This window comes from Aquarana catesbeiana, linkage group LG05 (genome assembly GCF_042186555.1).
Source record: "Aquarana catesbeiana isolate 2022-GZ linkage group LG05, ASM4218655v1, whole genome shotgun sequence".
NCBI classification, from domain to species: Eukaryota; Metazoa; Chordata; class Amphibia; order Anura; family Ranidae; genus Aquarana; species Aquarana catesbeiana.
The window spans coordinates 651186479-651258567 of record NC_133328.1 but is presented as its reverse complement, the minus strand read 5'-3'; the positions used below and the strand labels follow the sequence as shown (position 1 = coordinate 651258567).

At 48.5% G+C, this 72089-nt stretch overlaps 1 protein-coding gene across 1 annotated transcript; it reads right to left on the bottom strand.

The window, feature by feature from the left end:
- Nucleotides 1-24736: 24736 nt before the first annotated feature.
- On the bottom strand, nt 24737-68025 carry AOC1 (amine oxidase copper containing 1). Its single transcript, XM_073632569.1, is given in 6 exon segments — nt 24737-25916; nt 33262-33394; nt 33625-33913; nt 41192-41288; nt 41290-42756; nt 67937-68025. Coding segments are annotated over 5 exon segments (2166 nt in total). The 5' UTR covers nt 42661-42756; nt 67937-68025; the 3' UTR covers nt 24737-25640.
- Nucleotides 68026-72089: the final 4064 nt, after the last annotated feature.

Here is a 72089-nt window from a genome sequence, read left to right as displayed (position 1 = left end):
GGGAAGACTTTACTATACTGTACATGGGAAGACTTTACTATACTGTACATGGAGAGACTTTACTATACTGTACATGGAAGACTTTACTATACTGTACATGGACAGACTTTACTATACTGTACATGGAGAGACTTTACTATACTGTACATGGGAAGACTTTACTATACTGTACATGGGAAGACTTTACTATACTGTACATGGAGAGACTTTACTATACTGTACATGGACAGACTTTACTATACTGTACATGGAGAGACTTTACTATCCTGTACATGGACAGACTTTACTATACTGTACATGGAAGACTTTACTATACTGTACATGGAGAGACTTTACTATACTGTACATGGAAGACTTTACTATACTGTACATGGGAAGACTTTACTATACTGTACATGGGGAGACTTTACTATACTGTACATGGACAGACTTTACTATACTGTACATGGAGAGACTTTACTATACTGTACATGGGGAGACTTTACTATACTGTACATGGAGAGACTTTACTATACTGTACATGGGAAGACTTTACTATACTGTACATGGAGAGACTTTACTATACTGTACATGGAGAGACTTTACTATACTGTACATGGGAAGACTTTACTATACTGTACATGGAGAGACTTTACTATACTGTACATGGAGAGACTTTACTATACTGTACATGGGAAGACTTTACTATACTGTACATGGACAGACTTTACTATACTGTACATGGACAGACTTTACTATACTGTACATGGAGAGACTTTACTATACTGTACATGGAGAGACTTTACTATACTGTACATGGGAAGACTTTACTATACTGTACATGGAGAGACTTTACTATACTGTACATGGACAGACTTTACTATACTGTACATGGGAAGACTTTACTATACTGTACATGGGAAGACTTTACTATACTGTACATGGGGAGACTTTACTATACTGTACATGGACAGACTTTACTATACTGTACATGGAAGACTTTACTATACTGTACATGGGAAGACTTTACTATACTGTACATGGGGAGACTTTACTATACTGTACATGGACAGACTTTACTATACTGTACATGGAAGACTTTACTATACTGTACATGGAGAGACTTTACTATACTGTACATGGACAGACTTTACTATACTGTACATGGGAAGACTTTACTATACTGTACATGGAGAGACTTTACTATACTGTACATGGAGAGACTTTACTATACTGTACATGGAAGACTTTACTATACTGTACATGGGGAGACTTTACTATACTGTACATGGAAGACTTTACTATACTGTACATGGAAGACTTTACTATACTGTACATGGGAAGACTTTACTATACTGTACATGGAGAGACTTTACTATACTGTACATGGACAGACTTTACTATACTGTACATGGAGAGACTTTACTATACTGTACATGGAGTGACTTTACTATACTGTACATGGAGAGACTTTACTATACTGTACATGGAAGACTTTACTATACTGTACATGGGAAGACTTTACTATACTGTACATGGAGAGACTTTACTATACTGTACATGGACAGACTTTACTATACTGTACATGGAGAGACTTTACTATACTGTACATGGAGTGACTTAACTATACTGTACATGGAGAGACTTTACTATACTGTACATGGGAAGACTTTACTATACTGTACATGGGAAGACTTTACTATACTGTACATGGAGAGACTTTACTATACTGTACATGGAGAGACTTTACTATACTGTACATGGGAAGACTTTACTATACTGTACATGGACAGACTTTACTATACTGTACATGGAAGACTTTACTATACTGTACATGGAGAGACTTTACTATACTGTACATGGAGAGACTTTACTATACTGTACATGGAGAGACTTTACTATACTGTACATGGGAAGACTTTACTATACTGTACATGGGAAGACTTTACTATACTGTACATGGAAGACTTTACTATACTGTACATGGGAAGACTTTACTATACTGTACATGGACAGACTTTACTATACTGTACATGGAGAGACTTTACTATACTGTACATGGGAAGACTTTACTATACTGTACATGGAAGACTTTACTATACTGTACATGGGAAGACTTTACTATACTGTACATGGAGAGACTTTACTATACTGTACATGGGCAGACTTTACTATACTGTACATGGGAAGACTTTACTATACTGTACATGGAGAGACTTTACTATACTGTACATGGAGAGACTTTACTATACTGTACATGGAGAGACTTTACTATACTGTACATGGGCAGACTTTACTATACTGTACATGGAGAGACTTTACTATACTGTACATGGAGAGACTTTACTATACTGTACATGGGAAGACTTTACTATACTGTACATGGGAAGACTTTACTATACTGTACATGGGGAGACTTTACTATACTGTACATGGAGAGACTTTACTATACTGTACATGGAGAGACTTTACTATACTGTACATGGGAAGACTTTACTATACTGTACATGGGGAGACTTTACTATACTGTACATGGAGAGACTTTACTATACTGTACATGGACAGACTTTACTATACTGTACATGGAGAGACTTTACTATACTGTACATGGAGAGACTTTACTATACTGTACATGGACAGACTTTACTATACTGTACATGGGAAGACTTTACTATACTGTACATGGAGAGACTTTACTATACTGTACATGGACAGACTTTACTATACTGTACATGGGAAGACTTTACTATACTGTACATGGAGAGACTTTACTATACTGTACATGGAGAGACTTTACTATACTTTACATGGAGAGACTTTACTATACTGTACATGGACAGACTTTACTATACTGTACATGGAGAGACTTTACTATACTGTACATGGAGAGACTTTACTATACTGTACATGGGAAGACTTTACTATACTGTACATGGGGAGACTTTACTATACTGTACATGGAAGACTTTACTATACTGTACATGGAGAGACTTTACTATACTGTACATGGAGAGACTTTACTATACTGTACATGGAGAGACTTTACTATACTGTACATGGAGAGACTTTACTATACTGTACATGGGAAGACTTTACTATACTGTACATGGACAGACTTTACTATACTGTACATGGAGAGACTTTACTATACTGTACATGGAGAGACTTTACTATACTGTACATGGAAGACTTTACTATACTGTACATGGAGAGACTTTACTATACTGTACATGGGAAGACTTTACTATACTGTACATGGGGAGACTTTACTATACTGTACATGGAGATACTTTACTATACTTTACATGGAGAGACTTTACTATACTGTACATGGGGAGACTTTACTATACTGTACATGGGGAGACTTTACTATACTGTACATGGGGAGACTTTACTATACTGTACATGGAGATACTTTACTATACTTTACATGGAGAGACTTTACTATACTGTACATGGACAGACTTTACTATACTGTACAATGACAGACTTTACTATACTGTACATGGGAAGACTTTACTATACTGTACATGGAGAGACTTTACTATACTGTACATGGACAGACTTTACTATACTGTACATGGGAAGACTTTACTATACTGTACATGGAGAGACTTTACTATACTTTACATGGACAGACTTTACTATACTGTACATGGACAGACTTTACTATACTGTACATGGACAGACTTTACTATACTGTACATGGGGAGACTTTACTATACTGTACATGGGAAGACTTTACTATACTGTACATGGACAGACTTTACTATACTGTACATGGGGAGACTTTACTATACTGTACATGGGAAGACTTTACTATACTGTACATGGACAGACTTTACTATACTGTACATGGAGAGACTTTACTATACTGTACATGGGGAGACTTTACTATAATGCACATGGACAGACTTTACTATACTGTACATGGACAGACTTTACTATACTGTACATGGACAGACTTTACTATACTGTACATGGGAAGACTTTACTATACTGTACATGGGAAGACTTTACTATACTGTACATGGACAGACTTTACTATACTGTACATGGGAAGACTTTACTATACTGTACATGGACAGACTTTACTATACTGTACATGGACAGACTTTACTATACTGTACATGGGAAGACTTTACTATACTGTACATGGACAGACTTTACTATACTGTACATGGGGAGACTTTACTATACTGTACATGGAGAGACTTTACTATACTGTACATGGGAAGACTTTACTATACTGTACATGGAGAGACTTTACTATACTGTACATGGAAGACTTTACTATACTGTACATGGACAGACTTTACTATACTGTACATGGAGAGACTTTACTATACTGTACATGGAGAGACTTTACTATACTGTACATGGGGAGACTTTACTATACTGTACATGGAGAGACTTTACTATACTGTACATGGAGAGACTTTACTATACTGTACATGGAGAGACTTTACTATACTGTACATGGGAAGACTTTACTATACTGTACATGGACAGACTTTACTATACTGTACATGGAGAGACTTTACTATACTGTACATGGAGAGACTTTACTATACTGTACATGGGAAGACTTTACTATACTGTACATGGACAGACTTTACTATACTGTACATGGGAAGACTTTACTATACTGTACATGGACAGACTTTACTATACTGTACATGGGAAGACTTTACTATACTGTACATGGACAGACTTTACTATACTGTACATGGGAAGACTTTACTATACTGTACATGGGAAGACTTTACTATACTGTACATGGACAGACTTTACTATACTGTACATGGGGAGACTTTACTATACTGTACATGGGAAGACTTTACTATACTGTACATGGGAAGACTTTACTATACTGTACATGGAGAGACTTTACTATACTGTACATGGGGAGACTTTACTATACTGTACATGGGGAGACTTTACTATACTGTACATGGACAGACTTTACTATACTGTACATGGGAAGACTTTACTATACTGTACATGGGAAGACTTTACTATACTGTACATGGACAGACTTTACTATACTGTACATGGGGAGACTTTACTATACTGTACATGGAGAGACTTTACTATACTGTACATGGGAAGACTTTACTATACTGTACATGGAGAGACTTTACTGTACTGTACATGGAAGACTTTACTATACTGTACATGGACAGACTTTACTATACTGTACATGGAGAGACTTTACTATACTGTACATGAACAGACTTTACTATACTGTACATGGGGAGACTTTACTATACTGTACATGGAGAGACTTTACTATACTGTACATGGAGAGACTTTACTATACTGTACATGGACAGACTTTACTATACTGTACATGGAGAGACTTTACTATACTGTACATGGACAGACTTTACTATACTGTACATGGGAAGACTTTACTATACTGTACATGGAGAGACTTTACTATACTGTACATGGACAGACTTTACTATACTGTACATGGAGAGACTTTACTATACTGTACATGGACAGACTTTACTATACTGTACATGGGAAGACTTTACTATACTGTACATGGACAGACTTTACTATACTGTACATGGACAGACTTTACTATACTGTACATGGGAAGACTTTACTATACTGTACATGGAGAGACTTTACTATACTGTACATGGAGAGACTTTACTATACTGTACATGGACAGACTTTACTATACTGTACATGGAGAGACTTTACTATACTGTACATGGAGAGACTTTACTATACTGTACATGGGAAGACTTTACTATACTGTACATGGACAGACTTTACTATACTGTACATGGGAAGACTTTACTATACTGTACATGGAGAGACTTTACTATACTGTACATGGAGAGACTTTACTATACTGTACATGGACAGACTTTACTATACTGTACATGGAGAGACTTTACTATACTGTACATGGAGAGACTTTACTATACTGTACATGGGAAGACTTTACTATACTGTACATGGACAGACTTTACTATACTGTACATGGGAAGACTTTACTATACTGTACATGGACAGACTTTACTATACTGTACATGGGAAGACTTTACTATACTGTACATGGACAGACTTTACTATACTGTACATGGAGAGACTTTACTATACTGTACATGGAGAGACTTTACTATACTGTACATGGACAGACTTTACTATACTGTACATGGGGAGACTTTACTATACTGTACATGGAGAGACTTTACTATACTGTACATGGACAGACTTTACTATACTGTACATGGACAGACTTTACTATACTGTACATGGGGAGACTTTACTATACTGTACATGGAGAGACTTTACTATACTGTACATGAACAGACTTTACTATACTGTACATGGGGAGACTTTACTATACTGTACATGGAGAGACTTTACTATACTGTACATGGAGAGACTTTACTATACTGTACATGGAGAGACTTTACTATACTGTACATGGGAAGACTTTACTATACTGTACATGGACAGACTTTACTATACTGTACATGGAGAGACTTTACTATACTGTACATGGAGAGACTTTACTATACTGTACATGAACAGACTTTACTATACTGTACATGGGGAGACTTTACTATACTGTACATGGAGAGACTTTACTATACTGTACATGGACAGACTTTACTATACTGTACATGGACAGACTTTACTATACTGTACATGGAGAGACTTTACTATACTGTACATGGGGAGACTTTACTATACTGTACATGGGAAGACTTTACTATACTGTACATGGACAGACTTTACTATACTGTACATGGAGAGACTTTACTATACTGTACATGGAGAGACTTTACTATACTGTACATGGGAAGACTTTACTATACTGTACATGAACAGACTTTACTATACTGTACATGGGGAGACTTTACTATACTGTACATGGACAGACTTTACTATACTGTACATGGAGAGACTTTACTATACTGTACATGGAGAGACTTTACTATACTGTACATGAACAGACTTTACTATACTGTACATGGGGAGACTTTACTATACTGTACATGGGAAGACTTTACTATACTGTACATGGACAGACTTTACTATACTGTACATGGAGAGACTTTACTATACTGTACATGGAGAGACTTTACTATACTGTACATGGGAAGACTTTACTATACTGTACATGGGAAGACTTTACTATACTGTACATGGACAGACTTTACTATACTGTACATGGAGAGACTTTACTATACTGTACATGGAGAGACTTTACTATACTGTACATGGGAAGACTTTACTATACTGTACATGGGAAGACTTTACTATACTGTACATGGACAGACTTTACTATACTGTACATGGAGAGACTTTACTATACTGTACATGAACAGACTTTACTATACTGTACATGGAGAGACTTTACTATACTGTACATGGAGAGACTTTACTATACTGTACATGGACAGACTTTACTATACTGTACATGGAGAGACTTTACTATACTGTACATGGACAGACTTTACTATACTGTACATGGGAAGACTTTACTATACTGTACATGGACAGACTTTACTATACTGTACATGGACAGACTTTACTATACTGTACATGGGAAGACTTTACTATACTGTACATGGAGAGACTTTACTATACTGTACATGGAGAGACTTTACTATACTGTACATGGACAGACTTTACTATACTGTACATGGAGAGACTTTACTATACTGTACATGGAGAGACTTTACTATACTGTACATGGGAAGACTTTACTATACTGTACATGGACAGACTTTACTATACTGTACATGGGAAGACTTTACTATACTGTACATGGAGAGACTTTACTATACTGTACATGGAGAGACTTTACTATACTGTACATGGACAGACTTTACTATACTGTACATGGAGAGACTTTACTATACTGTACATGGAGAGACTTTACTATACTGTACATGGGAAGACTTTACTATACTGTACATGGACAGACTTTACTATACTGTACATGGAAGACTTTACTATACTGTACATGGACAGACTTTACTATACTGTACATGGAGAGACTTTACTATACTGTACATGGAGAGACTTTACTATACTGTACATGGAGAGACTTTACTATACTGTACATGAACAGACTTTACTATACTGTACATGGGGAGACTTTACTATACTGTACATGGAGAGACTTTACTATACTGTACATGGAGAGACTTTACTATACTGTACATGGGAAGACTTTACTATACTGTACATGGACAGACTTTACTATACTGTACATGGAGAGACTTTACTATACTGTACATGGAGAGACTTTACTATACTGTACATGAACAGACTTTACTATACTGTACATGGGGAGACTTTACTATACTGTACATGGAGAGACTTTACTATACTGTACATGGACAGACTTTACTATACTGTACATGGACAGACTTTACTATACTGTACATGGAGAGACTTTACTATACTGTACATGGGGAGACTTTACTATACTGTACATGGACAGACTTTACTATACTGTACATGGGAAGACTTTACTATACTGTACATGGAGAGACTTTACTATACTGTACATGGAGAGACTTTACTATACTGTACATGGAGAGACTTTACTATACTGTACATGACAGACTTTACTATACTGTACATGGGGAGACTTTACTATACTGTACATGGGAAGACTTTACTATACTGTACATGGACAGACTTTACTATACTGTACATGGAGAGACTTTACTATACTGTACATGGAGAGACTTTACTATACTGTACATGGGAAGACTTTACTATACTGTACATGGGAAGACTTTACTATACTGTACATGGACAGACTTTACTATACTGTACATGGAGAGACTTTACTATACTGTACATGGAGAGACTTTACTATACTGTACATGGGAAGACTTTACTATACTGTACATGGGAAGACTTTACTATACTGTACATGGACAGACTTTACTATACTGTACATAGAGAGACTTTACTATACTGTACATGGAGAGACTTTACTATACTGTACATGGGAAGACTTTACTATACTGTACATGGGGAGACTTTACTATACTGTACATGGAGAGACTTTACTATACTGTACATGGACAGACTTTACTATACTGTACATGGAGAGACTTTACTATACTGTACATGGAGAGACTTTACTATACTGTACATGGAGAGACTTTACTATACTGTACATGAACAGACTTTACTATACTGTACATGGGGAGACTTTACTATACTGTACATGGAGAGACTTTACTATACTGTACATGGAGAGACTTTACTCTACTGTACATGGGAGACTTTACTATACTGTACATGGAGAGACTTTACTATACTGTACATGGGAAGACTTTACTATACTGTACATGGAGAGACTTTACTATACTGTACATGAACAGACTTTACTATACTGTACATGGGGAGACTTTACTATACTGTACATGGAGAGACTTTACTATACTGTACATGGAGAGACTTTACTATACTGTACATGAACAGACTTTACTATACTGTACATGGGGAGACTTTACTATACTGTACATGGAGAGACTTTACTATACTGTACATGGGGAGACTTTACTATACTGTACATGGAGAGACTTTACTATACTGTACATGGGAAGACTTTACTATACTGTACATGGACAGACTTTACTATACTGTACATGGAGAGACTTTACTATACTGTACATGGAGAGACTTTACTATACTGTACATGGACAGACTTTACTATACTGTACATGGACAGACTTTACTATACTGTACATGGGAAGACTTTACTATACTGTACATGGAGAGACTTTACTATACTGTACATGGAGAGACTTTACTATACTGTACATGGAGAGACTTTACTATACTGTACATGGACAGACTTTACTATACTGTACATGGACAGACTTTACTATACTGTACATGGACAGACTTTACTATACTGTACATGGAGAGACTTTACTATACTGTACATGGGAAGACTTTACTATACTGTACATGGAGAGACTTTACTATACTGTACATGGAGAGACTTTACTATACTGTACATGGACAGACTTTACTATACTGTACATGGAGAGACTTTACTATACTGTACATGGAGAGACTTTACTATACTGTACATGGAGAGACTTTACTATACTGTACATGGGGAGACTTTACTATACTGTACATGGGAAGACTTTACTATACTGTACATGGAGAGACTTTACTATACTGTACATGGAGAGACTTTACTATACTGTACATGGAGAGACTTTACTATACTGTACATGAACAGACTTTACTATACTGTACATGGGGAGACTTTACTATACTGTACATGGAGAGACTTTACTATACTGTACATGGAGAGACTTTACTCTACTGTACATGGGGAGACTTTACTATACTGTACATGGAGAGACTTTACTATACTGTACATGGAGAGACTTTACTATACTGTACATGGAGAGACTTTACTATACTGTACATGGGAAGACTTTACTATACTGTACATGGAGAGACTTTACTATACTGTACATGAACAGACTTTACTATACTGTACATGGGGAGACTTTACTATACTGTACATGGAGAGACTTTACTATACTGTACATGGAGAGACTTTACTATACTGTACATGAACAGACTTTACTATACTGTACATGGGGAGACTTTACTATACTGTACATGGAGAGACTTTACTATACTGTACATGGGGAGACTTTACTATACTGTACATGGAGAGACTTTACTATACTGTACATGGGAAGACTTTACTATACTGTACATGGACAGACTTTACTATACTGTACATGGAGAGACTTTACTATACTGTACATGGAGAGACTTTACTATACTGTACATGGAGAGACTTTACTATACTGTACATGGACAGACTTTACTATACTGTACATGGGAAGACTTTACTATACTGTACATGGAGAGACTTTACTATACTGTACATGGAGAGACTTTACTATACTGTACATGGACAGACTTTACTATACTGTACATGGACAGACTTTACTATACTGTACATGGGAAGACTTTACTATACTGTACATGGAGAGACTTTACTATACTGTACATGGAGAGACTTTACTATACTGTACATGTGCAGACTTTACTATACTGTACATGGACAGACTTTACTATACTGTACATGGGGAGACTTTACTATACTGTACATGGACAGACTTTACTATACTGTACATGGGAAGACTTTACTATACTGTACATGGGAAGACTTTACTATACTGTACATGGACAGACTTTACTATACTGTACATGGGGAGACTTTACTATACTGTACATGGACAGACTTTACTATACTGTACATGGGAAGACTTTACTATACTGTACATGGGGAGACTTTACTATACTGTACATGGGAAGACTTTACTATACTGTACATGGACAGACTTTACTATACTGTACATGGAGAGACTTTACTATACTGTACATGGAGAGACTTTACTATACTGTACATGAACAGACTTTACTATACTGTACATGGAGAGACTTTACTATACTGTACATGGAGAGACTTTACTATACTGTACATGGAGAGACTTTACTATACTGTACATGGGAAGACTTTACTATACTGTACATGGGAAGACTTTACTATACTGTACATGGAGAGACTTTACTATACTGTACATGGGAAGACTTTACTATACTGTACATGGACAGACTTTACTATACTGTACATGGACAGACTTTACTATACTGTACATGGACAGACTTTACTATACTGTACATGGAGAGACTTTACTATACTGTACATGGGAAGACTTTACTATACTGTACATGGACAGACTTTACTATACTGTACATGGGGAGACTTTACTATACTGTACATGGACAGACTTTACTATACTGTACATGGGGAGACTTTACTATACTGTACATGGACAGACTTTACTATACTGTACATGTGCAGACTTTACTATACTGTACATGGACAGACTTTACTATACTGTACATGGGGAGACTTTACTATACTGTACATGGACAGACTTTACTATACTGTACATGGGAAGACTTTACTATACTGTACATGGAGAGACTTTACTATACTGTACATGGAGAGACTTTACTATACTGTACATGGACAGACTTTACTATACTGTACATGGAGAGACTTTACTATACTGTACATGGACAGACTTTACTATACTGTACATGGGCAGACTTTACTATACTGTACATGGAGAGACTTTACTATACTGTACATGGAGAGACTTTACTATACTGTACATGGAGAGACTTTACTATACTGTACATGGAGAGACTTTACTATACTGTACATGGAGAGACTTTACTATACTGTACATGGGAAGACTTTACTATACTGTACATGGAGAGACTTTACTATACTGTACATGGGGAGACTTTACTATACTGTACATGGGGAGACTTTACTATACTGTACATGGACAGACTTTACTATACTGTACATGGGAAGACTTTACTATACTGTACATGGGGAGACTTTACTATACTGTACATGGGGAGACTTTACTATACTGTACATGGAGAGACTTTACTATACTGCACATGGACAGACTTTACTATACTGTACATGGGGAGACTTTACTATACTGTACATGGACAGACTTTACTATACTGTACATGGGGAGACTTTACTATACTGTACATGGACAGACTTTACTATACTGTACATGGAGAGACTTTACTATACTGTACATGGAGAGACTTTACTATACTGTACATGGACAGACTTTACTATACTGTACATGGAGAGACTTTACTATACTGTACATGGAGAGACTTTACTATACTGTACATGGAGAGACTTTACTATACTGTACATGGGGAGACTTTACTATACTGTACATGGAGAGACTTTACTATACTGTACATGGACAGTGTCACGGACCTGGCCGGAGCAGAGGCTGTTGGAGAGGACTGTATGCAAGCCTGTTGCCCACCGATTATGGGCCCTAGCATTTGAGGTGAATGAGAAATCCAGTCTGAACTGTATTAATCGGACTCAGTCATGTATATATTGTATGGGGACTCCTTACTGTATATTTGTGTCCCTGAAGAGGGAGGGGGGATTCCTCCAGCAGCCCCCTGCTGATAGGACTGATTCATTCTGCTGGGACACATCCTGTGAGGAGATGCTGGTGTTATCAACATGTGTTTATGTTAATTGAGAGAGCTGATCACATTAGCCACCAGCCCTGGCTAATAGACGAATGGTCTAGGCTGAGGAGGGGGGAGATTGTTGTTTGTATTGTTAATTGTATTAATGTGTGAAGCTCGGTGCCCACAAGACTGTCATCTGGTCTGGGTACATTTTGTAGTAAATTAGGTCATGTTAATTAGGTTAGCTTTGAGTCATCCCTGCTGTATAAAGGTCTGTGAGATCTCAAAATAAAGGTAGTTCTGATGTACTCCAAGACTGGTGTTGTCTAGTTCTTGGGGTTCCTATAGCCAGATCCATTGGACTTGTGTTCCAGAACTTAGGAAGCGGTATATGACGGAAGCACTCAAGCGGAGTGTGGGGCGTTCAGTGACATTGGTGGCAAGCAGCGGGAAAGCTTCCTGAAGTCTGAAGTCTGGGACATCCAAACCTCCAACTGGATCCAAGATCAGCATAGCAGACTTCAGTCACCCCAGCGGAGATATGGACCTGGCATCAGAATTCCCGGGGCTGCTGCGGATCATCCTTTCAACGTACACCAGGACTGTGTCTGAGGATGAATACCTGGAGCTCAGGCAGCTGATTCGGGTGGAGCTCTGGATTGCAGCCCTCCGTCTCGCTGGTATAAAACAGGGCAAGTGCTTTCCAACCCAAGAGCAACGGGCCAGTGACCAACGGGCATTGCGGATGGCATTCCTGGGAGAGCGGCCCCAGGAGCAATGGGTGACTGAGTTGGACAGGTTGGTCCAGCAGGAGATAGAGCTGGACAATCGTTATCGGGCTCTGCAATGGCACGCAGAGGAGAGATATTTAGGGGAGACAACAGAATGCTCTCCGGAGGGATATGACTTTGGCGGCCCTGGATTGCTGTTGGAGAACCTTACAGATCATTTTATGTTTGGCGATGAGGGGGAACCTGACCTTGAGGACATGAGGGACTATAGAGAGTCTATGCTCGGTCTTGCAGGGGTCTCAGAGCTCAAACCTGTTCTGGACCATTTGCTAAGGAAGGAACAGCATCTGGAAAGGGCATACAGGAAACTGCTAGAACAAGTTCAGCAGCATGCCAGAGAATCGGCAGTGGAAAATCCGGAGATTGCCGTCCCCAAACCTGAAGTGCTGACAACAGGGCAGAGCTCTGCTAACCTCTGTCCAGAAATGATAACATCTTCTGGGTTCCATGGACAGGAGATGGTGAACTTCTATCCCCAGACATCAGTTGCAGAGACATGGGATTTGATAGACTTTTCTGCTGAGGAAGAACAACCTGATGAGCCTCCAGCAGAAGAGCTGCTATCAGGGCCAATGTGCACTGTGCTCTGCCCAGCACCAACAGTGGCTTCAGCCTTCCTGAGAGAAGAGGTAGTCGGCCTTTCTCCCACAACACTGACAGGGACATGTGATTTTCTGCCAGCAGCATCTATGGAGTTAAAACAAACTTCTCCAGCTGAAGATCTGGTAACTGAACAGAGGGTCCAAGACCTCTGTCCCACACTTTTACCAATTCCAGAGACTGGGGATTTAATAGAAGTTTCTGTAGAGGAGGAACCACCTGGCAAACCCCCAGCAGAAGTGCTGGCAACCGGACAGAGGGTCCAAGACCTCTGCCCCACACCTGCAGCAATTGTGGAGGCCCAAGGTGAGGAGGTGGCAGTCTATCGCGAGCTGCAGATCAGGATCCAAGGAGAGAATGCAGTCATCACCTCACAACTGCAGCTTGATCTGGTGTCGGTTGATGGGGCTTCAGTCTCCACCTGTATACCCCAGGGATGCTGGGCAGTCGGCCCAGATCCCCAACAGCAGGATGGAGTGAGCCCAGTCCCCCTGTCTTCTCTCCAGCGGCAGAAAGGATTCCAGGGAGAAGGGCCAGTCCGGGCCTCTCCCCAGCGGCAGATATGTTCTCTGAGAGAGGCAGAGGATGGCTGGGTGAGTAATACACTGTTTGGAATAATTTGTTTGGGGTACTGTGTGGGTACAGGCAGTAGAGGACTGGAGCCGTGGACTAACTTCGGAGTCAACCCGTCTGGGGTCTCCTCCTGTGTTAGTCTCCTGCCGAAAGGGGAGAAATGTCACAGACCTGGCCGGAGCAGAGGCTGTTGGAGAGGACTGTATGCAAGCCTGTTGCCCACCGATTATGGGCCCTAGCATTTGAGGTGAATGAGAAATCCAGTCTGAACTGTATTAATCGGACTCAGTCATGTATATATTGTATGGGGACTCCTTACTGTATATTTGTGTCCCTGAAGAGGGAGGGGGGATTCCTCCAGCAGCCCCCTGCTGATAAGACTGATTCATTCTGCTGGGACACATCCTGTGAGGAGATGCTGGTGTTATCAACATGTGTTTATGTTAATTGAGAGAGCTGATCACATTAGCCACCAGCCCTGGCTAATAGACGAATGGTCTAGGCTGAGGAGGGGGGAGATTGTTGTTTGTATTGTTAATTGTATTAATGTGTGAAGCTCGGTGCCCACAAGACTGTCATCTGGTCTGGGTACATTTTGTAGTAAATTAGGTCATGTTAATTAGGTTAGCTTTGAGTCATCCCTGCTGTATAAAGGTCTGTGAGATCTCAAAATAAAGGTAGTTCTGATGTACTCCAAGACTGGTGTTGTCTAGTTCTTGGGGTTCCTATAGCCAGATCCATTGGACTCGTGTTCCAGAACTTAGGAAGCGGTATATGACGGAAGCACTCAAGCGGAGTGTGGGGCGTTCAGTGACAGACAGACTTTACTATACTGTACATGGACAGACTTTACTATACTGTACATGGAGAGACTTTACTATACTGTACATGGGAAGACTTTACTATACTGTACATGGGGAGACTTTACTATACTGTACATGGGAAGACTTTACTATACTGTACATGGGGAGACTTTACTATACTGTACATGGAGAGACTTTACTATACTGTACATGGAGAGACTTTACTATACTGTACATGGAGAGACTTTACTATACTGTACATGGGGAGACTTTACTATACTGTACATGGAGAGACTTTACTATACTGTACATGGACAGACTTTACTATACTGTACATGGAAGACTTTACTATACTGTACATGGGCAGACTTTACTATACTGTACATGGACAGACTTTACTATACTGTACATGGGAAGACTTTACTATACTGTACATGGAGAGACTTTACTATACTGTACATGGAAGACTTTACTATACTGTACATGGAGAGACTTTACTATACTGTACATGGAAGACTTTACTATACTGTACATGGAGAGACTTTACTATACTGTACATGGACAGACTTTACTATACTGTACATGGGCAGACTTTACTATACTGTACATGGACAGACTTTACTATACTGTACATGGGAAGACTTTACTATACTGTACATGGAGAGACTTTACTATACTGTACATGGAGAGACTTTACTATACTGTACATGGAGAGACTTTACTATACTGTACATGGAGAGACTTTACTATACTGTACATGGGAAGACTTTACTATACTGTACATGGACAGACTTTACTATACTGTACATGGGAAGACTTTACTATACTGTACATGGAGAGACTTTACTATACTGTACATGGAGAGACTTTACTATACTGTACATGGGAAGACTTTACTATAGTGTACATGGACAGACTTTACTATACTGTACATGGGAAGACTTTACTATACTGTACATGGAGAGACTTTACTATACTGTACATGGGAAGACTTTACTATACTGTACATGGAGAGACTTTACTATACTGTACATGGGAAGACTTTACTATACTGTACATGGGGAGACTTTACTATACTGTACATGGGAAGACTTTACTATACTGTACATGGACAGACTTTACTATACTGTACATGGGGAGACTTTACTATACTGTACATGGAGAGACTTTACTATACTGTACATGGACAGACTTTACTATACTGTACATGGACAGACTTTACTATACTGTACATGGAGAGACTTTACTATACTGTACATGGACAGACTTTACTATACTGTACATGGGAAGACTTTACTATACTGTACATGGAGAGACTTTACTATACTGTACATGGACAGACTTTACTATACTGTACATGGGAAGACTTTACTATACTGTACATGGAGAGACTTTACTATACTGTACATGGAGAGACTTTACTATACTGTACATGGACAGACTTTACTATACTGTACATGGAGAGACTTTACTATACTGTACATGGAGAGACTTTACTATACTGTACATGGGAAGACTTTACTATACTGTACATGGAGAGACTTTACTATACTGTACATGGGAAGACTTTACTATACTGTACATGGAGAGACTTTACTATACTGTACATGGACAGACTTTACTATACTGTACATGGGAAGACTTTACTATACTGTACATGGAGAGACTTTACTATACTGTACATGGAGAGACTTTACTATACTGTACATGGGGAGACTTTACTATACTGTACATGGGGAGACTTTACTATACTGTACATGGGAAGACTTTACTATACTGTACATGGAGAGACTTTACTATACTGTACATGGAGAGACTTTACTATACTGTACATGGAGAGACTTTACTATACTGTACATGGACAGACTTTACTATACTGTACATGGGAAGACTTTACTATACTGTACATGGGAAGACTTTACTATACTGTACATGGAGAGACTTTACTATACTGTACATGGGAAGACTTTACTATACTGTACATGGAGAGACTTTACTATACTGTACATGGGGAGACTTTACTATACTGTACATGGGCAGACTTTACTATACTGTACATGGACAGACTTTACTATACTGTACATGGACAGACTTTACTATACTGTACATGGGAAGACTTTACTATACTGTACATGGGAAGACTTTACTATACTGTACATGGAGAGACTTTACTATACTGTACATGGAGAGACTTTACTATACTGTACATGGAAGACTTTACTATACTGTACATGGAGAGACTTTACTATACTGTACATGGAGAGACTTTACTATACTGTACATGGAAGACTTTACTATACTGTACATGGGAAGACTTTACTATACTGTACATGGACAGACTTTACTATACTGTACATGGAGAGACTTTACTATACTGTACATGGACAGACTTTACTATACTGTACATGGAAAGACTTTACTATACTGTACATGGAGAGACTTTACTATACTGTACATGGAGAGACTTTACTATACTGTACATGGGGAGACTTTACTATACTGTACATGGGGAGACTTTACTATACTGTACATGGAAGACTTTACTATACTGTACATGGAGAGACTTTACTATACTTTACATGGACAGACTTTACTATACTGTACATGGGAAGACTTTACTATACTGTACATGGAGAGACTTTACTATACTGTACATGGAGAGACTTTACTATACTGTACATGGAGAGACTTTACTATACTGTACATGGAGAGACTTTACTATACTGTACATGGGGAGACTTTACTATACTGTACATGTGCAGACTTTACTATACTGTACATGGGAAGACTTTACTATACTGTACATGGAGAGACTTTACTATACTGTACATGGAGAGACTTTACTATACTGTACATGGGAAGACTTTACTATACTGTACATGGAGAGACTTTACTATACTGTACATGGGGAGACTTTACTATACTGTACATGTGCAGACTTTACTATACTGTACATGGGAAGACTTTACTATACTGTACATGGAGAGACTTTACTATACTGTACATGGAGAGACTTTACTATACTGTACATGGAAAGACTTTACTATACTGTACATGGGAAGACTTTACTATACTGTACATGGAGAGACTTTACTATACTGTACATGGAGAGACTTTACTATACTGTACATGGAGAGACTTTACTATACTGTACATGGAGAGACTTTACTATACTGTACATGGACAGACTTTACTATACTGTACATGGGGAGACTTTACTATACTGTACATGGGGAGACTTTACTATACTGTACATGGGGAGACTTTACTATACTGTACATGGAGAGACTTTACTATACTGTACATGTGCAGACTTTACTATACTGTACATGGGAAGACTTTACTATACTGTACATGGGAAGACTTTACTATACTGTACATGGACAGACTTTACTATACTGTACATGGGGAGACTTTACTATACTGTACATGGAGAGACTTTACTATACTGTACATGGGGAGACTTTACTATACTGTACATGGGGAGACTTTACTATACTGTACATGGGGAGACTTTACTATACTGTACATGGGAAGACTTTACTATACTGTACATGGACAGACTTTACTATACTGTATATGGAGAGACTTTACTATACTGTACATGGACAGACTTTACTATACTGTATATGGAGAGACTTTACTATACTGTACATGGAGAGACTTTACTATACTGTACATGGGGAGACTTTACTATACTGTACATGGGGAGACTTTACTATACTGTACATGGACAGACTTTACTATACTGTATATGGAGAGACTTTACTATACTGTACATGGAGAGACTTTACTATACTGTACATGGGGAGACTTTACTATACTGTACATGGGAAGACTTTACTATACTGTACATGGAGAGACTTTACTATACTGTACATGGAGAGACTTTACTATACTGTACATGGAGAGACTTTACTATACTGTACATGGAGAGACTTTACTATACTGTACATGGAGAGACTTTACTATACTGTACATGGACAGACTTTACTATACTGTACATGGAGAGACTTTACTATACTGTACATGGGAAGACTTTACTATACTGTACATGGAGAGACTTTACTATACTGTACATGGAGAGACTTTACTATACTGTACATGGAGAGACTTTACTATACTGTACATGGAGAGACTTTACTATACTGTACATGGGAAGACTTTACTATACTGTACATGGAGAGACTTTACTATACTGTACATGGAGAGACTTTACTATACTGTACATGGACAGACTTTACTATACTGTACATGGAGAGACTTTACTATACTGTACATGGGAAGACTTTACTATACTGTACATGGAGAGACTTTACTATACTGTACATGGGAAGACTTTACTATACTGTACATGGGAAGACTTTACTATACTGTACATGGGAAGACTTTACTATACTGTACATGGGAAGACTTTACTATACTGTACATGGGAAGACTTTACTATACTGTACATGGACAGACTTCTCAGACAACATTTCTGTATTAAAAATCATTTTTTTTTTTTTTTATTGGTCTTATGTTGTAATCTAATTTTCTGAGATACTGGATTTTGGGTTTCACTTATCTGCAAGCCATAATCATCAAATTTTAAAAAGAAATGCTTGAAAGAAATCACTCTGTGTGTAACGCATCTACAGTGCCTTGAAAAAGTATTCATACCCCTTGAAATTCCCCACATTTTGTTACAACCAAAAACATAAATGTATTTTATTGGGATTTTATGTGATAGACCAACACAAAGTGTCACATAATTGTGAAGTGGAAGGAAAATGATAAATGATACAAATAAATATGTGAAAAGTGTGTGTGTGTGTGTGGGGGGGGGGGGGGGGGGGCATTTGTATTCAGCCCCCTTTGCTCTGATACCCCTAACTATAATCTAATGGAACCAATTGTCTTCATAAGTCACCTAATTAATAGAGTCCACCTGTGTGTACTGTAATCTCAGTATAAATACAGCTGTTCCGTGAAGCTCTCAGAGGTTTGTTAGAGAACCTTATTGAACAAACAGCATCATGAAGGCCAAGGAACACACCAGACAGGTCAGGGATAAAGTTGTGGAGAAGTATAAAGCAGGGTTAGGTTATAAATAAATCTCCCAAGCTTTAAACATCTTACGGAGCTCTGTTCAATCCATCATCGGAAAATGGAAAGAGTATGGCACAACTGCAAACCTACCAAGACATGGCCGTCCACCTAAACTGACCGGCCGGGCAAGGAGAGCATTCATCAGAGAAGAGGTCCATGGTAACTCTGGAGGAGCTGCAGAGATCCACAGCTCAGGTGGGAGAATCTGTCCACAGGACAACTATTAGTCGTGTTCTCCACAAATCTGGGCTTTATGGAAGAGTGACAAGAAGAAAGACATTGGTGAAAGAAAGTCATAAGAAGTCCTGTTTGTAGTTTGTGAGAAGCCATGTGGAGGACACAGCAAACATGTGGAAGAAGGTGATCTGGTCACATGAGACCAAAATTCAACTTTATGGCCTAAAAGCAAAACTCTATGTGTGGGGAAAACTAACACTGCACATCACCCTGAACACACCATCCCCACCGTGAAACATGGTGGTGGCAGTATCATGTGGTGGGGATGCTTTTCTTCAGCAGGGACAGGGAAGCTGGTCAGAGTTGATGGGAAGATGGATGGAGACAAATACAGGACAATCTTAGAAGAAAACCTGTTAGAGTCTACAAAAGACTTGAGAATGGGGCGGAGGTTCACCTTCCAGCAGGACAACGACCCGAAACATCCAGCCAGAGCTACAATGGAATGGTTTAGATCAAAGCATATTCATGTGTTAGAATGGCCCAGTCACAGTCCAGACCTAAATCACATTGAGAATCTGTGGCAAGACTTGAAAATTGCTGTTCACAGACGTTCTCCATCCAATCTGACAGAACTTGAGATATTTTACAAAGAAGAATGGGCAGAAATGTCCTCTCTAGATGTGCAAAGCTGGTAGAGACATCCCCAAAAAGACTTGTAGAGAAAGGGGGTTCTACAAAGTATTGACTCCGGGGGGCGCCATACAAATGCCCCTCCCCCCACACTTTTCACATATTTATTTGTATCATTTATCATTTTCCTTCCACTTCACAATTATGTGACACTTTGTGTTGGTCTATCACATAAAATCCCAATAAAATACATTAAGGTTTTTGGTGGTAACATGACAGAATGTGGAAAATTTCAAGGGGTATGAATACTTTTTCAAGGCACTGTAGCTCAATAGATCCAAGGTAGACATTTTGATTTGAAGGTGACAAAGCCGTGACTCCGCCCCCTCTCTGCCACTTCAGCCGAGGTGTCGGCTCTATCTGGAATTTCATTCAGACAGTTCTACTCTTCCCGGTGTTTGGCTTTAATAAACTCTGTAAAACTGTCTAAAGTGCCTGGGGCCCAACTTCTTCCAGCCCAAAATCCAACCATGAGGTGAAGTGTCAGCCCATGGGACCACTGGTGGACATTTACGCCTCTAGGAGGTGAGGAGGTGTTATCGGTGGCCGCCATCTTCCTAGGTCTGTGCTCACCTCATAGAATGATGATCTCTGATGTGGTCTTTGGATGGCCCCAAGTTTAGATTCATAGAAAGCTGGAGGAGTGTCATTACATAGTCACATAGTCGGTAAGGTTGAATAAAGACAACAGTCCATCAAGTTCAACCTGTGTAGAAGAATCATTTCCTATATCCCCCTATATTGTTTTTGCTAAGATGCACATCCAAGAATCTTTTTAAAACTATCCATACTTCCTGCCGACACCACCGATTGTGGAAGAGAGTTTTACATCCTTACTACCATGACAGTGGAAAAAAAAAACCTACACTGCTTAAGGTTAAACCGCGTCTCCTCCAGTCTCATCGTGTGGCCCCGTGTCTTCTTACACTCCCTGAGACTGAAAAGTTTCATACTTACGCTGTGATGACCCATTGAGATATATAAATCGCTATCATGTCTCCTCTCAAGCGTCTTTCCTCATAATTGAGGTTCTCCAGTCCCCATATTAATTTAGTTGCCCTTCTCTGGACTCTCTCCAGTTCCAGAACATCCTTTCTGAGGATTGGTGACCACAACTGGACAGAATACTCCAGATGTGGCTGAACCAAGTGGCAGAATCGTTTTATCTCTGGAGTAAATTCCTTTTTTAATGCATGCTAATGTTCTGCTGGCCTTGGTAGCCGCAGCTTGACACCGCATGCGATTTTTCGGTCTGTCTTCTTCTAAGACCCCCAGATCTTTCTCCATCCTGGAAGCCCCTAGGTGGAGCTCCTCAGTTCAAGTCGCACACAGCCGGGGCTGTACCTAGGTGACACCTTTTTACAAGTCCCACTTACATTAGTAACAACAAATTCTAAGAATAGAGGTGGAATGTGGTCTGATTTGTATGGTGTATAGCGCAAAGATCAAGAGATAGAAGAAATGGTTTCTGAACTATAAAGAATCTTTAGACTCCTCTCGCCATAACCTTAAACCTCCCCTCCCCCTACAGTGCACTTGCTGGATTTGGCTATAAATGGCCAAAGGTGACCAGAAGGGAAAACAATATCAGAAGGAATCCCAGTTTGAGGCTTGGTGCCCCCCTAGGTGCCAGCCCACCATGGTGAATACAGCCAGGAAGCCAATCCACCACCCACGTTATGAATCTTTTTCTGCCTGTTCTAGCCAGGGATTTTTCTCAGAGAATAAGTGTAAGAACTCCTCCTATCGAAATCATCCCTTGACTCTGCCCCCTACCCACCTCCAAGCACCAATCCTTGGTTCCACCCTTTACCCCCCCCCAGTACCACCCCTTTTGGAGCATACAGGACCAAGTATCATTTTGTGGTACTATGTATTTTGTATGGAATTTTGTTAATGATCACAAGAAAGGCAGTAAAATAGATCTAGCAACAATTGCCCCCCTCAGCAACAATAGATCCACCCCAGCAATAATGGACTCCCAGCAACATTAGATCCCTCCCATCAATGATTGACCCCCTACAACATAAGACCCACCCCCAGTAACAATAGATTCCCCAACAGCAACAATTGACCCCCCCCCCCCTGGAAAAATGGACCCCCTCTCCAGCAAGAATACTGTAGATTTGTCAGGGCTGGGCTCAGCCCTTCCTTCTCAGAGCTGGCCGCTTAGCTGTCGGCTAATTGCCAGCTCCCATTTCTCTCCACAGTTACTCAGCTGTTGATGATATCCTGCTCATCAGTTCTGCCTACTTAAGCCGTCCAGTTCAGAGGCTCTCTGCCTTCGCCTTGGTCAACATCACAGAAACTATCTCCTGCGATCCTGACTTGCTTTGCTGACATCCCTTCTGGCTCCAGATCCTGCTTGCTGTTCTACTACATTGATCCCTGACTTCTGGCTTGGCTGACTATTCGTTCCGGTTACTGAACTTTGGCTATGTTTTGACTATGTTTGTTCTTTTTACTTTTATTATTAAACAAGTGTGATTTAACTGTGGTTTCTGACAAGATTCCCCTGTAGCCAGCATCAATAGACCCCTCGCAGCAATGGCCGACACCCCCCCCCCAACAATATAAGACCCAACCACTGAAGTACTCCCCAGCAACATAAGACCCCCTTCCATCGCAAAAATAGATTCCCCTCCATCATCAACAGACCCGCCAGCAACAGAGACCCCTCCCTTAACAGTACGTACCTCCCATCAACAACTAGCACCCCTCCCCCCGCAACAATAGATTGCCCAGCACACCCCCGCACTCCTTCCCATTACATACATTCAGTTCTGAAGGTGCCAGAGCTGCGTCCCCCCCTCCCCCCCTGTGTTCCTGCTGAAAGAAAGCCCTGGCTCTAGCACATCTGTTAAGCAAGGATGCTTACTGCACTCTCTAATATACAGGTCAGTGTTGTTACAGCCTTTGGAAATACATAGTGAAAATAAATAAATAATATGAATAAAAAATCTTTTATTGTTTCTTTTTTTTGACAATAATATGGTGTGGGCGGATTTCTGACACTCACAGGCTGTGTCATGCCCTTCCAGCCTCTGTCTTAGAATAAGAGGGAGGTGAAGCCTCCATCAATCTACATGTATTATTCCACCCTCCCATTGTGTTTAGCTGGTTAGCGGGCATGTTGAAAGAGGGAGGGAGGGGCCTGTCGTGTATACGCCCACATGTGTGACTCTAGAGTCACATGGGCTGCTCAGATGTGATAGGGAGGAAACGCTCAGCATAGAAACTCACTGAAAACTGAGCATGTGCAGAGCTGCCAACACTGATCTGCAAAATCCCTGACTGCAATGGGGACATTGACTGTAGGCAAAGATAGAGAGCAGCAGGATCAACCTTTTTTTTTTTGTTTTGCAGAATACAGAAAATTAATCTCATAGTGATGAGTATGAACAGCATGGAATACTCCATTTGTTCATTGTTCTTTTTTGATGGGGGTTTAGTGACACTTTTTAAGGAAGAATGGTGAGGGATGTGTATTGATCATTTACTATCGGAGAGGAAGTGACGTGAGATGTGAATCTTGTCTGACCCCCACCTGCCAGATTCTACAAGTCAAGCGTTGGATCACAAACCAGCCACACATTGAGTCCAGCACACACGCCATTTATTGCACACAGGTGACTCTGCTCTGTTTTTTTTACATTTCCCTAAAAAGAGTAGATAGAAGAGTCTGTTGGCTGCAGCTTTGATCTTCTGGGGCTCCATAGAAAGATCTATATGTGGACCGAGAGGCCTCCTGCTGTCCATAGGTTCCTCTAAGTCTTCTAAAGATGCAACAATGTATTCTCAGTATCCAACCCTCAGGCCATTCTCCCTTCCCATAGACATCTAAGGTGACCTCTCAGTCGGAGAAGTAAGTGCCGTTATACTGGAAGGGTTTCTCAGACACACATTGGCCAACAACATCCTGAGTCCAGCGTTTGATGGTCACTTTACTGAAGGTCTTGTCTGTTGGTCTGATGATGACCGTGGACCTGGAGGCCACTGACGGATCTTCATCGAAGAAGTTGAAGGGTCGGAGGAAGAATCCCACTGAGTTCCCTGGGGTGGAAGTGTTGGGGATGTCCTCAGAGTGGGGGATGTGGAGGAAGCCAACAGTCACCCAGGCCACCAGGTCCTGAATGGGAAGGATGAAGTATGGTTAGAAGAGACGTCATTGTGTGCAAAAATTCAATAACCAGAGGGAAAGCTTCAACCAAAATGTGAGCTGGACTTCTCAGAGCTAACCCCTGACCTTCAGACGTTTTTATGGTTCCTAAGACTAATGAAAAAATAAATCAGCCCTTAGAGGACAATTCGAGTCTATACCATGGGTAGGCAACCTTTGAGAGGCAGAGATCTACCTGCACAACATGAAAGAGATCAAAGATCACAGAACTTCGGCACCCTTTTTTCTTATAAGAAATGTACTAACACATCAATAGTGGGTAAATTATTGGAGGAGATGATTAGGGACTATATCCAAAGTTTTACTGAGGAGAAGAATATCATTAGTGGTAATCAGTATGGGTTTATGAGTGGATGTTCCTGCCAGACCAATCTGCTAACATTCTGACATTCATGAGCTGCCATCTAGACAGGGGGAGGCCTGTGGACGTGGTGTATCTGGACTTTGCAAAAGCATTTGACACAGTCCCCCATAAATGCCTAATTTACAAGCTGAGGTCTGCAGGCCTGGACCATAAGGTTTGTGCTTGGATAAAAAACTGGTTACAGGGACGGGTCCAAAGGGTAGTGATAAATAACAATTATTCAGACTGGTCTGGTCTGGAGTGGTGAGTGGGGTACCGCAAGGTTCTGTCTTGGGACCAATTCTATTCAACATATTCATAAATGATGTAGAGTATGGGATAACTAGTTCAGTCTCGGTCTTTGCAGATGACACAAAGATAAGCAGAGTAATAAACTTGCATCAGGACATAGAAATTTTGCAGAATGACCTGAACATAATAAAGGAGTGGGCAGGCAAATGGCAAATGAGGTTTAATGTGGAGAAATGTAAAGTATTGCACTTGGGGGCAAAAAAACATTAATGAGAACATTTTCACTAGGTGGAAAACCTCTGGGAGAATCAAGGATGGAGAAGGATCTGGGGGTGCTAATAGATGACAGATTGAGCAACGGCATGCAGTGCCAAGCTGCAGCTACCAAAGCAGGCAGAATATTAGCATGCATAAAAAAAAAGGATATACTCCAGGGACAAAACTTTGATTCTGCCATTTTATAAAACTCTGGTTAGGCCTCATTTGGAGTTTTCTGTTCAGTTTTGGTCGCCAGTCCTCCGAAGGGATGTGCTGGAGCTGGGGAGAGTCCAAAGAAGGATGACAAACCTAATAAGGGGACTGGAGGACCTCAATTACGAGGAACGGCTGGAAACACTAAATTTATTCTCGTTGGAGAAAAGGCACTTGAGGGGGGACATGATAGCGATCTACAAATATCTCAATGGGGATCCCAGCATAGGAAATAAACTATTCGGTCCTAGGGAGTGTATAAGGACACAGAGGGGACACAATGAGACTGGAGGAGAAGCGGTTTAACCTTAAACTGCGTAGGGGGTTCTTCACTGTTAGGGCAATAAGGATGTGGATTTCTCTCCCACAATTGGTGGTGACTGCGGGGAGTATGGATATTTTTCAAAGACTCTTAGATATACATCTAAAAGGACAAAACATTCAGGGATATTGGAAATCATTATAGACACTGATACACATACACCTTCACAGGTTGAACTGGATGGACTATTATCTTTTTTCAGCCTTACCGACTATGTAACTATGTAAGGACTAACCAAATAATAAGAAAAACTTGTAACTTTCAGTAGAACAGTGGACGGTGTCAGTAGGGCAGAGTGGACAGTGTCAGTAGGGCAGTGGATGGTGTGTGAACAGTGTCTGTAGGACAGTAGATGGTCTCACTAGGGCAGTGGATGGTGTGTGGACAGTGTCTGTAGGACAGTAGATGGTCTCACTAGGGCAGTGGATGGTCTGTGGACAGTGTCTGTAGGATAGTAGATGGTGTCAGTAGGGCAGTGGATGGTGTGTGGACAGTGTCTGTAGGACAGTAGATGGTCTCACTAGGGCAGTGGATGGTGTGTGGACAGTGTCTGTAGGACAGTAGATGGTGTCAGTAAAGCAATGGATGGTGTGGACAGTGTCTGTAGGACAGTAGATGGTGTCAGTAGGGCAGTGGATGGTGTGTGGACGTTGCCTGTAGGACAGTAGATGGTGTCAGTAGAGCAGTGGATGATGTGTGGACAGTGTCTGTAGGATAGTAGATGGTGTCATTAGAGCAATGGATGGTGTGGACAGTGTCTGTAGGACAGTAGATGGTGTCATTAGAGCAATGGATGGTGTGGACAGTGTCTGTAGGACAGTAGATGGTGTCATTGGAGCAATGGAAGGTGTGGACAGTGTCTGTAGGACAGTAGATGGTCTCAGTAGGGCAGTAGATGGTGTGTGGACGGTGTCTGGAGGACAGTAGATGGTCTCAGTAGGGCAGTAGAAGGTGTGTGGACAGTGTCTGTAGGACAGTAGATGGTGTCAGTAGGGCAGTGGATGGTGTGTAGACAGTGTCTGTAGGACAGTAGATGGTGTCAGTAGAGCAGTGGATGATGTGTGGACAGTGTCTGTAGGACAGTAGATGGTCTCACTAGGGCAGTGGATGGTGTGTGGACAGTGTCTGTAGGACAGTAGATGGTGTCAGTAAAGCAATGGATGGTGTGGACAGTGTCTGTAGGACAGTAGATGGTGTCAGTAGGGCAGTGGATGGTGTGTGGACGTTGCCTGTAGGACAGTAGATGGTGTCAGTAGAGCAGTGGATGATGTGTGGACAGTGTCTGTAGGATAGTAGATGGTGTCATTAGAGCAATGGATGGTGTGGACAGTGTCTGTAGGACAGTAGATGGTGTCATTAGAGCAATGGATGGTGTGGACAGTGTCTGTAGGACAGTAGATGGTGTCATTAGAGCAATGGAAGGTGTGGACAGTGTCTGTAGGACAGTAGATGGTCTCAGTAGGGCAGTAGATGGTGTGTGGACGGTGTCTGGAGGACAGTAGATGGTCTCAGTAGGGCAGTAGAAGGTGTGTGGACAGTGTCTGTAGGATAGTAGATGGTGTCAGTAGGGCAGTGGATGGTGTGTAGACAGTGTCTGTAGGACAGTAGATGGTGTCAGTAGAGCAGTGGATGATGTGTGGACAGTGTCAGTAGGACAGTAGATGGTGTCAGTAGGGCAGTGGATGGTGTGTGGACGTTGCCTGTAGGACAGTAGATGGTGTCAGTAGAGCAGTGGATGATGTGTGGACAGTGTCTGTAGGATAGTAGATGGTGTCAGTAGAGCAGTGGATGATGTGTGGACAGTGTCAGTAGGACAGTAGATGGTGTCAGTAGGGCAATGGATGGTGTGTGGACAGTGTCTGTAGGACAGTAGATGGTGTCAGTAGGGCAGTGGATGGTGTGTGGACAGTGTCTGTAGGATAGTAGATGGTGTCAGTAGGGCAGTGGATGGTGTGTGGACGGTGTCTGTAGGACAGTAGATGGTGTCAGTAGGGCAGTGGATGGTGTGTGGACAGTGTCTGTAGGACAGTAGATGGTGTCAGTAGGGCAGTGGATGGTCTGTGGACAGTGTCTGTAGGACAGTAGATGGTGTCAGTAGGGCAGTAGATGGTGTGTAGACAGTGTCAGTAGGACAGTAGATAGTGTCAGTAGGGCAGTGGATGGTGTGTGGACAGTGTCTGTAGGACAGTAGATGGTGTCAGTAGGGCAGTGGATGGTGTGTGGACAGTGTCTGTAGGACAGTAGATGGTGTCAGTAGGGCAGTGGATGGTCTGTGGACAGTGTCTGTAGGACAGTAGATGGTGTCAGTAGGGCAGTAGATGGTGTGTAGACAGTGTCAGTAGGACAGTAGATAGTGTCAGTAGGGCAGTGGATGGTGTGTGGACAGTGTCTGTAGGACATTAGATGGTGTCAGTAGGGCAGTGGATGGTGTGTGGACAGTGTCTGTAGGACAGTAGATGGTGTCAGTAGGGCAGTAGATGGTGTGTGGACAGTGTCTGTAGGACAGTAGATGGTCTCAGTAGGGCAGTAGATGGTGTGTGGACAGTGTCTGTAGGACAGTAGATGGTCTCAGTAGGGCAGTAGATGGTGTGTGGACAGTGTCTGTAGGACAGTAGATGGTGTCAGTAGGGCAGTAGATGGTGTGTGGACAGTGTCTGTAGGACAGTAGATAGTGTCAGTAGGGCAGTAGATGGTGTGTGGACAGTGTCTGTAGGACAGTAGATGGTCTCAGTAGGGCAGTGGATGGTCTGTGGACAGTGTCTGTAGGACAGTAGATGGTGTCAGTAGGGCAGTGGATGGTGTGTGGACAGTGTCTGTAGGACAGTAGATGGTGTCAGTAGGGCAGTAGATGGTGTGTAGACAGTGTCAGTAGGACAGTAGATAGTGTCAGTAGGGCAGTGGATGGTGTGTGGACAGTGTCTGTAGGACAGTAGATGGTGTCAGTAGGGCAGTGGATGGTGTGTGGACAGTGTCTGTAGGACAGTAGATGGTGTCAGTAGGGCAGTGGATGATGTGTGGACAGTGTCAGTAGGACAGTAGATGGTGTCAGTAGGGCAATGGATGGTGTGTGGACAGTGTCTGTAGGACAGTAGATGGTGTCAGTAGGGCAGTGGATGGTGTGTGGACAGTGTCTGTAGGACAGTAGATGGTGTCAGTAGGGCAGTGGATGGTCTGTGGACAGTGTCTGTAGGACAGTAGATGGTGTCAGTAGGGCAGTAGATGGTGTGTAGACAGTGTCAGTAGGACAGTAGATAGTGTCAGTAGGGCAGTGGATGGTGTGTGGACAGTGTCTGTAGGACAGTAGATGGTGTCAGTAGGGCAGTGGATGGTGTGTGGACAGTGTCTGTAGGACAGTAGATAGTGTCAGTAGGGCAGTGGATGGTGTGTGGACAGTGTCTGTAGGACAGTAGATGGTCTCAGTAGGGCAGTGGATGGTGTGTGGACAGTGTCTGTAGGACAGTAGATGGTCTCAGTAGGGCAGTAGATGGTGTGTGGACAGTGTCTGTAGGACAGTAGATGGTCTCAGTAGGGCAGTAGATGGTGTGTGGACAGTGTCTGTAGGACAGTAGATGGTCTCAGTAGGGTAGTAGATGGTGTGTGGACAGTGTCTGTAGGACAGTAGATGGTGTCAGTAGGGCAGTAGATGGTGTGTGGACAGTGTCTGTAGGACAGTAGATAGTGTCAGTAGGGCAGTAGATGGTGTGTGGACAGTGTCTGTAGGACAGTAGATGGTCTCAGTAGGGCAGTGGATGGTCTGTGGACAGTGTCTGTAGGACAGTAGATGGTGTCAGTAGGGCAGTGGATGGTGTGTGGACAGTGTCTGTAGGACAGTAGATGGTGTCAGTAGGGCAGTGGATGGTGTGTGGACAGTGTCTGTAGGACAGTAGATGGTCTCAGTAGGGCAGTGGATGGTCTGTGGACAGTGTCTGTAGGACAGTAGATGGTGTCAGTAGGGCAATGGATGGTGTGTGGACAGTGTCTGTAGGACAGTAGATGGTGTCAGTAGGGCAGTGGATGGTGTGTGGACAGTGTCTGTAGGACAGTAGATGGTGTCAGTAGGGCAGTGGATGATGTGCGGACGGTGTCTGTAGGACAGTAGATGGTCTCAGTAGGGCAGTAGATGGTGTGTGGACAGTGTCTGTAGGACAGTAGATGGTCTCAGTAGGGCAGTAGATGGTGTGTGGACAGTGTCTGTAGGACAGTAGATGGTGTCAGTAGGGCAGTAGATGGTGTGTGGACAGTGTCTGTAGGACAGTAGATAGTGTCAGTAGGGCAGTAGATGGTGTGTGGACAGTGTCTGTAGGACAGTAGATGGTCTCAGTAGGGCAGTGGATGGTCTGTGGACAGTGTCTGTAGGACAGTAGATGGTGTCAGTAGGGCAGTGGATGGTGTGTGGACAGTGTCTGTAGGACAGTAGATGGTGTCAGTAGGGCAGTGGATGGTGTGTGGACAGTGTCTGTAGGACAGTAGATGGTCTCAGTAGGGCAGTGGATGGTCTGTGGACAGTGTCTGTAGGACAGTAGATGGTGTCAGTAGGGCAATGGATGGTGTGTGGACAGTGTCTGTAGGACAGTAGATGGTGTCAGTAGGGCAGTGGATGGTGTGTGGACAGTGTCTGTAGGACAGTAGATGGTGTCAGTAGGGCAGTGGATGATGTGTGGACGGTGTCTGTAGGACAGTAGATGGTCTCAGTAGGGCAGTGGATGGTGTGTGGACAGTGTCTGTAGGACAGTAGATGGTCTCAGTAGAGCAGTGAATGGTGTGTGGACAGTGTCTGTAGGACAGTAGATGGTGTCAGGAGGGCAGTAGATGGTGTGTGGACAGTGTCTGTAGGACAGTAGATGGTGTCAGTAGGGCAGTGGATGGTGTGTGGACAGTGTCTGTAGGACAGTAGATAGTGTCAGTAGGGCAGTAGATGGTGTGTGGACAGTGTCTGTAGGACAGTAGATGGTTTCAGTAGGGCAGTGGATGGTCTGTGGACAGTGTCTGTAGGACAGTAGATGGTGTCAGTAGGGCAGTGGATGGTGTGTGGACAGTGTCTGTAGGACAGTAGATGGTGTCAGTAGGGCAGTGGATGGTGTGTGGACAGTGTCTGTAGGACAGTAGATGGTCTCTGTAGGGCAGTAGATGGTGTGTGGACAGTGTCTGTAGGACAGTAGATGGTCTCAGTAGGGCAGTAGATGGTGTGTGGACAGTGTCTGTAGGACAGTAGATGGTGTCAGTAGGGCAGTGGATGGTGTGTGGACAGTGTCTGTAGGACAGTAGATGGTGTCAGTAGGGCAGTGGATGGTGTGTGAACAGTGTCTGTAGGACAGTAGATGGTGTCAGTAGGGTAGTGGATGGTGTGCGGCTTCCTGTTCATTCACAAACTGAAGCATAGTAAACACTGTTTACTATGCATCCGCTATGAATGGACACAGAAGTGATTGGTATGAATCTTTGTATCCATTCAGGCAAGGAACGGGCTAGTAAATTACATGTTTCCCGGCCCCTTCCCCGCTTTCCATCCCGACACATCCCCCGCACCAGCTGGTGGGAGAGGGGAGGGGGAAGCCCGCATCGCTGGGGGGGGGTGTCAAATGGAGCACAGGGGGTCAGGGAACACAAAGAAGAGGAACCTGGAGAGGAATTATAGTGGGGAGATCTCACCACTAGAGACCCCATGAGATGCCAGAAGCCATGGCTGAGCGTACTAGACGTCTACCAATAAAATATCACCTTGGAGTTTACTGGCTCCAGTGTCTCCTCCAACATACTCTATACAGTCCGCTGTGAGGTTACATAGTTACATAGTTACATAGTAGATGAGGTCGGAAAGAGACACAAGTCCATCAAGTCCAACCTATGTGTGTGATTATATATGGTTCTAAACCATAAAAAGGCTGTAAGGTGGGTGGAGCACTCACTTTGTTCTCAATGTCCTCGTTGTTGCGGATGAAGTTCTCAAAGTTGATGGCGGGGTCCCAGGGATCAGACTGGATATACATACTGTTACTGGTCTGCTCCCAGTCCTTGTGCCGCGTCACCGCCAGGCTGTACCTGCCAATCACACAAAACAATGGCAATTCATTCAGAGACCCCCAACCCAGCCGCCATGATTAGAGGCTGGAAATGGCACATCTTTCCTTTGGGTTTTCTTCCCTTTTTTTAGATTTTTTAATTCTTTTTTTTTTGCTTATCCTACCAAATATCCTGGAATAATTACAGAAAACAGAACCATCCCAACCTACTCCATTCATGAACGGACCTCCTCCCCCTGCGGAGATTACCTGGACCAGGCGATCCCTCTCTCTGCGTCCCACTTTCGGGGCAGCACGCTGTGGGCGTGGGAATTGTACTGGATCCGGTAGCTCCTGTAATGGTCCCACTTGTTCTTCTTGTTGGGGTTCATGAACATCAGGTACCGAGGCAGCTGCTCCCCAAATCTGAAGGCGGCTGCACTCTCGCTGGACCGCAGTTGTCTGTCCATCCGGGATTGGACGATGAAGTCGCCAGGGCTCCAGGGGTTGGTAATGTTTTCGTATTTCAGATCGATCGTTTCAAAACTGTTTTCAGCACCTGAGAGAAGGATGGAGGGGTGAGAGAGTGGAAGAGAAAGAGAATGGGGGGGGGGGGGTGAGAGAAGGATGGAGGGGTGAGAGAGTGGAAGAGAAAGAGAATGGGGGGGGGATGAGAGAAGGATGGAGGGGTGAGAGAGTGGAAGAGAAAGAGAATGGGGGGGGGGGTGAGAGAAGGATGGAGGGGTGAGAGAGTGGAAGAGAAAGAGAATGGGGGGGGGGTGAGAGAAGGATGGAGGGGTGAGAGAGTGGAAGAGAAAGAGAATGGGGGGGGATGAGAGAAGGATGGAGGGGTGAGAGAGTGGAGAGAAAGAGGGGGGGGGATGAGAGAAGGATGGAGGGGTGAGAGAGTGGAAGAGAAAGGGGGGGGGGAATGAGAGAAGGATGGAGGGGTGAGAGAGTGGAAGAGAAAGAGAATGGGGGGGGGATGAGAGAAGGATGGAGGGGTGAGAGAGTGGAAGAGAAAGAGAATGGGGGGGGGTGAGAGAAGGATGGAGGGGTGAGAGAGTGGAAGAGAAAGAGAATGGGGGGGGGGGGGATGAGAGAAGGATGGAGGGGTGAGAGAGTGGAAGAGAAAGAGAATGGGGGGGGGGATGAGAGAAGGATGGAGGGGTGAGAGAGTGGAAGAGAAAGAGGGGGGGGGGGGGATGAGAGAAGGATGGAGGGGTGAGAGAGTGGAAGAGAAAGAGAATGGGGGGGGGGTGATAGAAGGATGGAGGGGTGAGAGAGTGGAAGAGAAAGAGAATGGGGGGGGATGAGGGAAGGATGGAGGGGTGAGAGAGTGGAAGAGAAAGAGAATGGGGGGGTGAGAGAAGGATGGAGGGGTGAGAGAGTGGAAGAGAAAGAGGGGGGGGGATGAGAGAAGGATGGAGGAGTGAGAGAGTGGAAGAGAAAGAGAATGGGGGGGGGGGGGTGAGAGAAGGATGGAGGGGTGAGAGAGTGGAAGAGAAAGAGAATGGGGGGGGGGGGATGAGGGAAGGATGGAGGGGTGAGAGAGTGGAAGAGAAAGAGAATGGGGGGGGGGGGTGAGAGAAGGATGGAGGGGTGAGAGAGTGGAAGAGAAAGAGGGGGGGGGGGATGAGAGAAGGATGGAGGGGGTGAGAGAGTGGAAGAGAAAGAGAATGGGGGGGGGGATGAGAGAAGATGGAGGGGTGAGAGAGTGGAAGAGAAAGGGGGGGGGGATGAGAGAAGTATGGAGGGGTGAGAGAGTGGAAGAGAAAGAGAATGGGGGGGGGGATGAGAGAAGGATGGAGGGGTGAGAGAGTGGAAGAGAAAGAGAATGGGGGGGGGGGGGTTGAGAGAAGGATGGAGGGGTGAGAGAGTGGAAGAGAAAGAGAATGGGGGGGGGATGAGAGAAGGATGGAGGGGTGAGAGAGTGGAAGAGAAAGAGAATGGGGGGGGGGATGAGAGAAGGATGGAGGGGTGAGAGAGTGGAAGAGAAAGAGAATGGGGGGGGGGATGAGAGAAGGATGGAGGGGTGAGAGAGTGGAAGAGAAAGAGGGGGGGGGATGAGAGAAGGATGGAGGGGTGAGAGAGTGGAAGAGAAAGAGAATGGGGGGGGGGATGAGAGAAGGATGGAGGGGTGAGAGAGTGGAAGAGAAAGGGGGGGGGGGCATGAGAGAAGGATGGAGGGGTGAGAGAGTGGAAGAGAAAGAGAATGGGGGGGGATGAGAGAAGGGTGGAGGGGTGAGAGAGTGGAAGAGAAAGGGGGGGGGGGATGAGAGAAGGATGGAGGGGGTGAGAGAGTGGAAGAGAAGAGAATGGGGGGGGGGGATGAGAGAAGGATGGAGGGGTGAGAGAGTGGAAGAGAAAGGGGGGGGGGGTGAGAGAAGGATGGAGGGGTGAGAGAGTGGAAGAGAAAGAGGGGGGGGGTGAGAGAAGGATGGAGGGGTGAGAGAGTGGAAGAGAAAGAGGGGGGGGGATGAGAGAAGGATGGAGGGGTGAGAGAGTGGAAGAGAAAGAGAATGGGGGGGGATGAGAGAAGGATGGAGGGGTGAGAGAGTGGAAGAGAAAGAGAATTGGGGGGGGGATGAGAGAAGGATGGAGGGGTGAGAGAGTGGAAGAGAAAGAGGGGGGGGATGAGAGAAGGATGGAGGGTGAGAGAGTGGAAGAGAAAGAGGGGGGGGGTGAGAGAAGGATGGAGGGGTGAGAGAGTGGAAGAGAAAGAGGGGGGGGATGAGAGAAGGATGGAGGGGTGAGAGAGTGGAAGAGAAAGAGGGGGGGGGTGAGAGAAGGATGGAGGGGTGAGAGAGTGGAAGAGAAAGAGAATGGGGGGGGGATGAGAGAAGGGTGGAGGGGTGAGAGAGTGGAAGAGAAAGAGAATGGGGGGGCATGAGAGAAGGATGGAGGGGTGAGAGAGTGGAAGAGAAAGAGAATGGGGGGGGGGGGTTGAGAGAAGGATGGAGGGGTGAGAGAGTGGAAGAGAAAGAGAATGGGGGGGGGTGAGAGAAGGATGGAGGGGTGAGAGAGTGGAAGAGAAAGAGAATGGGGGGGGTGAGAGAAGGTTGGAGGGGTGAGAGAGTGGAGAGAAAGAGAATGGGGGGGGGGGTGAGAGAGGATGGAGGGGTGAGAGAGTGGAGAGAAGAGAATGGGGGGGGGTGAGAGAAGGGTGGAGGGGTGAGAGAGTGGAAGAGAAAGAGAATGGGGGGGGGTGAGAGAAGGATGGAGGGGTGAGAGAGTGGAAGAGAAAGAGAATGGGGGGGGTGTGAGAAGGATGGAGGGGTGAGAGAGTGGAAGAGAAAGAGAATGGGGGGGGGATGAGAGAAGGATGGAGGGTGAGAGAGTGGACGAGAAAGAGGGGGGGATGAGAGATGGATGGAGGGGTGAGAGAGTGGAAGAGAAGAGAATGGGGGGGGATGAGAGAAGGATGGAGGGGGTGAGAGAGTGGAAGAGAAAGGGGGGGGGGCATGAGAGAAGGATGGAGGGGTGAGAGAGTGGAAGAGAAAGAGAATGGGGGGGGGATGAGAGAAGGGTGGAGGGGGTGAGAGAGTGGAAGAGAAGAGAATGGGGGGGGGATGAGAGAAGGATGGAGGGGTGAGAGAGTGGAAGAGAAAGAGAATGGGGGGGGGATGAGTGAAGGATGGAGGGGTGAGAGAGTGGAAGAGAAAGGGGGGGGGGGATGAGAGAAGGATGGAGGGGTGAGAGAGTGGAAGAGAAAGAGAATGGGGGGGGGGATGAGAGAAGGATGGAGGGGTGAGAGAGTGGAAGAGAAGGGGGGGGGATGAGAGAAGGATGGAGAGGTGAGAGAGTGGAAGAGAAAGAGGGGGGGTGAGAGAAGGTGGAGGGGTGAGAGAGTGGAAGAGAAAGAGGGGGGGGATGAGAGAAGGATGGAGGGGTGAGAGAGTGGAAGAGAAAGAGAAAGGGGGGGGGATGAGAGAGGATGGAGGGGGTGAGAGAGTGGAAGAGAAGGGGGGGGGGGATGAGAGAAGGATGGAGGGGTGAGAGAGTGGAAGAGAAAGAGGATTGGGGGGGGGGGGGATGAGAGAAGGATGGAGGAGGGGTGAGAGAGTGGAAGAGAAAGAGAAAGGGGGGGGGATGAGAGATGGATGGAGGGGTGAGAGAGTGGAAGAGAGAAGGGGGGGGGGATGAGAGAAGGATGGAGGGGTGAGAGAGTGGAAGAGAAAGAGAATGGGGGGGGATGAGAGAAGGATGGAGGGGTGAGAGAGTGGAAGAGAAAGAGAATGGGGGGGGGATGAGTGAGGGATGGAGGGGTGAGAGAGTGGAAGAGAAAGAGAATGGGGGGGGTGATGAGAGAGGATGGGAGGGGTGAGAGAGTGGAAGAGAAGGGGGGGGGGGGATGAGTGAAGGATGGAGGGGGTGAGAGAGTGGAAGAGAAAGAGAATGGGGGGGGGGATGTGAGAAGGGTGGAGGGGTGTGAGAGAGTGGAAGAGAAAGGGGGGGGATGAGAGAAGGATGGAGAGGTGAGAGAGTGGAAGAGAAAGAGGGGGGGTGTGAGAGGATGGAGGGGTGAGAGAGTGGAGTGAAAGAGGGGGGGGGATGAGAGAAGGATGGAGGGGTGAGAGAGTGGAAGAGAAAGAGAATGGGGGGGGATGATGAGAAGGATGAGGGGTGAGAGAGTGGAAGAGAAGAGAAGGGGGGGGGGGTTGAGAGAAGGATGGAGGGGTGAGAGAGTGGAAGAGAAAGAGAAAGGGGGGGGGGGGTTGAGAGAAGGATGGAGGGGTGAGAGAGTGGAGGAAAGGGGGGGGATGTGTGAAGGATGGAGGGGGGTGAGAGAGTGGAAGAGAAAGGGGGGGGATGTGAGAGAGGTTGGAGGGGTGAGAGAGTGGAAGAGAAGGGGGGGGGGGATGTGAGAGGATGGAGGGGTGAGAGAGTGGAAGAGAAAGAGAATGGGGGGGGGGATGAGAGAAGGATGGAGGGGTGAGAGAGTGGAAGAGAAAGAGAAAGGGGGGGGGGATGAGAGAAGGATGGAGGGGGTGAGAGAGTGGAAGAGAAAGGGGGGGGCATGAGAGAAGGATGGAGGGGTGAGAGAGTGGAAGAGAAAGGGGGGGGGCATGAGAGAAGGATGGAGGGGTGAGAGAGTGAAGTGAAAGAGGGGGGGGTGAGAGAAGGATGGAGGGGTGAGAGAGTGGAAGAGAAAGGGGGGGGGGGGGATGAGAGAAGGATTTCCAGGACAGAAGATCTATGACATAAAGTTCTGACCAGAACAGGGTCAGGATTCCACCACCAATATTGGAAAGCAGAACTCCGACCAAGGCGAGGCTCGCTTCACACTAGTGCGATTCCAAAGCTGGGCGCTTTCCAGTGCCACTTTGCAGTGTGACTTTTCATGCGACTCAATGCAACTTATTACACTCTATGGCACTCAAGTCGCATCAAAGTAGCGCAGGAACCTTTTTTAACCACTAGAGGGCACTACCACCCCCTTCCTGCCTCAGCTTTCAGCGCTGTCACACTTTGAATGACGTCTGCGCGCTCATGCGACTCTGTACACAGAGGACATTTTGACCATTTCTGTGAGACAGATGGAGCTTCCTTTTTGTGATGTTTAACCACCACTGAGTTTTTTATTATTTGCTGAACAAACAAAAAAAGACCAATAATTTGAAAACGAAAAAAACATTTCTTAGTTTCTGTTATAAAGCTTTGCAAATAAGTAATTTTTCTTCTTCACTGATGTGCGCTGATGGACACTGATGAGGAGGCACTGATAGGTGCACTAATGGGCACTGGTGAGGCTGCACTGATGGAAACTGATGAGGAGGCACTGATAGGTGACACTGATGGGCACTGGTGAGGCTGCACTGATGGAAACTGATGAGGAGGCACTGATAGGTGACACTGATGGGCACTGGTGAGGCTGCACTGATGGAAACTGATGAGGAGGCACTGATAGGTGACACTGATGGGCACTGGTGAGGCTGCACTGTTGGAAACTGATGAGGAGGCACTGATAGGTGACACTGATGGGCGCTGGTGAGGCTGCACTGATGGAAACTGATGAGGAGGCACTGATAGGTGACACTGATTGGCACTGGTGAAGCTGCACTGATGGAAACTGATGAGGAGGCACTGATAGGTGACACTGATGGGCACTGGTGAGGCTGCACTGTTGGAAACTGATGAGGAGGCACTGATAGGTGACACTGATGGGCGCTGGTGAGGCTGCACTGATGGGAACTGATAGGCAGCACTGATGGGAACTGATGAGGAGGCACTGATAGGCAGCACTAGTGAGGCTGCACTGATGGACACTGATGTGGAGGCACTGATAGGTGGCACTAATGGGGACTGGTGAGGCTGCACTGATGGGAACTGATGAGGAGCCACTGATGGAACTGATGAGGAGGCACTGATAGGCGGCACTAGTGAGGCTGCACTGATGGGAACTGATGAGGAGGCACTGATGGGAACTGATGAGGAGGCACTGATAGGTGACACTGGTGAGGCTGCCTTGATGGGAACTGATGAGGAGGCACTGATAGGTGACATTGATGGGCACTGGTGAGGCTGCACTGATGGGAAGTGATAGGCAGCACTGATGGGAACTGATGAGCAGGCACTGATAGGCTGCACTAGTGAGGCTGCACTGATGAGAACTGATGAAGGAGGCACTGATAGACGACACTGACGGGCACTGGTGAGGCTGCACTGATGGGAACTGATAGGCAGCACTGATGGGAACTGATGAGCAGGCACTGATAGGCTGCACTAGTGAGGCTGCACTGATGAGAACTGATGAGGAGGCACTGATAGACGACACTGACGGGCACTGGTGAGGCTGCACTGATGGGAACTGATAGGCAGCACTTATGGGAACTGATGAGGAGGCACTGATAGGCTGCACTAGTGAGGCTGCACTGATGGGAACTGATGAGGAGGCACTGATAGACAACACTGATGGGCACTGGTGAGGCTGCACTGATGGGAACTGATAGGCAGCACTGATGGGAACTGATAGGCAGCACTGATGGGAACTGATAGGCAGCACTGATGGGAACTGATGAGGAGGCACTGATAGGCGGCACTGGTGAGGTTGCCTTGATGGGAACCGATGAGGAGCCACTGAGGCGACACTGATGGGCACTGGTGAGGCTGCACTGATGAGGCAGCACTGTTTGGCACTAATAGGCAGCCCTGATAAGCAATAATAAGCTGCACTTATGGACACTGCTAAGCTGCCCTGATGGGAACTGATGAGGAGGCACTACTAGGCAGCACTGATGAGGCTGAACTGATGGGAACTGATATGTGGCACTGATGGGAATTGGTGAGGAGGCAGTGATGGGCACTGATGAGGCTGCACTGATTGGATCTAATAAGGTGGGCGCTGAAGAGGTGGCACTGATAAACTGCACTTAAGGACACTGATAAGCTGCACTGATAATCAAGGCAGTGATGATCAATGCCCTGGTTATAAGTGTAAACAATGTACTGTCATCCTTGCCGGTTATCGGCACTCCTTTCCTCACACCGACTCAGCATGTGAGGGAAGGACTACCGATAACTGGTCTGTTTACATGTGACCAGCTGTGATTGGATATGGCTGATCCACATGATAAAGGGCCACTGTGTCAAGGACACAGCAGTCACAGAGCGTGCCCGATGCGCACCACAGTGGGCTGGAGATCCGTGCTGTAGCTGTCTTTCGGCTATAGTTCAGACGGGAAGGGGTTAGAGGCTCTGCGACTTGAGTTACATAGACTGGAATGGGTGCCATTTGAAATGAATGGGTTTCGACTTATCATGCGACTATACACATTGTAACAAGTCACACTGGTGTGAACCAAGCCTGATGAATGAAGCCTGCTGAGTATCTTACCTGCAATGTCCAGGTCAACCTTATAGTTCACCAGGTGAGTGTGCAGGTTCCCCAGGACGTGGCTGTAGACTTTACTTCCATAGTGAAGGCCATCCGGGTGTGAAAAACGTGGCATGGATGTAGCCCGTGGCGCTGACTTTAACCTCTATCACCCCGTTCTGGTAGAAGACAAAGTCCCAGATATAGTCGTAGTTGTAGACTGTGGATGTTGTCCTCACCACCAGTACGTGGTTCTCCAGTCCGGCGTAAAAGTTGTAGCCACCGTCGTGGGTGCTGTCAAAGTGGCGGCGTAATGGCATCCCCGTGGGCAGTTCAAAGATGCACAAGGCGTTCTTATAACGCATGGGCTCATCTGTGTCATAAAAGTTGTACAAGTCCAGGTAAGTGGCCACTTCGGGGCAGTCAATACCCTTGGCCAACTCATAGTGTACCGTTCCCATTGCCCACCCAGAATCGATGTATTTTGTCTGCATGGCTGCTGGACTGACCCCACTATAAAATGCGATGGCCTCCTGTATGCTCACCTCATATGCTACACGTTCATCGTTGTACTGTATGTCGAATATCTGTAAACCTGCAGATGGACGCACACGGAACGCAAAGCTCCATCCAGTATACTCAACATAGTTACCCAAAACTTTGTAACGTTTGCCCTGAGGTTCACATATTTTAGGTCCATGAACGTTGGTGTTGGTCTTAAAATCCCCACGGGGCATGAAGGTTGAGTAGGGATCTTCCTCAGTAAAATCTGTAAGAGGTATAATGTTCAGCTCCTTTTTTTCATATTTTTGGATAAGTTCCGTGACGCTATCAAAGTATTGTCCATTATACCAGAGCTTCTCCACCGTCCACTCCTTAGGGTTGAGGGAACGATGATTGAGAAGGATCTCAAAGCCTATAGGGTGGAGGAAAAAGCCATCGACAAACCTCTGCAAGATTATCCAAGACCTGCGCTCTCCAGACCTCAAGCCACGAGGAGCAATGTCTGTGAACGCCAGGCAGCGCTTTGAGCAGTTATAAAATGAATAACCGGAAATCTCCAATAAAATGTGGTTAAATTCCTTGGTGACCTCCACCAGCTTCTTCTGGATCTTCTCATATTCCACGTTGATCACAGGCCGGGACTCGAAACTGATCAGCTTCTTTCCTCTGGGAATTATCCGTCGGTAATAATACGGGTGGGGAAGGGGACCCACAATGAATTCTGTGATGTTGGGGTTGGGTTGGTTACCAAAAAATATTACAACTTTGGCCTCTCGTAGGGGTTTATTTTTGCCATTACTATCTAAGAATTTCAAAACCTTACTCTTTTTTGGCAAATTCAGCTCCATCATAAAAATTGTGTTCTTGCCGTACGTGTTCTGGCTGGAAACGAGATTGAGTTGCTGTTGCTCCATGAGAAAACTTTTTATGGATTTCATCTCATCGGGAGTCAAGTCTGAGAATACAGAGGCCATGTACCGACCCATGGATGAGGACTTTCATAGGAGTTGTCTGCTGTGATACAAAGCACGGCCACCACCTGTAGAAGGTAGGTACACCTCATGATGTCTGTTCTTGAGCACCTACAATGAAGAACAATATTATGTGAGAGGGTTAGATTTACATTTTAAGCATCCCAAAAACTTCCATACATAGAGCCAGTTCCGGGACAAGGTCATCTAGAGCCCAGGGTGACCATGCCAAAATGCACTCAGCCTCTCCAAGATGTAGGGTCATTATATGTCAGAAAAATCTGCATGCTTACCCCCTAAGCATAAATCCCTCCTCCTCTTAGTACAAATTCACCCCCCTGCTGAAATCCCCTCTCCCAATACAAATCTTTGCCCCCCCATCCTCCAAACCCCCCTAGCAAAAAAAAAAAAAAAAAATCAGCCCTCCTAGCACAAATCCTTTACCCCTCAAATTTCTCCTCTGAGTACATATCGCCCCCTCCAATTCAAATCCCTCTCCCAGCACAAAATCCCCCTCCTAGCACAAATCCCCCCTCCCAGCACAACCCCCCCCCCCCCAATTCACACTCCTTGCACAAATCTCCCATCAAATGTTCCCTCCTAGCACAAATACCCCTCAACCATCCCTACTAGCACAACCCCCCCCCCCCAAACAAAGATAACCCCTCCTAGCACAAATCCTCTACCCCTCAAATTTTCCCTCTGAGTACACATCCCCCCACTCCAAATCCTCCATCCCAGCACAAATCCCCCCCCCCCCAATTCCCCCTCCTAGCACTTATCTCCCATCAAATGTTCCCTCCTAGCACAAATACCCCCCCCCCCCAAACAAAAATAACCCCTCCTAGCACAAATCCTTTACCCCTCAAATTTTCCCTCTGAGTACACATCCCCCCCACTCCAAATCCTCCATCCCAGCACAAATCCCCCCCCCCAATTCCCCCTCCTAGCACTTATCTCCCATCAAATGTTCCCTCCAATCATCCCTACTAGAACAAATCCCCCCCCCTCAAACAAAAATCACCCTCCTAGCACAAATCCTCTACCGCTCAAATTTCTCCTCCAAGTACACATCCCCCCCACTCCAAATCCTCCATCCCAGCACAAATTCCCACCGCTAATACCCCCTCCTAGCACAAATCCCCCCCCCCCATTTTCCTTTCTAGCACAAATACCCCCTAATCATCCCTACTAGCACAAATTCCCCGAACAAACATTTCCCCTCCTAGTACAATTCCTCCCTTCCCCCCTCTACCATATGAGCTTTTCTAGCACAAGTCCCCCTTCCTAGCACAAATCCCCTACCCCTAAAATTTCCCCTCTGAGTACACATCCCCCCCACTACAAATCCCCTCCCAAGCACAAATCCCTCCCAAATTTTCCCTCCTAGCAGAAGTCCCCCCCAATCATCCCTACTAGAACAAATCCCCCTCAAACAAAAATCACCCCTCCTAGCACAAATCCTCTACCCCTTAAATCTCCCCTCCGAGTACACATCCCACCCCCCGCCCAATCCGCCCTCCTAGCACAAACCCTCCCCCCCCAAAAAAATTTTCCCTTCTAGCACAAATCCCCCAAACAAAAATTTCCCCTCTTAGTACAATTCCCCTCCCCCCTCTACCATATTACCTCTTCTAGCACAAATATCCCCTCTTAGCACAAGTCCTCTTCTCTCCTCTATCCCCCCTCCAATCACAAATCCCCTTAAATCGATTACTCCTAGCACACCGCCCTTAAATTTCTCCTCCTAGAACAATTCTTACCCCCTGCCGCCGCCCACATTTTTCTTCTAAACACAAATGCCCTCCCCCTTCATCTCCTGGCCTCTTCAGGGTTTCACTGGCTGAGAGTTTGATTTCTTTCCCCTGCCTTTAGAACAGCAGTCTCTAAACTGCCACCCGGGGGCCGGATGGGGCCCTTTGCTTGCCTCTATCTGGGCCTTGGGGCACTATTCCCTCCAATGACACTAACGATGGGGCATAATTCCTCCCACTGACACCATCAAAAGGGCACAATTCCTTCCACTGACAGCAACGATGGGGCACAATTCCTTCTACTGACAGCAACGATGGGGCACAATTCCTCCCACTGATACCAACGATGGGGCACTTTTCCTTCTATTGACACCATTGATGGGGCACTATTCCTCCCATTGACATGGCAAAATTCCTCCCACTGATACCAACGATGGGGCACTTTTCCCCCCACTTACACCAATGGTGGGGCACTATTCCTCCAATTGACACCAACAATGGGGAACAATTCCTTTCACTGACAACAATGATGGGGCACTATTCCTCCCACTGACAATGACAAAATTACTCCCACTGACACCAACCATGTGGCTGAATTCCTCCAACTGACAACAAGGATAGGGAGCTATTCTTTTCACTTACATCAACAATGGGGCACTATTCCTCCCACTGACACCAACCATGGGGCACTATTTCTCCCACTGACACCAATCATGGGGCACTATTCCTCCCACTGATACCAACCATGGGGCATTATTTCTCCAACTGACACCAACAATGGGGCACTATTCCTCCCACTGACACCAACGATGGGACAGCATCCCCCCTCCCTCCCCCCCCCCGTCACCAAAGATAAGGCACTGCTTACTCCCACTGATGCTGGGACATTTTCTACTCCCACTGGCCACAGTCCGGCCCCCTTGAAGTCTGAAGGACAGTAAACTGTCCCTTTGTTTCGAAAGTTTGGAGTCCCTGTTCTAGAAGAAGCTTCAAGAGCTTAGGGAGGGAGATTCAGATAGCCAGCCTGATAATGTATCACTCCCCAGCCAATGCCTATAGAGGGGTGTCCAGTAGGGGTCTGGAAGGGTGACAAATAGTCAGAAGCACCGGAGAGCTGGGATCTCTCTCTCAAGGAGGGTTCCAAGCCTGAAGGGTTGCTATTAGGCAGTCCATGGACTGTGAAGCTGTTCTCGAAGCCTCAGTGGAATCAGGGCTGAAGGTTTCAAAGCCTCTACTATGACAATGCCCACTAACACCACCTGCTGCACATGAGGGGCTTTTATTTAGCTGTAGCTTTGCCTTGTTTTTGGAGGTATTGCAGGTATGAGATATCCCAGGATGCACTGGAAAACCAACAAGTGAAGCAGAAAGACATCATCAGCAGTCACTTCCAGTTCAGGTGTATATATTCTGGTAGTGTCTGGTGCAGACGCCACATCTGGGGTGCAGCGTGGAGCAGGTGAGTGGGGTCCAGACTGAAGCAGAGCAACTAGCAGACAGCACACGTGATGTGCAACATGGGATCGCTAAAGCAGATGGGGATCTGTTGAATGAGGGTGCCAATGAGCTAGGGATCTGCAGAACAGGGGTACTAATGAGCTGGGGATCTGTTCAACAGGGGTACTAATGAGTAGGGGATTTGCTCAACAGAGGTACTAATGAGCTGAGGATCTGCTGAACGAGGGTACTTAGAAGATAGGGATCTGTTGAACGAGGGTACCAATGAGCTGGGGATTTGTTGAACAGGGGTACTAATAAGCTGGGAAACTGCAGAACAGGGGTACCAATGAGCTGGGGATCTGCTCAATAGGGGTACCAATGAGCTGGGGATCTGCTCAACAGGGGTACCAATGAGCTGGGGATCTGCAGAACAGGGGTACCAATGAGCTGGGGATCTGCTGAACAGGAATGCTAATGATCTGGGAATCTGCTGAACAGGAATGCTAATGATCTGGGAATCTGCTGAACAAGGGGACCAATGAGCTGGGGATTTGCTGAGCAGAGGTACTAATGAGCTGAGGATCTGTTGAACGAGGGTACCAATGAGCTGGAGATCTGCTGAATGAGGGTACTTAGAAGATAGGGATCTGTTGAACAAGAGTACCAATGAGCTGGGTATTTGCTGAACAGGGGTAATAATGAGCTGGGGATCTGCTGAATGAGGGTACAAATGATCTAGGGATCTGCAAAACAGGGGTACCAATGAGCTGGGAATCTGCTGAAGAGGGGTACTAATGAGCTGGGGATCTGCTGAACATGGGTACTAATGAGCTAGGGATCTGCTGAAAGAAGGTACCAATGGGCTGGGGATCTGCTGAACAGGAGATACTAATGGGCTGGGGATCTGCTGAATGAGGGTTCTTAGAAGATGGGGATCTGTTGAACGAGGGTACCAATGGACTGGGGATCTGCTGAACAGGGGTTTTAATGAGCTGGGGATCTGCTGAACGAGGGTACCAATGAGATGGGGATCTGTTGAACGAGGGTACCAATGAGATGGGGATCTGCTGAACGAGGGTACTTAGAAGATAGGGATCTGTTGAACAGGGTAACTAATGAGCTGGGGATTTGCTGAACAGGGGTACAACTGAGCTGGGGATCTGCTGAATGGGGGTACTTAGAAGATGGGGATCTGTTGAACAGGGGTACCAATGAGCTGGGGATCTGCTGAACGAGGGTACCAATGAGCTGGGGATCTGCTGAACGAGGGTACCAATGAGCTGGGGATCTGCTGGGCCCCTTTAAAACAAACTGAAAATCAACACACAGGGCATTTGGCAAGCTTCATTAAAGCTTCACAAAAGTGTCACAAAGCATGAAAAACATGATAAAAGCTCGTAGAAGCGGAAGGCTCTTTAGTGTATTAAAGTCAAAGCAATTGTAAAAGAGATGTGATAGACTTGTGTGGGACATTCTGTGCAGGTAGAAGGAACAATCGATTCTACGACATCTCCACAAATCCTGGAGCCCAACATCTCACATCCAGGATGGAAAGAGGTTGGATAATCTGAAAACACAATGATTACAAACACAACTCAGAACCCACCAACCACGAGCGACTCCCAGGAATGAAGAATGAGATGTAAACCCGATGACTGATATCTCATGTAATTGTTAACATGATAATGTCATTTCAACAGTATTCTGCAATATTTTAAATCTGTTTTATTAAAATAACCCCCCCCCCCCCCCCCCCCCGGTGATCCCTGTGATGACAGTCCTTGTTTTAGCGCTTCCTCTTATAGGATGACAACACTCTGTCCCTGGCTCCCTATTGTTCTCCTTTGTTGTCACCCTGTCACAAGGGCTTACATTAGAGACTAAAAGAAACTGTTTCAACACAGGATGTATGAGGAGGGTGTATGGTGAGGATGTATGAGGAGGGTGTATGATGAGGAGGGTGTATGATGAGGGTATGAGGAGGGTGTATGGTGAGGATGTATGAGGAGGGTGAATGGTGAGGATGTATGAGGAGGATGTATGGTGAGGATGTATGAGGAGGGTGTATGATGAGGGTATGAGGAGGGTGTATGGTGAGGGTATGAGGAGGGTGTATGGTGAGGATGTATGAGGAGGGTGTATGGTGAGGATGTATGAGGAGGGTGTATGATGAGGGTATGAGGAGGGTGTATGATGAGGGTATGAGGAGGGTGTATGGTGAGGATGTATGAGGAGGGTGTATGGTGAGGATGTATGAGGAGGGTGTATGGTGAGGGTATGAGGAGGGTGTATGGTGAGGATGTATGAGGAGGGTATATGGTGAGGATGTATGAGGAGGGTGTATGATGAGGGTATGAGGAGGGTGTATGATGAGGGTATGAGGAGGGTGTATGGTGAGGATGTATGAGGAGGGTGTATGGTGAGGGTATGAGGAGGGTGTATGGTGAGGATGTATGAGGAGGGTGTATGGTGAGGATGTATGAGGAGGGTGTATGGTGAGGATGTATGAGGAGGGTGTATGGTGAGGATGTATGAGGAGGGTGAATGGTGAGGGTATGAGGAGGATGTATGGTGAGAATGTATGAGGAGGGTTATGGTGAGGATGTATGAGGAGGGTGTATGGTGAGGGTATGAGGAGGGTGTATGGTGAGGATGTATGAGGAGGGTGTATGGTGAGGATGTATGAGGAGGGTGTATGGTGAGGATGTATGAGGAGGGTGTATGGTGAGGATGTATGAGGAGGGTGTATGGTGAGGGTATGAGGAGGGTGTATGATGAGGAGTTATGAGGAGGGTGTATGGTGAGGGTATGAGGAGGGTGTATGGTGAGGGTATGAGGAGGGTGTATGGTGAAGGTATGAGGAGGGTGTATGGTGAGGATGTATGAGGAGGGTGTATGATGAGGGTATGAGGAGGGTGTATGGTGAGGGTATGAGGAGGGTGTATGGTGAGGATGTATGAGGAGGGTGTATGGTGAGGATGTATGAGGAGGGTGTATGGTGAGGATGTATGAGGAGGGTGTATGGTGAGGATGTATGAGGAGGGTGTATGGTGAGGGTATGAGGAGGGTGTATGATGAGGATGTATGAGGAGGGTGTATGGTGAGGATGTATGAGGAGGGTGTATGGTGAGGATGTATGAGGAGGGTGTATGGTGAGGATGTATGAGGAGGGTGTATGATGAGGGTATGAGGAGGGTGTATGATGAGGGTATGAGGAGGGTGTATGGTGAGGATGTATGAGGAGGGTGTATGGTGAGGGTATGAGGAGGGTGTATGGTGAGGGTATGAGGAGGGTGTATGGTGAGGGTATGAGGAGGGTATATGGTGAGGGTATGAGGAGGGTGTATGGTGAGGATGTATGAGGAGGGTGTATGGTGAGGATGTATGAGGAGGGTGTATGGTGAGGATGTATGAGGAGGGTGTATGGTGAGGGTATGAGGAGGGTGTATGGTGAGGGTATGAGGAGGGTGAATGGTGAGGGTATGAGGAGGATGTATGGTGAGAATGTATGAGGAGGGTTATGGTGAGGATGTATGAGGAGGGTGTATGGTGAGGATGTATGAGGAGGGTGTAGGGTGAGGGTGTATGAGGAGGGTGTATGATGAGGAGTTATGAGGAGGGTATATGGTGAGGATGTATGAGGAGGGTGTATGGTGAGGATGTAAGAGGAGGGTATATGGTGAGGATGTATGAGGAGGGTGTATGATGAGGGTATGAGGAGGGTGTATGGTGAGGGTATGAGGAGGGTGTATGGGGAGGATGTATGAGGAGGGTGTATGGTGAGGATGTATGAGGAGGGTGTATGGTGAGGGTATGAGGAGGGTGAATGGTGAGGGTATGAGGAGGATGTATGGTGAGAATGTATGAGGAGGGTTATGGTGAGGATGTATGAGGAGGGTGTATGGTGAGGATGTATGAGGAGGGTGTAGGGTGAGGGTGTATGAGGAGGGTGTATGATGAGGAGTTATGAGGAGGGTATATGGTGAGGATGTATGAGGAGGGTGTATGGTGAGGATGTATGAGGAGGGTGTATGGTGAGGGTATGAGGAGGGTGAATGGTGAGGGTATGAGGAGGATGTATGGTGAGAATGTATGAGGAGGGTTATGGTGAGGATGTATGAGGAGGGTGTATGGTGAGGATGAATGAGGAGGGTGTATGGTGAGGATGTATGAGGAGGGTGTATGGTGAGGGTATGAGGAGGGTGTAGGGTGAGGATGTATGAGGAGGGTGTAGGGTGAGGGTGTATGAGGAGGGTGTATGATGAGGAGTTATGAGGAGGGTATATGGTGAGGATGTATGAGGAGGGTGTATGGTGAGGATGTATGAGGAGGGTGTATGATGAGGGTATGAGGAGGGTGTATGGTGAGGATGTATGAGGAGGGTATATGGTGAGGGTATGAGGAGGGTGTATGGTGAGGATGTATGAGGAGGGTGTATGGTGAGGATGTATGAGGAGGGTGTATGGTGAGGATGTATGAGGAGGGTGTATGGTGAGGATGTATGAGGAGGGTGTATGATGAGGGTATGAGGAGGGTGTATGATGAGGGTATGAGGAGGGTGTATGGTGAGGGTATGAGGAGGGTGTATGGTGAGGATGTATGAGGAGGGTATATGGTGAGGGTATGAGGAGGGTGTATGGTGAGGATGTATGAGGAGGGTGTATGGTGAGGATGTATGAGGAGGGTATATGGTGAGGGTATGAGGAGGGTGTATGGTGAGGATGTATGAGGAGGGTATATGGTGAGGGTATGAGGAGGGTATATGGTGAGGATGTATGAGGAGGGTGTATGGTGAGGATGTATGAGGAGGGTGTATGGTGAGGATGTATGAGGAGGGTATATGGTGAGGGTATGAGGAGGGTGTATGGTGAGGATGTATGAGGAGGGTGTATGATGAGGAGGGTGTATGGTGAGGATGTATGAGGAGGGTGTATGATGAGGAGGGTGTATGGTGAGGATGTATGAGGAGGGTGTATGATGAGGAGGGTATATGGTGAGGGTATGAGGAGGGTGTATGGTGAGGATGTATGAGGAGGGTGTATGGTGAGGATGTATGAGGAGGGTGTATGGTGAGGGTATGAGGAGGGTATATGGTGAGGGTATGAGGAGGGTGTATGGTGAGGATGTATGAGGAGGGTGTATGGTGAGGATGTAGGAGGAGGGTGTATGATGAGGGTATGAGGAGGGTGTATGGTGAGGGTATGAGGAGGGTGTATGGTGAGGATGTATGAGGAGGGTGTATGGTGAGGATGTATGAGGAGGGTGTATGATGAGGGTATGAGGAGGGTGTATGGTGAGGATGTATGAGGAGGGTGTATGGTGAGGATGTAAGAGGAGGGTGTATGGTGAGGGTATGAGGAGGGTGTATGGTGAGGATGTATGAGGAGGGTGTATGATGAGGGTATGAGGAGGGTGTATGGTGAGGATGTATGAGGAGGGTGTATGATGAGGGTATGAGGAGGGTGTATGATGAGGGTATGAGGAGGGTGTATGGTGAGGATGTATGAGGAGGGTGTATGGTGAAGGTATGAGGAGGGTGTATGGTGAGGGTATGAGGAGGGTGTATGGTGAAGGTATGAGGAGGGTATATGGTGAGGGTATGAGGAGGGTGTATGATGAGGATGTATGAGGAGGGTGTATGGTGAGGATGTATGAGGAGGGTGTATGATGAGGGTATGAGGAGGGTGTATGGTGAGGATGTATGAGGAGGGTGTATGGTGAGGATGTAAGAGGAGGGTGTATGGTGAGGATGTATGAGGAGGGTGTATGGTGAGGGTATGAGGAGGGTGTATGGTGAGGATGTATGAGGAGGGTGTATGATGAGGGTATGAGGAGGGTGTATGGTGAGGATGTATGAGGAGGGTGTATGGTGAAGGTATGAGGAGGGTGTATGGTGAGGGTATGAGGAGGGTGTATGGTGAAGGTATGAGGAGGGTATATGGTGAGGGTATGAGAAGGGTGTATGATGAGGGTATGAGGAGGGTGTATGATGAGGATGTATGAGGAGGGTATATGGTGAGGGTATGAGGAGGGTGTATGGTGAGGATGTATGAGGAGGGTGTATGGTGAGGGTATGAGGAGGGTGTATGGTGAGGATGTATGAGGCGGGTGTATGATGAGGATGTATGAGGAGGGTGTATGGTGAGGATGTATGAGGAGGGTGTATGGTGAGGATGTATGAGGAGGGTGTATGGTGAGGATGTATGAGGAGGGTGTATGGTGTGGGTATGAGGAGGGTATATGGTGAGGGAATGAGGAGGGTGTATGGTGAGGATGTATGAGGAGGGTGTATGGTGAGGATGTATGAGGAGGGTATATGGTGAGGGTATGAGGAGGGTGTATGGTGAGGATGTATGAGGAGGGTGTATGGTGAGGGTATGAGGAGGGTGTATGGTGAGGATGTATGAGGAGGGTGTATGGTGAGGGTATGAGGAGGGTGTATGGTGAGGGTATGAGGAGGGTGTATGATGAGGGTATGAGGAGGGTGTATGGTGAGGATGTATGAGGAGGGTGTATGGTGAGGATGTATGAGGAGGGTGTATGGTGAGGATGTATGAGGAGGGTGTATGATGAGGGTATGAGGAGGGTGTATGATGAGGGTATGAGGAGGGTATATGGTGAGGGTATGAGGAGGGTGTATGGTGAGGATGTATGAGGAGGGTGTATGGTGAGGATGTATGAGGAGGGTGTATGGTGAGGATGTATGAGGAGGGTGTATGGTGAGGATGTATGAGGAGGGTGTATGGTGAGGATGTATGAGACGGGTGTATGGTGAAGGGTGTATGAGGAGGGTGTATGGTGAGGATGTATGAGAAGGGTGTATGGTGAGGATGTATCCTCATACATCCTCACCATATACCCTCCTCATACATCCTCACCATACACCCTCCTCATACACCCTTCACCATACACCCGTCTCATACATCCTCACCATACACCCTCCTCATACATCCTCACCATACACCCTCCTCATACATCCTCACCATACACCCTCCTCATACATCCTCACCATACACCCTCCTCATACATCCTCACCATACACCCTCCTCATACATCCTCACCATACACCATAGGGGAGTAGGGGAGATGGACAGGTGAGGTGTAGTGGGGGAGATGGACAGGTGAGGGGTCGGGGGGTAAATGGACAGGTGAGGGGAATGGGGGAGATGGACAGGTGAGGTTTAGTGGAGGTGATGATGGACAGGTGAGGGGTAGTGGGGGTGATGGACAGGTGAGGGGTAGTGGGGGAGATGGACAGGTGAGGCGTAGTGGGGGAGATGGACAGGTGAGGGGTTGTTGGGGATATGGACAGGTGAGGGGTAGTGGGGTAAATGGACAGGTGAGGGGAAGTGGGAGATGGACAGGTGAGGGGTAGTGGGGGAGATGGACAGATGAGGGGAAGTGGGAGAAGGACAGGTGAGGGGGAGTGGGAGATGAACAGGTGAGGGGTAGTGGGGGAGATGGACAGGTGAGGGGTAGTGGGGTAGATGGACAGGTGAGGGGTAGTGGGGGAGATAGACAGGTAAGGGATAGCGGGGGGAGATGGACAGGTGAGGGGTAGTGGGGGAGATGGACAGGTGAGGGGTAGTGGGGGAGATGGACAGGTGAGGGGTAGTGGGGGAGATAGACAGGTAAGGGATAGCGGGGAGAGATGGACAGGTGAGGGCTAGTGGGGGAGATGGACAGGTGAGGGGTAGTGGGGGAGATGGACAGGTGAGGTGTAGTGGGGGAGATGGACAGGTGAGGGGTTGTTGGGGATATGGACAGGTGAGGGGTAGTGGGGTAAATGGACAGGTGAGGGGTAGTGGGGGAGATGGACAGGTGAGGGGGAGTGGGAGATGGACAGGTGAGGGGTAGTGGGGGAGATGGACAGATGAGGGGAAGTGGGAGAAGGACAGGTGAGGGGGAGTGGGAGATGAACAGGTGAGGGGTAGTGGGGGAGATGGACAGGTGAGGGGTAGTGGGGTAGATGGACAGGTGAGGGGTAGTGGGGGAGATAGACAGGTAAGGGATAGCGGGGGGAGATGGACAGGTGAGGGGTAGTGGGGGAGATGGACAGGTGAGGGGTAGTGGGGGAGATGGACAGGTGAGGGGTAGTGGGGGAGATAGACAGGTAAGGGATAGCGGGGGGAGATGGACAGGTGAGGGCTAGTGGGGGAGATGGACAGGTGAGGGGTAGTGGGGGAGATGGACAGGTGAGGGGTAGTGGGGGAGATGGACAGGTGAGGGCTAGTGGGGGGAATGAACAGGTGAGGGGTAGTGGGGGAGATGGGCAGGTGAGTGGGAGTGGAAGATGGACAGGTGAGGGGTAGTGGGGGAGATGGACAGGCGAGGATTAGTGGGGGAGATGGACAGGAGAGGGGATTGGGGGAGATGGGCAGGTAAGGGGTAGTGGGGAAGATAAACAGGTGAGGTGTAGTGGGGGAGATGGACAGGTGAGGGGAAGTGGGGGAGATGGACAGGTGAGGGGAAGTGGGGGAGATGGACAGGTGAGGTGTAGTGGGGGAGATGGACAGGTGAGGGGTAGTGGAGGAGATGGACAGGTGAGGGGTAGTGGGGTAGATGGACAGGTAAAGAGTAGTGGGGGAGATGAACAGGTGAGGCGTAGTGGGGGAGATGGACAGGTAAGGTGTAGTGGGGAGATGGACAGGTGAGGGCTAGTGGGGGAGATGGACAGGTGAGGGCTAGTGGGGGAGATGGACAGGTGAGGGCTAGTGGGGGAGATGGACAGGTGAGGGGTAGTGGGGGAGATGGACAGGTGAGGGGTAGTGGGGGAGATGGACAGGTGAGGGCTAGTGGGGGAGATGGACAGGTGAGGGAGATGGACAGGTGAGGGGGAGTGGGGGAGATGGACAGGTGAGGGGGAGTGGGAGATGGACAGGTGAAGGGTAGTGGGGGAGATGGACAGGTGAGGAGTAGTGGGGAGATAGACAGGTGAGGGGATTGGGGGAGATGGACAGGTAAGGGGTAGTGGGGGAGATGGACAGGTGAGGGGAAGTGGGGGAGATGGACAGGTGAGGGGTAGTGGGGGAGATGGACAGGTGAGGGGTAGTGGGGGAGATGGACAGGTGAGGGGTAGTGGGGGAGATTGACAGGTGGGGGCTAGTGGGAGAGATGGACAGGTGAGGGCTAGTGGGAGAGATGGACAGGTGAGGGGTAGTGGGGGAGATGGACACTTGAGGTGTAGTGGGGGAGATGGACAGGTGAGGGGTAGTGGGGAGGATAGACAGGTGAGGTGTAGTGGGGGAGATGGACAGGTGAGGGGGAGTGGGGGAGATGGACAGGTGAGGGGCAGTGGGGGAGATGGACAGGTGAGGGGTAGTGGGGTAGATTGACAGGTGAGGGGTAGTGGGGTAGATGGACAGGTGAGGGGAGTGGGGGAGATGGACAGGTGAGGGGTAGTGGTGTAGATGGACAGGTGAGGGGTAGTGGGGGAGATGGACAGGTGAGGGGTAGTGGGGTAGATGGACAGGTGAGGGGTAGTGGGGGAGATAGACAGGTAAGGGATAGCGGGGGGAGATGGACAGGTGAGGGGTAGTGGGGGAGATGGACAGGTGAGGGGTAGTGGGGGAGATGGACAGGTGAGGGGTAGTGGGGGAGATAGACAGGTAAGGGATAGCGGGGGGAGATGGACAGGTGAGGGCTAGTGGGGGAGATGGACAGGTGAGGGGAAGTGGGGGAGATGGACAGGTGAGGGGTAGTGGGGGAGATGGACAGGTGAGGGCTAGTGGGGGGAATGAACAGGTGAGGGGTAGTGGGGGAGATGGGCAGGTGAGTGGGAGTGGAAGATGGACAGGTGAGGGGTAGTGGGGGAGATGGACAGGCGAGGATTAGTGGGGGAGATGGACAGGTGAGGGGATTGGGGGAGATGGGCAGGTAAGGGGTAGTGGGGAAGATAAACAGGTGAGGTGTAGTGGGGGAGATGGACAGGTGAGGGGAAGTGGGGGAGATGGACAGGTGAGGGGAAGTGGGGGAGATGGACAGGTGAGGTGTAGTGGGGGAGATGGACAGGTGAGGGGTAGTGGAGGAGATGGACAGGTGAGGGGTAGTGGGGTAGATGAACAGGTAAAGAGTAGTGGGGGAGATGAACAGGTGAGGCGTAGTGGGGGAGATGGACAGGTGAGGTGTAGTGGGGAGATGGACAGGTGAGGGCTAGTGGGGGAGATGGACAGGTGAGGGCTAGTGGGGGAGATGGACAGGTGAGGGGTAGTGGGGGAGATGGACAGGTGAGGGGTAGTGGGGGAGATGGACAGGTGAGGGGTAGTGGGGGAGATGGACAGGTGAGGGCTAGTGGAGGAGATGGACAGGTGAGGGAGATGGACAGGTGAGGGGGAGTGGGGGAGATGGACAGGTGAGGGGGAGTGGGAGATGGATAGGTCAGGGGTAGTGGGGGAGATGGACAGGTGAGGAGTAGTGGGGAGATGGACAGGTGAGGGGATTGGGGGAGAGTGGACAGGTAAGGGGTAGTGGTGGAGATGGACAGGTGAGGGGAAGTGGGGGAGATGGACAGGTGAGGGGTAGTGGGGGAGATGGACAGGTGAGGGGTAGTGGGGGAGATGGACAGGTGAGGGGTAGTGGGGGAGATTGACAGGTGGGGGCTAGTGGGAGAGATGGACAGGTGAGGGCTAGTGGGAGAGATGGACAGGTGAGGGGTAGTGGGGGAGATGGACACTTGAGGTGTAGTGGGGGAGATGGACAGGTGAGGGGTAGTGGGGAAGATAGACAGGTGAGGTGTAGTGGGGGAGATGGACAGGTGAGGGGGAGTGGGGGAGATGGACAGGTGAGGGGTAGTGGGGGAGATGGACAGGTGAGGGGTAGTGGGGTAGATTGACAGGTGAGGGGAGTGGGGGAGATGGAAAGGTGAGGGGTAGTGGGGGAGATGGACAGGTGAGGGGAGTGGGGGAGATGGAAAGGTGAGGGGTAGTGGGGGAGATGGACAGGTGAGGGGAGTGGGGGAGATGGAAAGGTGAGGGGTAGTGGGGGAGATGGACAGGTGAGGTGTAGTGGGGGAGATGGACAGGTGAGGTGTAGTGGGGGAGATGGACAGGTGAGGGGTAGTGGGGTAGATGGACAGGTAAAGAGTAAGGGGGGAGATGAACAGGTGAGGTGTAGTGGGGGAGATGGACAGGTGAGGTGTAGTGGGGAGATGGACAGGTGAGGGCTAGTGGGGGAGATGGACAGGTGAGGGCTAGTGGGGGAGATGGACAGGTGAGGTGTAGTGGGGGAGATGGACAGGTGAGGGGTAATGGGGGAGATGGACAGGTGAGGGGTTGTGGGGGAGATGGACAGGTGAGGGCTAGTGGGGGAGATGGACAGGTGAGGGAGATGGACAGGTGAGGGGGAGTGGGGGAGATGGACAGGTGAGGGCTAGTGGGGGAGATGGACAGGTGAGGGAGATGGACAGGTGAGGGGGAGTGGGGGAGATGGACAGGTGAGGGGGAGTGGGAGATGGACAGGTGAGGGGTAGTGGGGGAGATGGACAGGTGAGGAGTAGTGGGGGAGATGGACAGGTGAGGGGATTGGGGGAGATGGACAGGTAAGGGGTAGTGGGGAGATGGACAGGTGAGGAGAAGTGGGGGAGATGGACACTTGAGGTGTAGTGGGGGAGATGGACAGGTGAGGAGTAGATGGACAGGTGAGGGGTAGTGGGGGAGATGGACAGGTGTGGGGTAGATGGACAGGTGAGGGGTAGTGGGGGAGATGGACAGGTGTGGGGTAGATGGACAGGTGAGGTGTAGTGGGGGAGATGGACAGGTGTGGGGTAGATGGACAGGTGAGGTGTAGATGGGGAGATGGACAGGTGAGGGGAGTTGGGTAGATGGACAGGTGAGGGGTAGTGGGGGAGATGGACAGGTGTGGGGTAGATGGACAGGTGAGGGGGAGTGGGGTAGATGGACAGGTGAGGGGTAGTGGGGTAGATGGACAGGTGAGGGGAGTGGGGTAAATGGACAGGTGAGGTGTAGTTGGGGAGATGGACAGGTGAGGGGAGTGGGGTAGATGGATAGGTGAGGTGTAGTTGGGGAGATGGACAGGTGAGGGGTAGTGAGAGAATGACAGGTGAGGGGTAGTGGGGCAGATGGACAGGTGAGGGGAGTGGGGGAGATGGACAGGTGAGGGGAGTGGGGTAGATGGACAGGTGAGGTGTAGTTGGGGAGATGGACAGGTGAAGGGTAGTGAGAGATGGACAGGTGAGGGGTAGTGGGGTAGATGGACAGGTGAGGGGGAGTGAGAGATGGACAGGTGAGGTGTAGTGGGGAGATGGACAGGTGAGGGGGAGTGGGGTAGATGGACAGGTGAGGGGTAGTGGGGGAGATGGACAGGTGAGGGGTAGTGGGGGAGATGGACAGGTGAGATGTAGTGGGGTAGATGGACAAGTGAGGGGTAGTGGGGGAGATGGACAGGTGAGGTGTAGTGAGGGAGATGGACAGGTGAGGGCTAGTGGGGGAGATGGACAGGTGAGGGGTAGTGGGGGAGATGGACAGGTGAGGGGAGTGGGGTAGATGGACAGGTGAGGTGTAGTGGGGCAGATGGACAGGTGAGGTGTAGTGGGGAGATGGACAGGTGAGGGGTAGTGGGGGAGATGGACAGGTGAGGTGTAGTGGGGTAGATGGACAGGTGAGGGGTAGTGGGGTAGATGGACAGGTGAGGGGTAGTGGGGGAGATGGACAGGTGAGGTGCAGTGGGGGAGATGGACAGGTGAGGGGTAGTGGGGTAGATGGACAGTGAGGTGTAGTGGGGGAGATGGACAGGTGAGGGGTAGTGGGGTAGATGGACAGGTGAGGGGTAGTGGGGGAGATGGACAGGTGAGGTGTAGTGGGGGAGATGGACAGGTGAGGTGTAGTGGGGGAGATGGACAGGTGAGGGAGATGGACAGGTGAGGGGGAGTGGGGGAGATGGACAGGTGAGGGGGAGTGGGAGATGGACAGGTGAGGGGTAGTGGGGTAGATGGACAGGTGAGGGGTAGTGGGGGAGATGGACAGGTGAGGTGTAGTGGGGGAGATGGACAGGTGAGGTGTAGTGGGGCAGATGGACAGGTGAGGTGTAGTGGGGGAGATGGACAGGTGAGGGGTAGTGGGGTAGATGGACAGGTGAGGTGTAGTGGGGGAGATGGACAGGTGAGGGGTAGTGGGGTGGATGGACATGTGAGGTGTAGTGGGGTAGATGGACAGGTGAGGGGTAGTGAGAGATGGACAGGTGAGGGGGAATGGGGTAGATGGACAGGTGAGGTGTAGTGGGGTAGATGGACAGGTGAGGGGTAGTGGGGGAGATGGACAGGTGAGGTGTAGTGGGGGAGATGGACAGGTTAGGGGTAGTGGGGGAGATGGACAGGTGAGGGGTAGTGGGGGAGATGGACAGGTGAGGTGTAGTGGGGGAGATGGACAGGTGAGGTGTAGTGGGGGAGATGGACAGGTGAGGGGTAGTGGGGGAGATGGACAGGTGAGGGGTAGTGGGGTAGATGGACAGGTGAGGGGTAGTGGGGGAGATGGACAGGTGAGGTGTAGTGGGGGAGATGGACAGGTGAGGGGTAGTGGGGGAGATGGACAGGTGAGGTGTAGTGGGGGAGATGGACAGGTGAGGGGTAGTGGGGGAGATGGACAGGTGAGGGGTAGTGGGGGAGATGGACAGGTGAGGGGTAGTGGGGGAGATGGACAGGTGAGGTGTAGTGGGGGAGATGGACAGGTGAGGGGTAGTGGGGGAGATGGACAGGTGAGGGGTAGTGGGGGAGATGGACAGGTGAGGTGTAGTGGGGGAGATGGACAGGTGAGGGGGAGTGGGAGATGGACAGGTGAGGGGTAGTGGGGTAGATGGACAGGTGAGGGGAGTGGGGCAGATGGACAGGTGAGGGGAGTGGGGTAGATGGTCAGGTGAGGGGAGTGGGGCAGATGGACAGGTGAGGGGTAGTGAGAGATGGACAGGTGAGGTGTAGTGGGGGTGATGGACAGGTGAGGGGTAGTGGGGGAGATGGACAGGTGAGGGGTAGTGGGGGTGATGGACAGGTGAGGGGTAGTGGGGGAGATGGACAGGTGAGGGGAGTGGGGGAGATGGACAGGTGAGGGGAGTGGGGTAGATGGACAGGTGAGGGGTAGTGGGGTAGATGGACAGGTGAGGTGTAGTGGGGGAGATGGACAGGTGAGGGAGATGGACAGGTGAGGGGGAGTGGGGGAGATGGACAGGTGAGGGGTAGTGGGGTAGATGGACAGGTGAGGGGTAGTGGGGGAGATGGACAGGTGAGGGAAGTGGGGGAGATGGACAGGTGAGGTGTAGTGGGGGAGATGGACAGGTGAGGGGTAGTGGGGGAGATGGACAGGTGAGGTGTAGTGGGGGAGATGGACAGGAGAGGGGTAGTGGGGGAGATGGACAGGTGAGGGGTAGTGGGGGAGATGGACAGGTGAGGTGTAGTGGGGGAGATGGACAGGTGAGGGGTAGTGGGAGAGATGGACAGGTGAGGGGTAGTGGGGGAGATGGACAGGTGAGGTGTAGTGGGGGAGATGGACAGGTGAGGGGTAGTGGGGGAGATGGACAGGTGAGGTGTAGTGGGGGAGATGGACAGGTGAGGGGTAGTGGGGGAGATGGACAGGTGAGGTGTAGTGGGGGAGATGGACAGGTGAGGGGTAGTGAGAGATGGAGAGGTGAAGAGTAGTGGGGGAGATGGACAGGTGAGGTGTAGTGGGGGAGATGGACAGGTGAGGTGTAGTGGGGGAGATGGACAGGTGAGGGGTAGTGAGAGATGGACAGGTGAAGAGTAGTGGGGGAGATGGACAGGTGAGGGGTAGTGGGGGAGATGGACAGGTGAGGGGTAGTGGGGGAGATGGACAGGTGAGGGGAGTGGGGGAGATGGACAGGTGAGGGGAGTGGGGGAGATGGACAGGTGACGGGTAGTGGGGGAGATGGACAGGTGAGGGAGATGGACAGGTGAGGGGTAGTGGGGGAGATGGACAGGTGAGGGGAGTGGGGGAGATGGACAGGTGAGGGGTAGTGAGAGATGGACAGGTGAGGGGTAGTGGGGGAGATGGACATGTGAGGTGTAGTGGGGTAGATGGACAGGTGAGGGGTAGTGGGGGAGATGGACAGGTGAGGGGTAGTGGGGGAGATGGACAGGTGAGGTGAGTGGGGGAGATGGACAGGTGAGGGGAGTGGGGGAGATGGACAGGTGAGGGGTAGTGGGGGAGATGGACAGGTGAGGGGTAGTGGGGTAGATGGACAGGTGAGGGGTAGTGGGGGAGATGGACAGGTGAGGGGTAGTGGGGGAGATGGACAGGTGAGGGGTAGTGGGGGAGATGGACAGGTGAGGGGTAGTGGGGGAGATGGACAGGTGAGGTGTAGTGGGGTAGATGGACAGGTGAGGGGTAGTGGGGGAGATGGACAGGTGAGGGGTAGTGGGGGAGATGGACAGGTGAGGTGTAGTGGGGGAGATGGACAGGTGAGGGGTAGTGGGGGAGATGGACAGGTGAGGGGTAGTGGGGGAGATGGACAGGTGAGGTGTAGTGGGGGAGATGGACAGGTGAGGGGGAGTGGGAGATGGACAGGTGAGGGGTAGTGGGGTAGATGGACAGGTGAGGGGAGTGGGGCAGATGGACAGGTGAGGGGAGTGGGGTAGATGGTCAGGTGAGGGGAGTGGGGCAGATGGACAGGTGAGGGGTAGTGAGAGATGGACAGGTGAGGTGTAGTGGGGGTGATGGACAGGTGAGGGGTAGTGGGGGAGATGGACAGGTGAGGGGTAGTGGGGGTGATGGACAGGTGAGGGGTAGTGGGGGAGATGGACAGGTGAGGGGAGTGGGGGAGATGGACAGGTGAGGGGAGTGGGGTAGATGGACAGGTGAGGGGTAGTGGGGGAGATGGACAGGTGAGGGGTAGTGGGGGAGATGGACAGGTGAGGGGTAGTGGGGGAGATGGACAGGTGAGGGGGAGTGAGAGATGGACAGGTGAGGGGTAGTGGGGGAGATGGACAGGTGAGGGAGATGGACAGGTGAGGGGTAGTGGGGGAGATGGACAGGTGAGGGGAGTGGGGGAGATGGACAGGTGAGGGGTAGTGAGAGATGGACAGGTGAGGGGTAGTGGGGGAGATGGACATGTGAGGTGTAGTGGGGTAGATGGACAGGTGAGGGGTAGTGGGGGAGATGGACATGTGAGGTGTAGTGGGGTAGATGGACATGTGAGGTGTAGTGGGGGAGATGGACAGGTGAGGGGTAGTGGGGGAGATGGACAGGTGAGGGGTAGTGGGGGAGATGGACAGGTGAGGGGTAGTGGGGGAGATGGACAGGTGAGGGGTAGTGGGGGAGATGGACAGGTGAGGGGGAGTGAGAGATGGACAGGTGAGGGGTAGTGGGGGAGATGGACAGGTGAGGGAGATGGACAGGTGAGGGGTAGTGGGGGAGATGGACAGGTGAGGGGAGTGGGGGAGATGGACAGGTGAGGGGTAGTGGGGGAGATGGACAGGTGAGGTGAGTGGGGGAGATGGACAGGTGAGGGGAGTGGGGGAGATGGACAGGTGAGGGGTAGTGGGGGAGATGGACAGGTGAGGGGTAGTGGGGTAGATGGACAGGTGAGGGGTAGTGGGGGAGATGGACAGGTGAGGGGTAGTGGGGGAGATGGACATGTGAGGTGTAGTGGGGTAGATGGACAGGTGAGGGGTAGTGGGGGAGATGGACAGGTGAGGGGTAGTGGGGGAGATGGACAGGTGAGGTGAGTGGGGGAGATGGACAGGTGAGGGGAGTGGGGGAGATGGACAGGTGAGGGGTAGTGGGGGAGATGGACAGGTGAGGGGTAGTGGGGTAGATGGACAGGTGAGGGGTAGTGGGGGAGATGGACAGGTGAGGGGGAGTGGGGGAGATGGACAGGTGAGGTGTAGTGGGGGAGATGGACAGGTGAGGGGTAGTGGGGGAGATGGACAGGTGAGGGGTAGTGGGGGAGATGGACAGGTGAGGGAAGTGGGGGAGATGGACAGGTGAGGGGTAGTGGGGTAGATGGACAGGTGAGGGGTAGTGGGGGAGATGGACAGGTGAGGGGTAGTGGGGGAGATGGACAGGTGAGGTGAGTGGGGGAGATGGACAGATGAGGGGTAGTGGGGGAGATGGACAGGTGAGGTGAGTGGGGGAGATGGACAGGTGAGGGGTAGTGGGGGAGATGGACAGGTGAGGGGTAGTGGGGGAGATGGACAGGTGAGGGGTAGTGGGGGAGATTGACAGGTGGGGGCTAGTGGGAGAGATGGACAGGTGAGGGGTAGTGGGGGAGATGGACAGGTGAGGGGTAGTGGGGGAGATGGACAGGTGAGGGGTAGTGGGGGAGATGGACAGGTGAGGGGAGTGGGGGAGATGGACAGGTGAGGGGTAGTGAGAGATGGACAGGTGAGGGGTAGTGGGGGAGATGGACAGGTGAGGGCTAGCGGGGGAGATGGACAGGTGAGGTGTAGTGGGGTAGATGGACAGGTGAGGGGTAGTGGGGGAGATGGACAGGTGAGGGGTAGTCGGGGAGATGGACAGGTGAGGTGTAGTGGGGGAGATGGACAGGTGAGATGTAGTGGGGGAGATGGACAGGTGAGGTGAGTGGGGGAGATGGACAGGTGAGGGGTAGTGGGGGAGATGGACAGGTGAGGGGTAGTGGGGGAGATTGACAGGTGGGGGCTAGTGGGGGAGATGGACAGGTGAGGGGTAGTGGGGGAGATGGACACTTGAGGTGTAGTGGGGGAGATGGACAGGTGAGGGGTAGTGGGGAAGATAGACAGGTGAGGGGTAGTGGGGGAGATGGACAGGTGAGGGGTAGTGGGGGAGATGGACAGGTGAGGGGTAGTGGGGGAGATGGACAGGTGACGGGTAGTGGGGGAGATGGACAGGTGAGGGAGATGGACAGGTGAGGGGTAGTGGGGGAGATGGACAGGTGAGGGGAGTGGGGGAGATGGACAGGTGAGGGGTAGTGAGAGATGGACAGGTGAGGGGTAGTGGGGGAGATGGACATGTGAGGTGTAGTGGGGTAGATGGACAGGTGAGGGGTAGTGGGGGAGATGGACAGGTGAGGGGTAGTGGGGGAGATGGACAGGTGAGGTGAGTGGGGGAGATGGACAGGTGAGGGGAGTGGGGGAGATGGACAGGTGAGGGGTAGTGGGGGAGATGGACAGGTGAGGGGTAGTGGGGTAGATGGACAGGTGAGGGGTAGTGGGGGAGATGGACAGGTGAGGGGTAGTGGGGGAGATGGACAGGTGAGGGGTAGTGGGGGAGATGGACAGGTGAGGTGTAGTGGGGTAGATGGACAGGTGAGGGGTAGTGGGGGAGATGGACAGGTGAGGGGTAGTGGGGGAGATGGACAGGTGAGGGGTAGTGGGGGAGATGGACAGGTGAGGGGTAGTGGGGGAGATGGACAGGTGAGGGGGAGTGAGAGATGGACAGGTGAGGGGTAGTGGGGGAGATGGACAGGTGAGGGAGATGGACAGGTGAGGGGTAGTGGGGGAGATGGACAGGTGAGGGGAGTGGGGGAGATGGACAGGTGAGGGGTAGTGAGAGATGGACAGGTGAGGGGTAGTGGGGGAGATGGACATGTGAGGTGTAGTGGGGTAGATGGACAGGTGAGGGGTAGTGGGGGAGATGGACATGTGAGGTGTAGTGGGGTAGATGGACATGTGAGGTGTAGTGGGGGAGATGGACAGGTGAGGGGTAGTGGGGGAGATGGACAGGTGAGGGGTAGTGGGGGAGATGGACAGGTGAGGGGGAGTGAGAGATGGACTGGTGAGGGGTAGTGGGGGAGATGGACAGGTGAGGGGTAGTGGGGGAGATGGACAGGTGAGGGGTAGTGGGGGAGATGGACAGGTGAGGGGGAGTGAGAGATGGACAGGTGAGGGGTAGTGGGGGAGATGGACAGGTGAGGGAGATGGACAGGTGAGGGGTAGTGGGGGAGAATGACAGGTGAGGGGAGTGGGGGAGATGGACAGGTGAGGGGTAGTGAGAGATGGACAGGTGAGGGGTAGTGGGGGAGATGGACATGTGAGGTGTAGTGGGGTAGATGGACAGGTGAGGGGTAGTGGGGGAGATGGACAGGTGAGGGGTAGTGGGGGAGATGGACAGGTGAGGTGAGTGGGGGAGATGGACAGGTGAGGGGAGTGGGGGAGATGGACAGGTGAGGGGTAGTGGGGGAGATGGACAGGTGAGGGGTAGTGGGGTAGATGGACAGGTGAGGGGTAGTGGGGGAGATGGACAGGTGAGGGGTAGTGGGGGAGATGGACAGGTGAGGGGTAGTGGGGGAGATGGACAGGTGAGGGGTAGTGGGGGAGATGGACAGGTGAGGGGTAGTGGGGGAGATGGACAGGTGAGGGGTAGTGGGGGAGATGGACAGGTGAGGGGTAGTGGGGGAGATGGACAGGTGAGGGGGAGTGAGAGATGGACAGGTGAGGGGTAGTGGGGGAGATGGACAGGTGAGGGAGATGGACAGGTGAGGGGTAGTGGGGGAGATGGACAGGTGAGGGGAGTGGGGGAGATGGACAGGTGAGGGGTAGTGGGGGAGATGGACAGGTGAGGTGAGTGGGGGAGATGGACAGGTGAGGGGAGTGGGGGAGATGGACAGGTGAGGGGTAGTGGGGGAGATGGACAGGTGAGGGGTAGTGGGGTAGATGGACAGGTGAGGGGTAGTGGGGGAGATGGACAGGTGAGGGGTAGTGGGGGAGATGGACATGTGAGGTGTAGTGGGGTAGATGGACAGGTGAGGGGTAGTGGGGGAGATGGACAGGTGAGGGGTAGTGGGGGAGATGGACAGGTGAGGTGAGTGGGGGAGATAGACAGGTGAGGGGAGTGGGGGAGATGGACAGGTGAGGGGTAGTGGGGGAGATGGACAGGTGAGGGGTAGTGGGGTAGATGGACAGGTGAGGGGTAGTGGGGGAGATGGACAGGTGAGGGGGAGTGGGGGAGATGGACAGGTGAGGTGTAGTGGGGGAGATGGACAGGTGAGGGGTAGTGGGGGAGATGGACAGGTGAGGGGTAGTGGGGGAGATGGACAGGTGAGGGAAGTGGGGGAGATGGACAGGTGAGGGGTAGTGGGGTAGATGGACAGGTGAGGGGTAGTGGGGGAGATGGACAGGTGAGGGGTAGTGGGGGAGATGGACAGGTGAGGTGAGTGGTGGAGATGGACAGATGAGGGGTAGTGGGGGAGATGGACAGGTGAGGTGAGTGGGGGAGATGGACAGGTGAGGGGTAGTGGGGGAGATGGACAGGTGAGGGGTAGTGGGGGAGATGGACAGGTGAGGGGTAGTGGGGGAGATTGACAGGTGGGGGCTAGTGGGAGAGATGGACAGGTGAGGGGTAGTGGGGGAGATGGACAGGTGAGGGGTAGTGGGGGAGATGGACAGGTGAGGGGTAGTGGGGGAGATGGACAGGTGAGGGGAGTGGGGGAGATGGACAGGTGAGGGGTAGTGAGAGATGGACAGGTGAGGGGTAGTGGGGGAGATGGACAGGTGAGGGCTAGCGGGGGAGATGGACAGGTGAGGTGTAGTGGGGTAGATGGACAGGTGAGGGGTAGTGGGGGAGATGGACAGGTGAGGGGTAGTCGGGGAGATGGACAGGTGAGGTGTAGTGGGGGAGATGGACAGGTGAGATGTAGTGGGGGAGATGGACAGGTGAGGTGAGTGGGGGAGATGGACAGGTGAGGGGTAGTGGGGGAGATGGACAGGTGAGGGGTAGTGGGGGAGATTGACAGGTGGGGGCTAGTGGGGGAGATGGACAGGTGAGGGGTAGTGGGGGAGATGGACACTTGAGGTGTAGTGGGGGAGATGGACAGGTGAGGGGTAGTGGGGAAGATAGACAGGTGAGGGGTAGTGGGGGAGATGGACAGGTGAGGGGTAGTGGGGGAGATGGACAGGTGAGGGGTAGTGGGGGAGATGGACAGGTGAGGGGTAGTGGGAGAGATGGACAGGTGAGGGGTAGTGGGGGAGATGGACAGGTGAGGTGTAGTGGGGGAGATGGACAGGTGAGGGGTAGTGGGGGAGATGGACAGGTGAGGTGTAGTGGGGGAGATGGACAGGTGAGGGGTAGTGGGGGAGATGGACAGGTGAGGTGTAGTGGGGGAGATGGACAGGTGAGGGGTAGTGAGAGATGGACAGGTGAAGAGTAGTGGGGGAGATGGACAGGTGAGGTGTAGTGGGGGAGATGGACAGGTGAGGTGTAGTGGGGGAGATGGACAGGTGAGGGGTAGTGAGAGATGGACAGGTGAAGAGTAGTGGGGGAGATGGACAGGTGAGGGGTAGTGGGGGAGATGGACAGGTGAGGGGTAGTGGGGGAGATGGACAGGTGAGGGGTAGTGGGGGAGATGGACAGGTGAGGGGTAGTGGGGGAGATGGACAGGTGAGGGCTAGTGGGGGAGATGGACAGGTGAGGTGTAGTGGGGGAGATGGACAGGTGAGGGGTAGTGGGGGAGATGGACAGGTGAGGTGTAGTGGGGGAGATGGACAGGTGAGGGGTAGTGGGGGAGATGGACAGGTGAGGGGTAGTGGGGGAGATGGACAGGTGAGGGGTAGTGAGAGATGGACAGGTGAGGTGTAGTGGGGGAGATGGACAGGTGAGGTGTAGTGGGGGAGATGGACAGGTGAGGGGTAGTGGGGGAGATGGACAGGTGAGGTGTAGTGGGGGAGATGGACAGGTGAGGGGTAGTGGGGGAGATGGACAGGTGAGGGGTAGTGGGGGAGATGGACAGGTGAGGGGTAGTGGGGGAGATGGACAGGTGAGGTGTAGTGGGGGAGATGGACAGGTGAGGGGTAGTGGGGGAGATGGACAGGTGAGGTGTAGTGGGGGAGATGGACAGGTGAGGTGTAGTGGGGGAGATGGACAGGTGAGGTGTAGTGGGGGAGATGGACAGGTGAGGGGAGTGGGGGAGATGGACAGGTGAGGGGTAGTGGGGGAGATGGACAGGTGAGGGGTAGTGGGGTAGATGGACAGGTGAGGGGTAGTGGGGGAGATGGACAGGTGAGGGGTAGTGGGGGAGATGGACAGGTGAGGTGAGTGGGGTAGATGGACAGGTGAGGGGTAGTGAGAGATGGACAGGTGAGGGGATGTAGGGCAGATAGCAGAGTGTTGGGGGTATATAGGTAGCAGTGCAGGTTGTGCGGAGCGGATGGAATAATTCACCTTTCTGCAGATCCGGCTCCTGTGGTGTCTCTTATCAGCATTGCAGTGCTAACTTTTTATGAAGAAGAGGGAGGGGGATGGTGACAGACTGGAGGGTGTCAGGGGGGCAGAGGACACACATCACACCTTCATTCTGGGCACACATCCAGACAGTTTGGTTGGCTCTGTGCCAGTGCTGTGGGTATAAATGTGGGGGTCGAGTCTCCCATCCTCCATAAGGAACGTTTGGTTAGAATATTAGAAATATGTTATAGAAAGAGATTACAATGTAGGAAGGACACCGGCCGGGGGACCCCGGGGCCCATGCCAGACAGAAAGGCTGCAGCGTCCGTCAGACTTCACAGTGAAAGGAACACGGGGGGCCACATCCTGTGTAAAGGGGTTCATTCACAGTATACATTCTATTTATATACCCCAATCCTTCTGAAGACAATATATGCCTTATTGATTGTGGAGCCTCATAGAAACAATGAATCACAAATAAACCTTTCGCTATGTACCTTTGTAGCACCCTGATGTGTAGGCTGGGGGAGGATGTAGCCCCTGATGTGTCGGAAGGGGGAGGATGGAGCCCCTGATGTGTAGGCAGGGGGAGGATGTAGCCCCTGATGTGTCGGCAGGGGGAGGATGTAGCCCCTGATGTGTCGGCAGGGGGAGGATGTAGCCCCTGATGTGTAGGCAGGGGGAGGATGTAGCCCCTGATGTGTAGGCAGGGGGAGGATGTAGCCCCTGATGTGTAGGCAGGGGGAGGATGTAGCCCCTGATGTGTCGGCAGGGGGAGGATGTAGCCCCTGATGTGTAGGCAGGGGGAGGATGTAGCCCCTGATGTGTAGGCAGGGGGAGGATGTAGCCCCTGATGTGTCGGCAGGGGGAGGATGTAGCCCCTTTATTTACTGATTTTTATTTATATTCATACAAAATACATCACAATATACAGTGTTCATGTTTCATCATAATACTAAGACCACCACTATTAGATGTGTATAGGTAACCTATAAAAAATGCTCCATCAATTTCTCCCATTTTAACCCATATTTCCCTTCCTCCTAAGCCCTTATTTTACTCATCTTATTGATACAGCATAATCTACATCTTTATCAAATACCTATTCTTTTAAAAGATAAATACCATATTTATACAAAGCATATATACCAGGGGTATTGAGCTTATAAGGATGAGTTTAAGACAGAGAGAAGAAAAAAAAGAAAATGAAAATCCCCCCCCCGATCACCCCCCCCCTCCCCTCCCCCCTCCTCCCCCCTTCACCACCACCCCATCCCACCTATCCTAACCCGACTTGTACCATCCTATCTATATTAACTTCTATAATCATAAGGACACTGTCTCCGTATTCCCTACAATGAGTATCCCATTTCTTCCAACCAGGGTCTCCAGAGTTTTTTAAATTCTTTCAGGTTCCTTCTCTTTATATATACTGCCTTTTCCTTCCACATTGTTTCAGTCACCGTTTTAATCCACTTATCTTTCCTAGGGGGGGTTCTTGCCTGCCATCTTTGTGCAATTAACTTTCTTGCCTGGAAAAGACATCTCTGAATTATTATAGTTTTGGAGGTTCCTCTATCTGTGCTCTCCCCAACTCCTAGAATACATCATTTCGGATCCATTTTAAGTTCTAAAGAAAAGATCTTATTTAGGGTTTCTATTATCTCGGACCAATACCGGAATAATTTCGGACATTTCCATATCATATGCAACAGGTCCCCCACATCTTGACATCTGGGACAGTTAGCATCTGTCCTCCGCCCAAATTCAAATAACCTTTTAGGGGTGTAATAAGTCCTATGTAGAAGCATCAGGTGTGAAAACTTCTGGGCAGGTGAGACCGACACCCGGTGTCCCCCCGCTAGTATCTCCCTCCACTGCCCATCTGAAAACACACCCAAGTCCTTTTCCCATTTACCTCTACTTTTAAGTTTTTCCGGAGTCTCTATGCTATTTCTACAAATATGTGGGTATATTTCGGCTATAGACCTGCAGTGCCCCTCCTGGTCTCCCAGTTTTTGAAATACAATGGACTCATTCCAGGAGGGTCCTTGACCCCCAAACTGTGTCTTAAGAGCATGTTTAATCTGTATATAATTATATAGTGACCGATCCGGTATATCAAATTCCTCCTTCAATGACAAGAATGATTTTAAAGAATTCTGATTATATAGTTGGACTAGTTTATTTATCCCTCTTTCTTCCCATAATTTAATTTTCCCTATTACTTGTAGTTCTTGTAGATTCTTATTGTTCCACAAAGGAGTATACTTAGTCCATCCACTCAATCCCTTCAAAGCTTTAATGGATCTCCAAACTTTTATTATTAATTTGACCGTGGGGGTTTTATGTATAAAGGAGTCCGCCTCCAGTGCCTCTATCACAGTCCTATGGGGGGCTCCCATGATCATCAACCTCTCATTACTGAGTCCCCTAGGAATCGATTTACTCACCAATTGCTGCAGCTGAGCTGCCAAGAAATAACTTCGTGGGTGGGGTACTGCCAACCCTCCTTCCCGCGATGGGAGTTGTAAGGTCTGCAAACTTATCCTAGGGGATCCCCCTTTCCATATGAGGTCTCTAAATATTGTATCTATTTTATTAAACCATTTCCTACTTATCAATATTGGCGAGTTCTGCATTATATACAGCAATTGGGGGAGCCATAGCATTTTAATCAGATTGCATCTCCCCGCTGTTGATAACAGGAGGCCCTTTCATATTTCAGTCTTACTTTTAAATTTCTCTAACAAGGGGGTTAAGTTATTATTTAAGTAATTCTCTGGATCCTTCGTTATTTTAATACCCAAATATTTCGTTATCTCTGTTATTTCCATCCTGATATTATTTAAGGGGGCATCTTCTCTAACGGGGTCCAGTGGTAATAAGACTGATTTTTCCCAGTTTATGGATAGTCCCAAGATTTTCCCAAACCTCGAGAATATATCCATTACTTGTCTCAGGGATCCCTCAGAGTCTCCCAAGAATATGAGGACATCGTCCGCATATAATGCGATCCGCTCCTCTCTACCTTCCCTCTGGAACCCCTCTATTATTCTATTTTGCCTCACTGTTGTAGCTAGTGGCTCCATAGCTTAGGCAAAAATCATGGGAGACAAAGGGCATCCCTGCCTTGAGCCCCTTTCCAGTTTAAACCCCGCCGAGTAATCGTTATTGATTTTTACTTTTGCGTTTGGTTCATTATACAATACTTTAACCCAATTAATGAATGAAGGACCGAAACCATACTCCTTTAATACTCTCCAGATATATTCCCATTCTAAGCTGTCGAATGCTTTTACCACGTCCAACAATAGTACTGCCCTAGAGCCCCTGTTTTCTGTGGGAATCTGTAAATTCAGAAGAACTCTCCTGATGTTCATACTGGTTGTTCTATGGGGTATGAATCCCGTCTGGTCCGGGTGGACTATTTTATGGATCACTTTCTTTATTCTGGCAGCTAAAACTTTTGCTAAAATGTTTACGTCTGTACAGAGTAGTGATATGGGTCTGTATGACCCAGGTTCCAGGGGGTCTTTCCCCTCCTTATGCAGAACAATAATTGTGGCTTCTGTCATTGATGTGGGTAATCTCCCTTTCTCTTTTGCCCAATTAAACACGTCCAGGAGTTCCTGAAATAGTACTGCTTATATATCTCGACTGGGAGACCATCTGGACCGGGTGATTTATGATTGGCCATTTCTGTTACCGCCATTTTGATTTCTTCTATTGTGATCGGTCTTTCCAATTCGTCACTATCCATCCCCTCCAGTGTCGGGATGTCGATATTTTGAAAGAAATTGTCCATTTCCCCCTCTCCCATGGTCCCACGAGATTTATATAGCCCCTTATAATACTCTTTAAACGTCTTGGTAATTACTTCTACTTGAGATGATATCTCGCCTCCCGGGGTCCTAATGGCTGGGACCATGGATGGGGGGGAGCTGGTCCTGACTATATGAGCCAATATCTTCCCGACTTTTTCCCCTTCTCCATACATAATTTGCTTCTGAAATAACCTTTTATTTTCTACTTTCCTAATTATTATATCTTTATACCTTTGTTGTTTATTCTCCCACACCCTCTGTTTTTCAGGGGAAGGTTCATTCATATACTTCCTTTCGGCGTCCACTAGTTCCCTCCTGAACCG